General features: G+C 40.4%; 3 protein-coding genes and 2 long non-coding RNA genes across 5 annotated transcripts; 2 read left to right on the forward strand and 3 right to left on the reverse strand.

The window, feature by feature from the left end:
• Positions 1-614: 614 nt before the first annotated feature.
• On the forward strand, positions 615-14,493 carry zgc:171775 (STKc_p38 domain-containing protein). The gene is made up of 12 exons (XM_034694853.1): positions 615-1,060; positions 3,634-3,763; positions 5,117-5,175; positions 5,434-5,545; positions 7,323-7,352; positions 10,600-10,647; positions 10,801-10,915; positions 11,037-11,108; positions 12,387-12,466; positions 12,571-12,649; positions 13,696-13,869; positions 14,015-14,493. Exons 1-12 carry the CDS (start codon positions 747-749, stop codon positions 14,074-14,076), a joined length of 1,275 nt encoding a protein of 424 aa, XP_034550744.1. The 5' UTR covers positions 615-746; the 3' UTR covers positions 14,077-14,493.
• A 3,972-nt stretch (positions 14,494-18,465) lies between these two features.
• On the reverse strand, positions 18,466-24,131 carry LOC117822053 (keratin, type II cytoskeletal 8-like). The gene is made up of 9 exons (XM_034696672.1): positions 23,410-24,131; positions 21,044-21,252; positions 20,891-20,951; positions 20,689-20,784; positions 20,392-20,556; positions 20,169-20,294; positions 19,856-20,076; positions 19,675-19,733; positions 18,466-19,552 (listed from the first exon to the last, which is right to left on the reverse strand). Exons 1-9 carry the CDS (start codon positions 23,971-23,973, stop codon positions 19,305-19,307), a joined length of 1,749 nt encoding a protein of 582 aa, XP_034552563.1. The 5' UTR covers positions 23,974-24,131; the 3' UTR covers positions 18,466-19,304.
• Positions 24,132-27,386: 3,255 nt separating this feature from the next.
• On the reverse strand, positions 27,387-33,412 carry LOC117822095 (keratin, type II cytoskeletal cochleal-like). Its single transcript, XM_034696730.1, has 9 exons — positions 32,330-33,412; positions 29,965-30,173; positions 29,812-29,872; positions 29,610-29,705; positions 29,313-29,477; positions 29,090-29,215; positions 28,777-28,997; positions 28,596-28,654; positions 27,387-28,473 (listed from the first exon to the last, which is right to left on the reverse strand). The coding sequence occupies exons 1-9, from the start codon at positions 32,873-32,875 to the stop codon at positions 28,226-28,228; spliced, it is 1,731 nt and encodes a 576-aa protein (XP_034552621.1). The 5' UTR covers positions 32,876-33,412; the 3' UTR covers positions 27,387-28,225.
• A 5,627-nt stretch (positions 33,413-39,039) lies between these two features.
• Positions 39,040-40,535, forward strand: LOC117821758. Its single transcript, XR_004633052.1, has 4 exons — positions 39,040-39,217; positions 39,369-39,454; positions 40,167-40,325; positions 40,494-40,535. It is a non-coding gene; the product is annotated as an uncharacterized LOC117821758 (long non-coding RNA).
• Positions 40,536-41,324: 789 nt separating this feature from the next.
• Positions 41,325-45,997, reverse strand: LOC117821757. Its single transcript, XR_004633051.1, has 5 exons — positions 45,481-45,997; positions 44,379-45,120; positions 43,812-44,030; positions 43,336-43,557; positions 41,325-41,608 (listed from the first exon to the last, which is right to left on the reverse strand). It is a non-coding gene; the product is annotated as an uncharacterized LOC117821757 (long non-coding RNA).
• Between the last annotated feature and the right edge of the window lie 26,092 nt (positions 45,998-72,089).

A 72,089-nucleotide genomic window follows, 5' to 3' on the forward strand; every position in this document is an offset into this window, starting at 1 on the left:
AACATGCAAAAAAGTGCCCTCTGGATGTTCCTCAAATGTACAAAACATTAAAAAGTGCCCTCTGAATGCCCCACCTATGTAAAACATGCAAAAAAAGGGCCCTCTGAATGCTCCTCAAATATACAAAACATGAAAAAGTGCCCCTTAAATGTATAAAACTTTAAAAAAAAGTTCCCTCTGTAAATAATTATGTTGTGTTATGTTAATATGTATTATAATATATTATCAATATAAATAAATAGTTCTGTGTTTTCCTTTTTCAAAATTCAATTTCCAGCACAAATGATCACAGGTATTTACCAGAATGCAGGCAATTAAGTGTTAGGTGCTCAAAATGTTCTTGGGGAGGTCCCCCAGACCCCACTCTTGTTATTGCTGTGTTAAAACATTTAAATTCCCTCTTGTGAGTACCAGGGGTTTGAAAGGAGGTGCCCTTTTTTTTCGCCCCTGCCCCTCAAACAGTCTGAGTACGCCACTGCTTGTTTTAACACCTTTATCAGATGTGCTAATGGATTTTCAACATGTTTCTTCCTATTAAGGTAAGAAGAAATCACATTATATCCTTATATCATTGGTTGATATTACAGTTATCACAGCAGAGTAGTTGCCAAGAAATAAATAGATAATAAAGGAGGCGTTACGCAGTTGATGCATGGAGGACACAGGCTTAAAGATGTACTTTTTAGTTCATCCATGACCCAGGGAAGTGGCCATTGATAGAATCAGTTGTGTAAAAATGTGTTCACATGACTGACAGTCGATATTATTCTCCAGAGGAGGCGGCAGAGGAGGACGGGGGGCGTTTCCCTGCGTCGCTCTATACCTTTACAGCCTCCTTCAGACCTCACCTGTCAGGGTGGAACTCCTCGGCTGTAAAACACACTCTATGTCCTCAGAGGCGACTGGAAACAGAAATTAACAGCAGCATGGAGTCTCCACTGAATGATTCTCCTGTCAGATCGGGCTTCTGCCGACACGAGGTGCAGAAAACGACGTGGGACACACCGGAGAGATACACGGCGCTGCGCGCGATCGGCTCCGGAGCTTACGGGACGGTTTGGTGAGTTAAACCGGGAAAGGGCACAGGGGTACGGGGGCAGTGACGTGGGAGGTGCTGCAGGGTATGTGTCAGACTTTTCTGCGTGTTTGTAAACCAAAAGGCACTTTTTAGTCTGACAATCCTATAATTTATTTTAGTTATACTTAAAAATTTGTCACGAATGCTGGACTCAAATCGATTTTCGTCCCACCTTATACAATACATTCCCTTCAGGGTTAAGCATTCCCTGCAATAAGGGGAATTAGAGGCTTTGTTGACACACATAAAGGGTGCATGGTTATTCTAGCAGAAGAAATTCTAGTTCAAAGATCATCTTGTTGAGCTCTCCTTTGTTTCCCCCAAAATAAACATGATCAGTGGCTGGTATCCTAAATGTTTTTCTATAAGCTGTCTCCATTTAAGTAGGCCTGCAGTCTGCATTCCTCTCCTTGCACTGTGTTGCTTGCAGTCCAAGAGGCCTAGATGACTCTGACATCTGCCAACAGAAGCACTATTGTCCGCCTGAGGCAAGTCAGCAAGTCAATGCAGGTCCTCTGATACGACAAGAATCTCCAAACCAGCCTACAGGAATCCAGGATATCTCAGTCACAGCCTATCTAATGATATGCTGCTGACAAACAAGATCTTATTACCGATACTGATATCAGGTCAGCAAATAACAAAAAGATCAGGTCATTGCTTTGGATGTTTAATTTTAGATCTTAACTTTGGGGCGAGATATTCAAGAACTCAATTTAAGCTTTGAAGAGAAGAAGTTGATAGAAGTTACTGCAATCAGTTTAAGTTGATTTTACCACTCTTCTATATGGCGGCTTGGAAGTGCAATAAAAATGTACAAAGGATAAAACACTTTTACCAAAGCCAAAACAAATTTACATTTAAGAAAACTAATTTACAATATCAGAAACACTTTTAAAGAGACAGAACCTTTTTACCAGTCCTGAAATAAAATTACAAAAGGTAGATTCTGAAGCAATGGGAATGCACCAATGATTCTAAATATTAGATATCTGTACTATAAATATGTCCAACAGCCATGGAGTTAACATATATTTGACATTAACAACCCTGTTTCCACTAAAATATTTTAAATCAGAATGATAAGAGAACACCTCAAAATATGTTCCTGCCAATCACAACTGTATCTGATTTGGTATTCAAAATAAAAACCCTTGGAAATTTAGCATGGGACAATGATTTTTCTAATTGAAAATATCTAGAATTATTGCTATTTTTGCTCATTTCAAGTTGCTTTTATTTTGAAATGACACAAGAATGAGCTGTGATTGGCTGGATTACACAATGCAGTTGTCCACTATTAGTCGTGATTAAAAAGAGTCAGTGGAAACTGGGATTTTGCTCATAATCTCACTTTTAATTTATCCAGAATCATTGTAATATGTTAAATTTTCCAATGGTCTTTTATTTTGAAATTCCACATCAGCTACAGTTGCGATTGGCATGAACACATTTTAAGGTGTTTTCTTATCAGTCTGAATCAAAATATTTTAGTAGAAACAGGGTTATTAATGTCAGATATATATTTAATTCCCTGGCTGTTGTACATTTTCACTCTACCCCCATCTTTTATTTTGAAAATCCAGGGTATGTTCCTTTTCCGGTAGAATCTTCTGTTTGTACATTTGTTTCAGGACTGGTAAAAATGTTTCAGATTTTGTGCATTTGTTTTTTTAAATGTAAATATGTTTTGACTTTGGTAAAAGTATTTTGCGAATCTCATTTATTTTATGAAATGTAAAAATGTTTTCCAAATGTAAATTTGTTTCCAATTTTGTTAAAGTGTTTCATCCTTTGTAAATCTACATTGCACTTCCCAGCCAACGCAGACAAACAAAGTATGTCACATGGTTACATTCTGCAGCACTACCACTCAAAAAAACGGACAGACGAGACCATCAATACAATGAATGTAAAGGAGCATAAATGCTAAAAATATGCACATGCGTTGTACAAGAACAAAATCCCCAAGACTTTCTCTCTAGCTAAACTTTAGAATCAGTAATTGCCGCTAACATTTAATTATCTAATTTATCATTAATGCAATTTATGAAGATATGCTTTTTCTTTTTTTATGTGATTTTAAATGGCATATATTTTGGCTTATGGAAGGTTTTTTCAAACAAATCGAGCAGCTTGAAAATCCTGTAACTTTCGGAAATTGTAAAGAGCATTTACATAGTTTTGCAGCCTTTTGTATAGATGATGCTTTATGAGCCAATCAGAATTAATAGCGATAATAATATAATAATACAAATATAATAAAAAACAAATTCTAATAAGAATATTCAAATAATAATAATTCTAAAAATGTAATAATAATGCTATACTAAACAATATATTGATATTGATTAGTATAGCATTCATTTGCTGTAACCATGCAGTACATGCGAGCACTGGCTGTGGAAATGCTGTGTCCCTTTGCATGATATTAAAAGATTTAAGTCCAGACCTGCTTCATCAAGCATGTTTGTATTCTGTATTAACGAAAACGGAATGATTTGATCCTTCCACCGTGACATCATGCTTCTTTTATTGTCATTTCTTCCCCTTAGCTCTGCCATTGATCAGAAAACGAAGGAGAAGGTTGCCATCAAGAAGCTGTACCGTCCTTTCCAGTCGCTCATCCACGCCAAGCGAGCGTACAGGGAGCTCAGACTGCTGAGACACATACAGCATGATAATGTAAGAACCCTGAAAACATAAACATGGATGGATTGTTTGTTTATTTTTAGTTATAGGACAGAAGCAACAACACGAAAAGCTTAATTGATATGATACAATCCATGCAATATCCTGCAGAAGTATCCCTTGTGTAACAGTATCATGTTCAATCAACAATGTCAAGAGCAAGATAAGATGATTTGGAGTTTAATCAAATTTTACAGTGAACACTGATGTCGTCAGTGTACTGTGATAACCTGGGGGTGTTGTGTACTGTCAGAGCCCTCATGGTTCAGTATTTTCAGTAAAAACGTACGTGGGACAATAAACATTAATGTAGCTGCCTTTTTACTGGCTTAATCTTCAGACAGCTTCAAAACTATTAACTCTATTTCTGCAACATTCTGGTAAACATGGTCACATGGAATATACCAACTGAAGAGTGATGATGGTGATTTTTAATGTCTGGAATCACTGTGAGGGGGTTGAAGTCAGACAAGACAATTTATAGAACGGTAAGGAAACAATCCTTTGCCTTTCCACAGCAAATATTCACGTGAGTTTTGTTTACATGTGCAGTTTTACTTCAGCCCAATTTAAAAAAAAATATTTTTAGAGGCTCTGACTTTGCTGCTTTCATGGATGCTGAATAAAGTAATACAGTTAAGACGTTGCTTCGCTCCCTCCATGTTTCTATCTTTTCTAACAATGTCAAAAGCAGAATCCGTCAAAACATACAAGTAAGATTAGATTTTTCACTAACGACATGTACTGGATGAAATCTGCAAAGATAAAAGAGGTACCACTTTGTCCACAGGGGTCGACAAAGTCAACACAAACAGAAAGATCCTCACTGGAGCTTTAAGTTTCTGATCAAAGCTAAACCTCTGAACACGGAAATAAAGGGGCCAAAGATATCAGTTGAAAAGTAATCTGGGACATGCAGTATGATGCAACAATTTTGATTCAAACATTTGTAAACAAGATCTTTTTTATATGTTTTATTAAAATGATCACGCTGAGTATCTTTAGTTTCACTCAAGATAAATGTGTGTTGAGTGAGGAAGTCTGCCAACTATCGAATAAACTTTAAAAGAACATCACTTTTTGAGTTCATACCCCAGCTTTGACGGAGTCTTGTGGAAAGATATTCCTGTTTAATTATAAAGACACCAACTCCCATGATCCCACGTTACCTCAGGACTTCGTCAAAATATGTTTTTGATGAAGAGACACCTGACAGCAGAAATAACACACTGTTTTTTAAAAATTCTTGTATTACTCATCGATTTTTCAGTGTTGTGCGCTCTGCAAACCTTGACTCTGTTTCTGTTTCGTGTGTCTGAATTTCCCCTTTCTGATTTTTCCTTGAAGGTGATCTCGCTCCTCAACGTCTTCACACCCGACTCCACTCTGGAAAAATTCCAAACCTTGTGAGTTTGAAAAAATAACACATTCTTCTGCGAATTGTTGCAGCTTGTCGAGACCCTGTGTGCGTGTGTGTGCATGTATGAAAAGTTCAAACAAGGATGTGAGAGCGAGCTGTTTTTTCAAGGTTGGTTTGTGCATGTTATATTTCCTCACTATAGCAACACGCTCTTATCATCTTTGGCATTGAGGCTCTCTCTTTACGCACCTTTCTGAATCTGATCACATTTTTCTGTCTATTATTGCATTTTCTCTATATATAGTTACATGGTGATGCCATTTGTAGCTCAGGATCTGGGTCACATCATGAAGAGAAAGAAATTATCTGATCGCATCATCACGTACCTGTTCTACCAGCTGCTGAGGGGGCTCAAGGTGAGTTTATGTTACAATACACTCTGAAACAGATTCACAGAACAGACAGTTAAAGAAAAATATTTGCTGCTGAAATGTTCAAATGAAATAAAGTAGGAGTGTAAATGCAAAGAAATCAATCAGATTTACGCATTGATGTTGCTGAAAGAAGCTGGAGTGAAAGTTTTGGAGCTGAATAAAGTATTATTTATTTAATTGAAAGTATTATTTATTTAATTGAAATGTAACCACTAAAGGTATTAGTGTTATCTATGAAGGGGTAGAAGAGGTGAGCAGTTCAGGACAAACACCTGACACAGACATGTGTTTACTGTAAATAGTTTTGGTGTCAGTCGGAGTCTGAGCGGTGAAAGCAGGTCGAATATCAACAGCAAGATCGTTGAAGGTGCAAATAAAAAAGGCAATTTCTATCCGTGTATCTTCATCATCATCCAGGTTTGTTTTGTAGTAAATAGTCGACACACAGAATCACACTTGTTATAAAAGTCGGAATTGGCAAGTTAACTTTCTATCGAAGCGTATTGCATTCACATGAGAAACAAAATTCTGCTCTTTTCTCTGAATTAACAACATATCGCTACCGTAAAATCCCAACAGCACATCAAGGCCACACGAAGAAGTAAACATTCCCTGGTTGTTCAGTTTAATCCAGTTCTATTTCATTTGGATAGAAGACATTGGGAGGTACTGTGTCTTTAAGAAACATAGATGGTATTGTCAACTTTGTGCAGCACCTGAGGACTTTGTAGTTGATTAAGCATAAGGCCCGTTCTGATCTGCTGCACATTGCAATATTTCTCCAGGATCACCTGAGCAGATATGGCTTCATGGATATAAGGTGATGCATCTGAAATGCTTTCAAGCTGGCTACGTGGTGACTAAAGAGACAATCAGACAATTTCTGAAAATACTGGTCCCTAGAGAGTGCAATTGAGGCCCCAGTTAAACACAAAGCATGTAGAAATATACTCAGACATAAGTGTTAACCGAAGCTTCTGGCTTAACTATTTCTTGTTGTTGCCCTCCAAGAAGCTGTGCTCTGTATTCCAAATTATTATTTAGATTAAATATTCGTAGATGTATGTCAGAGATTACAAATAAAAATGAAAAGGACTTTTCCCAAACATCTCAGGCTAGGTTTTAGAGATTAATTAATGTGCACCAGGCCAGATTATGTGGTTAATTGCTGCCTAGTGTTGTCCTCTTTATCTTTGAAATAACTTAATTGTTCCGCTTTAAAAAATGTAGATAAAAAAAATATATAATTATGATTATTTTGGAAGAACAAGGAGCCAGCTAAGCAGAGTGTTGTAATCACATTTGACCTTTGACCGCACTCTGCTCTACCTTTGAATGCACAGTGTCTGTGACTTAAGCATGCAGTTCAGTAACTATAAATACCAGTCACAGACATGAGGTGCATGCTGCTCCTCTTAACGCCCGTCAATGTGTAACTAAAAGTGTGGAAACATCCAAGAAAGCACGCCTTAAATTGGAAAACAATACCAACCTCTCCTAAATGTCCGTGTCTTTGAATTCAGAGGGAACCATTTGACCCAAGAACTTTTCCTTCTTCTTATCAGCACGTTTCTGTGCAGAGGAATCATTGTAGATTTGAGGGCTTTGAGATGCCCTGACAATCAGCTGTGAGAGGAGACTGTGCTGTGATTTGTTGTTCACCTCATACCACTTAAAGAGCAGTAACTCTGTGTTTGCAGTATGTTGGTGTATATTTCTCTACTTTCTCCACTTTAATCTGTGTTTCTCTTCATTACAGTACATTCATTCTGCAGGGATCATTCATCGGGTTAGTATTTGAACCTTTTATTATTGAGCCTGTTTTGTCCAAATCAGTCTGTTATTTTCTTGTTTGTTTTAACAGTCGTGCTGTTGTGCTGCTCCTTAAAGAAGTACAAATGTTTTTGTTCTCTATGTTGCTTTTGTCATCATATTATCCCACCAAAAAATTGAAAACAAGAACATTACTATAGCCAACAAGCACAACACATGCTGCAAAGATCCAATAGATTTCCAGCATGAAGTACAGCTGCAAATTTAAAAATGAGTAAACTGGATTAGTATAGTATAACAAGAAGGTTCCTGCATTGTATGGATCCCGGGTTGGGAAGGAGCGTTTCTGAGTTTGCATGTTCCCCCATAGTCCAGAAACATGCTCATTAGGTTCATGGTGACTAAATTGGGTGTGAGTGTGTGGGTGACTGGTTGTATGTCTCTACATGTTAGTGTGATAGGCTGGCTACCTGTCCAAGGTGTACTCCACCATTCAATGGTTTTTATTTATTTTTTTATTATTTTCAACATTGTAGTTTAATACTGAAGACATCAAAACTATGAAATAATCTGATTTTGCCATAATATGGATTACAACAGTAGTCAAATAGGGCTATCCATTGTGTACTAACCCTACCTCTGAACAACACAACTGATGGTCTCAAACACATTAAGAAGGCAAGTCATTCTACAAATGAACTCTTGACAAGGCTCATGTTAATTAGAAACCATTCCAGGAGACCACTTCATGAAGCAGACAGAGAATACCAAGAGTGTGCAAAGCTGCCATGAAGGAAAAAGGGGGCTACTTTACAGAATCTAAAATATAAAACATATTCTGCTTTGTTTAAAACTTTTTTGTTAATTAAATAATTCAAAATATTTTCCTTCATAGTATGATGTATTTGGTATTAATCTACAGTGTTTCAAATAATTAAAATAAATACAAACCCTTGATTGAGAAGGTGATCCAAACTTTTGACTGGTAGTGTATCTACTAGCCCTGCATTATCTCAGTCGATGGAGGGAATGATTGTCCTTTTTATATTTTTATAAAAATCTTCAGTTTGAACTTTCCTGGACAGCAATTGGTCGATCAGAACACCCAAGCTTACAAAACGTACACACTAGCAATGAAATACACAAGTAGGATTACAATTCCCTCAACAAAATGCTCATGCAAAGTCAAACCAACTGTCACAAGAGAAACAAATCTGCAAATGAAAGAACATGCGGCAAAAACCATAAATTAAAGTATATCCAGCAAACAGTAAAACCCTGCAAATCAAGTTTTCCCAGTGGACGCCTGTTTCTACCTCCAAGGATAGTTTAGACTGTTGCAGTGCATCTGATGTCTTGGTCACTTTACATTATAGAACTATAACTAAATAAGATACTTTGAAAATCACATTACCAGTATAACAAGAACAGCATTTTACTGTTTAAAAAACGTTGATCATTGATGTCCCAAACTGACGCTTAGGAATTAGTCCATGCATTCATTTCAACCCAGTTAGATTACTGAAATGCCCTGTATGCAGGGCTATCCAAACCATCAGTGTAAGTTCAGCTCATCCAGCAGCCAGAGTCCTGACTCACAAAGAAGAATCAAACATATCACCCCAGTTCTCAAAACACTTCATTGGCTCCCTGCTCAATACAGAGTCACTTTCAAAATCGTATTACCAGTCCACAAAGCACTCAATGGTTCAGTTCCTCAGTATATTTCTGACCTGCTAACAAGCTATAACCCAACCCGGCCACTTAGGTCATCAGATGGAGATTTTTACCCAGAGTCAGTTCAAAGTCTGGGGAAGGGGTCTTTAGTACTGCAGTCCTTCTCTCTGGAATAGACTGATGTGATTGGCTGCATGTGAATTAGGTGTATCTATTGTTTTTCTATGTTTTATCCTCAATTTAAAGCACATTCCATCCAATCCAATCCACTTTATTTATATAGCACATTTAAAATAACAACCAAGTTTACCAAAGTATTGCACAGTGCAATAAATGTGTTAAAACACACAGAACATAAAACGCTGTCAGAAAATAAAATAGAGTAAAATAAAATAATCATAATATAACACATAAAACACTTGGGGAAAAAAAACAAAAACGCTAAGAACAAATAAAAATACGACAAAAGAACAGACAGACAGAGGCCACACAACTCTCATGCTGGGTACAAAGCCAAGGAGTCAAAATACATTTTAAGACAGAATTTAAAAGTCAGTAATGTTGGGGACAATGTAACATGTGGGGGTAGCTCGTTCCACAGTTTGGGGGCCACTGCCGAGAAGGCACGGCGACCTCTGGTTTTCAGCCTGGTCTTAGGGACCACAAGAAGCTGCTGACCAGTAGACCTTAAAGACTTTGTGGGAGTGTAGCTTTGCAGGAGGTCAGAAATATACTGTGGAGCTACTCCATTTAAAGATTTAAAAACAAACAATAAAATCTTAAAATGGATCCTAAAATAAACAGGTAGCCAATGGAGAGTGGGGGGGATGGGGGTTATGTGCTCTTGTTTACAGGTGCCTCTTTAAAGTCGAGCAGCAGCATTTTGGACTAGCCATAGCCGTGACAGGGAGGCCTGGTTAACGCCTACATAAAGCGCGTTAAAGTAGTCCAGATGAGTTGAAATAAAAGCATGTATAACTGTCTCAAAATCGTGAAAAGATCAAACTGATTTAATCTTGGATAAAAACCTGAAATGGTAAAAACATGATCAGACTACAGAATTGATCAGTTTATCTAATTTAGAATCACTATCCATTATAAGACCAAAATTGGTTTTGTGGGTTTCATGTAAGGTTGCAGGGAGCGCAGGTCCAATATATGGGCCTTACATGCAGCACTGGATTCAGACACAATCATTTTAGTCTTGCTTTCATTAAAGCTTAAGAAGTTCAAAGCCAGCCAGGCTTTGATTTCTTTGAGGCAGTTAAGTGATGGCACCAGTGAGCTTTTGTCATTTCTCTTTATGGGCATTACATTTTTACATTAACATTGAGCTTACATGTGATGAAATGTGCTTTATAAATACAATTGCGGTTGCTATCTGTAAACTGAAGTAAGAACTAGAACACAGTCTGTACTTTTAATTGAGGTGATCTCCAAACAACACCAGAGTAAACATCAACCGTCACAAAATAAGAGTACAGATCTAAGATCCACTTCTTCAAGTTTGAGGAAGACTAACGCATAAACTCTTATTTTTTGTTGTGAATTTAATCCTGACGGGCTTCTTTTGTGACTGATTTTAGGATCTGAAGCCTGGCAACCTCGCTGTGAATGAGAACTGCGAATTAAAGGTGAGGATTCAAAAATCTCAAAGATATAGAAACATTTTTCAGATTCAAAGTGAATTTGCAGAGTTTGAGTTAAACAAGTGAATTGAAAGACAATGAAAACAGGCATCAGTTATTCCTGCAAGAGAACCAAACTGATTTATCTCATTCTGTCAGATCCTGGATTTCGGCCTGGCCAGACAAACAGAAAGTGAAATGACTGGGTATGTGGTGACGCGCTGGTACAGAGCACCAGAGATCATATTCAACTGGATGCACTACAGTCAGACAGGTAACACTGTCACCTTGCTTTAACACCAACGGTCATCTTCAGTCTGTTGAAGTAAACCAGATTATTACAATGATTTACATAAAATATCCATTATGTTATCTTTCTGCCTCCTCGCTCACAGTGGACGTGTGGTCAGCAGCCTGTATCCTGGCTGAGATGATTACAGGACAGGTGCTCTTCCCGGGACACGACAGTATCCTCACACAGTTAGCTCCCTGTATTTTAATGAAACTGTTTTATAAACTAACCTCTGATTTTGGATTTGGCATGACTGTACAGTCTGGGACTACATTTTGGTTCAGGATGTGTTCTGTTGCTTGTCTGAGTCGTATCCAGCAGCGTTGCAGTGGGCGCTGGCTGTATTGGCTGCATCCGTATGAAGTGCAGAAGGGGAGGAATGCTGTGAGCAATACAGAAATCGTTAAACCTACTGGTGTTCATCTAACAACGATTTAACCTCAGTTTACATCTGCATGCACGTACATATTTATTTTTTCTCTTGTCTAAATAAAATTCCTGTCCACATCAGAGGCGTTTTTCTGTCCACACGTCGACGCAAAAACGGTTGAAAATGCATCCATGAGCATGTCAGGCCAGTAGGTGGTGACAATGTGTAATCAGCCTTTCATGTCAAACATGATAAACATTGTGTGCATGTGTATGAAGCATCTTCTTAAGCAAGTGGTAATGTACGTGTGGACAGGGCCTCAGTTAACGTTTTTAAATTTGCACCTGCATGCAACTGCAGCTCACAATCTGCTCTTATATGTCGTTTCTGAACACCTACTCTAATCTCACTTTCCAAGTCAGCAGTGGCAATAATGGAAATGCAGAGAAATAGAAGTATAGGACAGAAGTTCTTAATCTCTGACTGCCAGCTTCACAAGAAGTCCCAAAAAGTTGGCAATCTTCCCCCAGAGGCTTTGAAGCAGGTATCAGACAAAGCCTGATTGGGGATTGCTTTTGAGGGGAGGAGACCTCTGACCATCTCTGGTTTTTAATGATTGATGTCGCTCACTAACAGGGGGAAGCCTGTAAAGTCGCATTGTGTCAGCAGTGCCTCACTGGGAGGTGAAATCTGAGAAAACAACTGATTATATTACGTGGTTGTCCTTACCCTGGCTGGTAAAGTTTACCAGAAAAAGAAGGTTAAACTAAATGAGGCCATTGGAAGCACTTCTTAATGTTCCATGCAGTTTTTTTAACTCTTACTAATGATGAGACATCAGGATATTTTGGCCTGTTCTCAGGAACAGCTTTGTTAAAGTAAGTAACAACAGTGCCAAATAATTTTCTGCATTCAAAGCTACAAAAATATCACAAAATTAAGAGAAACAGTAAGAGAAAATTTTAGCAGGTTTTGGAAGCAACTGCTAGTATGCATATGCTGAGTGCAAGACTTAAAGAAACAGAGCTTACTGTTTGTCTTTGTGTTTGATGTATGTAGCGGCTCCTTAACCCGAGTGTTCAGGTATCGATCAGCTAAAGAAGATCCTCCATCTGACAGGAACCCCAGACTCCTCCTTGGTTCAGAAGATGCAGAGTAAAGATGTAGGCTTTGCTTTGGCTAACATCAGCACTTTGATTCTTATTATTTTGGTATTTAGTGGAAAAGTTCATGCCCTCTAGTAACGTGTACAAACTGTTTGTTTCAGGCTCAATCATACGTGCAAAGTCTTCCCCCACAGAAGAAGAAAAACTTCAGTGAAGTGTTTCTCTCCATGGATAAAAATGGTGGGTTTCATTTCAAAGATTTGCTTTGGTTTGTCCTCTTTGCGTTGTTTCTGCAACACGATTACCTTCCAATGAAATATAGTGACTCTCCAATGTTTCGTTTGTCAAAGTAGATTTTAAAAAATGTACAGTGGGCAGAAAATAAAGTCTGCAAAGATATCTATCTGAACCTCTTTTACACTTCTGGTACAAGGTTGAACAAGAAGTACATTGAACTTCTTTACATGGCAATTCGGCATTCCACATAGGCACGTGGAAGGGCAGAGCGCTCCCAGAAATACCTCCAAATATAACTTATTGCTTGCAAATAATACAATGTGGTCCTAACTGGAAGAAAAGTTTTGCCACATTGTCAACAGGAGGAGGTGAAATCATAAAATTGACAAATATGCTGGACTCCTCTGCAGATTTATTTAATCTGACGTGTGTGATCAAGTCTCCAGTGGATTCACTCTTGCTTTTTAGTCGTCATGGGTATTGACCAATCAGAATCAAGTGCGTAACACAGCCGGGTGGTTAGTGCGAGAGCCATGTAATAAGAAATTGCAGCATACATTTTGCGGACATATCTGGAGAGTGACTTCTGCTTTGCTTCTGATCTAAACACGCTGCCGCTTCTCATGTTGCTAATTTGACTGTAAACAATGCAGCCCACAGAAGTCTCAAGGTGGTTCACAGCTAACTGCTGGATACACCAGAGGCACATAGAAGTCGGCTTTTCTTTTACGAGGCATGTATCGGCATCAGATGATAGCTGATTAGGAAATAGTCAAACCAAGCTTGTCTATGTTTTGTGCTTGTTGTTGATTTGCAGACAAACTTAACACAACATGACCATGTTCTTTGTAAAATCTACCAAATGATTTAGCTATTTCAGCATCTTTTCAGTCTGTTAAATGTAATTCAGTCACACCAGAGTCTGACGTATGGAGTTCAGTCTGTTCACACTCACAGATTTCAGTAAAACTGCCACAAATCTGCCCTGTAAGAAACCATTACTTTCATGAAGTTATGGGTACTAGTGAAATGTGTCTTGATGCTTCCAGCTGTAGACCTTCTGGAGGGGATGTTGATGCTGGATCCAGAGCAAAGGCTGACAGCCAAGCAGGGACTGCCACATCCTTTCCTTGCTGAATTTTATGAACAAGAGGGCGAGCCCGACTCTGAGCCTTACGATGATTCGTTTGAGAGCCTGGAGCTCGCCGTCGGGGAATGGAAGAGTAAGTATGGCTGCATAGAAGAGGCAGGAGGTGACTCTTTATAGGGCTAAGTTTAAAATGCATCTACTCAAAGGTGTAAGGGTTGATGCTGTGTCGTATTCTCTTGAAATGTAGTAACATTATTTTCCTTTTCTAACCCAATCAGGTCTTATCCACATGGAGATCATGACCTTTGATCCTGACAACCCCTGTAAGACAGCCATGTAGGATGATGCGACACGCTGATTCCTTTCTCTGCTTGAAGGCGAACACATATAACATATTCTTTAGGTCAGTGACTGTCAGTCTCATTGGGAAACCAAAAACAAAAGGATTTCCCAAAAAATGTATGTTGTGTGTGTCTGATATATTTTAAAAAGTGTTTTACTCAAGACTAGGTGTGTTGGCCTGTAAAGGACAAAGCATAGTCTGAAGGTGTGTTCAGAAATTTGGGACGACTCATTGAACAATTCATAGAAATTAACAGGGTTGGGACATTTTAATGTTGCTGAGACGATCAGGAAATAGACTCCTGGGTTGTATCTGTGTGTGTTTTCTTGACGTCCTTGTATAGAATATACATATGCATTGTAGAAACATTAAGTTGCTTACAATAAAAGATGTCCTTATTTACATTTCATCTTATATGTGCAGTTTGGTGTCTCATTTTGTTATTTTTGTTTTATATTGAGCTGTTATTAAAAAAAAAACATTGTTAGAATAAGATGTAGTAGTTAGAGATTGTACATAGAGGGACTAGATAATCAAATGTGATGTACAATATGTCATAAGATAACTGATCACTAGAGGGCAGCGTTACATCATGGCAGTGTTTTTAAACAGGAACAAGCTGGGTTGATATTTTTCCAGCTACACTCACTCATGCACAACTCTATCCCCACCATCAAAAAATATATACCTCCAATTACAGTAAGAAGTACATTCTTGTAGATGATAACAGGACTGTTGTCACATTTTGATATTTTGGGTTTATTTGTTTTCTTTGCAAAAGGTCTTGAATCCTGCAGGTCTTTCTTACATTTCTTGGGAGGAGCCATGCAGAATAATGGGTAAAAGCTTCCCATGAGGACTGTGTGGTATAAGGTAAAAACTGCAGACCACATTGACACGAGTTTCCTCAGCTGCAGTCAAAGTAAATGAAACTACAGCGTAACACAAATTTACATCAAACTGCATTAAACAATATTCCCCGAATAGTGACATTAACATCAAAACAAGATTGTTACAATGGTGTCACATTTTAAAGGAACAGTTTGTTTTTTTATGTTTGGAAGTGGGGTTGTGACTCCTCTCCCTGCAGCGCCCCGATCAGCTATTTTGATTTTGCCACTGATAGCTGTTGAGTTGATTTAAATGCATCTCAGTTTGAAATTATTCAAAGCAACAAACACTACACATTACCTGCCCGGTACGCGGATTTCCACATTCATCAATCTTTTAGTAGCGCTGATCCGTGAGTAACTACTCACAAAATCTACACTTGCTCCCGACTGTGTGTAGCGCTTGTGTAAATGTAGGAATACACATAAATACTGCTTTTCACTGTCGGAAATTACAATTTTAATACGTACTGCTCACTGTTATGTGCACAATACGCAGATGCCTTTGAGACACGTAATTTCAACATGAAAAAAATATTAAAAATATATATAACATATTTTTACAACAAATAAGTTGGCAATTAAAGCTTTGAGATCTAGATTAGGTTTATTTAGAATGTGAACTACTTGTTAAAAACCACACAGACTAACTGGAGCCTAATCTGACGAGGCCAACTAAAAGATGCCATGCAATACCTGCACATTTGCAGGTGCTCACCGTGCTGGGATTCTTAGCCACAGGGACCTTCCAGTGGGAGATGGCAGATAGATCTGGAATATCCCAGCCATCAATGAGCCGCATTTTACCGGCTGTGCTTGCCGGCATTATTGAATTAAGGCCGGAGTACATTCAATTCCCCTATGGCACACAACGGCAAATCGAGGTAATGCGGGGGTTTAGCACGCTGGCCAACATGCCAAATGTAATCGGTGCCATAGACTGCACACACATACAGATCAAGGCTCCATCTGATGATGCATTTGCATACATAAACTGGAAAAACTTTCATTCCGTGAATGTGCAGCTGATGCGTGATGCAAACTGTGTGTTGCTCAACGTTGTGGCCTGGTGGCCCGGTGTGAAGCATGACAGCTTACTAAATGGCACCCGTTTGGAGAATGGAGCTGTGAAAGACGGCTGGCTTGTCGGTAAGAATGTAGTCTTCTATACAAATGCATGTGTTTTATATGTAGAGACTTACCATTTTATATCCATAGAAAATAAAATGTGCTTCCTACATTCCACTTTGCCCAAAATAATTTCAATCGGAGAAGTTCTTTTTTGGCTCTCTATCCCTCTTTCCTTGCGCCATGATTGCAGGGCAGGCCGACCAGATGCACAGGTCTGTGTCCTTATATGGTGATTGTTTGCTATTCATGGGCGGGTATTTATGCTAATGATGATCACCGGGAGCGTGCTGTCAATTTACGATGGGTTGGCATTCATGATCTTACACGTGTTTACGTTCAAATCTGAGTTTCCGTTCATGAATCTGGAGTAGAGTTTTAGTAGCGTGAACGTTTCATGAATGAGACCCAATGAGAGGAATATTTATGGTCATTTTCACATTTAAATTTGTTGTGACAAATATGTTTAGTTAAGATCCCTGTTAAATCTAAATGTTAAATTTTAAATCTAAATGTTAAATCTAAATGCTTAATATAAATCTAAATGTTAAATCTAAATGTTAAATGTTAAATCTAAATGCTTAATATAAATCTAAATGTTAAATCTAAATGTTAAATGTTAAATCTAAATGCTTAATATAAATCTAAATGATAAATGTTAAATATGAATGTTGATTGTTAAATATGTTAAATATAAATGTTAAATGTTCCTAAATATTTAGCTAATATGCAAATTCACTCTGTTGCCCAGCAGAAATACCTAAATTAAAGCATCATACGATACAGACTTAGCCTTAGCGTTGTGAAATCTCTTACTGGCCTTCAAAACTGCCTCCAATATTTTTTGCTAAATCAGTGCACATTCTGGACGGCGGGCAGTCCGGCTAGTAACCCGTAGGAGTCAGTAATAAGAAACTGTGGTTAGGATATCTGTTTTGCTTTATGATGCTTTTATTTTGGTACTTCTGCTAGGCAGCAGTGTGAATTTGCATATTAGCTAAATAATAGCAAATATACGGGGTTCATTGATAATTGGAGATCGTTTTGGGGCAAGCCTGGTCTGATTATCCGAGACGGCATTCATCCTACTTTGGATGGTTCCGTTCGTTCAACAAGAAATCTGACAGATTTTATTTGTCTGGAAAAGTGACAACCCAGAGTGCCAACCAGAAAGCAGAGCTGCAGTCCTACACGCTCCTCTACGCTTCCTCTAGTGCTGTTTCCCAGCCACTATTTGTATCATATAGAGACTGTATCTGTCCCCGAACCAAGACCCTTTTTGTTAAACAATCCTAATATTAAAGGAGTAAACACAAAAATCTGATTAAAATTAAAAACCTCTAATTCAGCTGAAAAAAAGAAACTTAGAATGAAATGTGTTTTATTGAATATTAGCTCCATTGCTTCTAAAGCTGTTTTAATAAATGAGATGATATCAGATAATCACTTTGATTTATTCTCACTCACCTGGCTGTGTGAGAATGAATACCTTAGTTTAAATGAAGCAACTCCTCCCAGTCATCTTAATGCTCATATTCCTCGAGAAATTGGGCGAGGTGGTGGAGTGGCAGCTATTTTTAATTCTAGTTTTCAGATTAACCCTAGACCCAAACTAAACTATAGCTCTTTTGAAAGCCTTGTTCTCAGCTTTCCCCATCCAGCTTCTAAAACGACCAGTTTTATTCGCAATACTCTACCGCCCGCCTGGCCTGTACTCTGAATTTTTGTCTGAATTTTCAGAATTCTCAGCTCAGATAAAATAGTCATTGTAGGTGACTTTAATAATCATGTAGATGTTGATAATGACAGCTGTAGCATCACGTTCATGTCCCTCCTGGACTCAATTGGCTTCTCACAGGTTGTAAACAAACCTACTCTCTGTTTTAATCACACCCCATTTTAATCTTGTTCTCGATTATGGCCTTGAAATTGAGGACTTATCAGTCTTACCACAGAATCAACTTTTATCACATCACTTTTTAGTAACTTTTGATTTCTTCCTGTCAGATTCTACCCCAGATAATATAAACGTACTACATTTTTAGGACGTATTGGAGCTAAATGTGGAGAATTGTTGCAGTTATTTTCAGTGTGCACAACTTCACAAACGGCGCCCCATGAGACAAATGAGGAAACAATCAGCACACAATCAAAATGCAGGGAAAACAAGACCAGACACTAGGAGCAACAACCACAAAATCAAACACGAAACGCTTCAGACACAGGGAATCAAACACAAGACATGACACACTAAAACCACAAGGAAGACATAACAATGTCAATGTAAATCCTCAATTAGAATCACAAGTTATTTGTTCTAAAGTTATTGCATGACTAAATCTTAAAAGAAGAAACAGGACTGCAAAAGTTAAAATGAAATCAGATTTATTCCAAGCATTTGATGGTACAAATTCATGACAAATCTGTTTTCCCAGTCAGCCTTTTCCATGTTGCTTTCTATTCAGGATGGAAATGGAAGTAAAGGAGGTTCAGAAACCCAATGATTTTCTGTAGTGGAGAGCTCATTTTCTCTCAGAACAGGAGAAGAAAAAGAAGATCCCAAAAATGAAATTTGATAGTGTGGAGTGGGGCTGCTTTTGCTTTACGATGTTAAAATGCACAACAATATGACAGATGTGAGACAACAGAGGAGACATTGCAGGAAAGGTGTGTCATAGATGTGACAGTTGCATGCCATGCATGTTTTATGAATTTGGACCATATATAAAATCCCACCCTCCTGCTCAAATCTTACAACTGCTGTTGTCATTTTGTGTGCATTGTGAATGTTGCTTTGTAAAGATTTTCTGACATGACACTACAAGTATCCTCTTGTCTGCCAGACAGCACATCCAGCAACCAAAAGACAGCCAGGCTGACGTTTTTTAAAGGAGAGAGGACCGACTCGCATCTCTGCTGCTCTATTTCAGGTTTGATAATTGCTCTGCCTCTATGTTTCTCTTTTTTTAATTCTTACTCTCGTTGCAGTGCCATAGAGAGAGGAGCAACACAGGAACTAAATGCCAAAATAAGCTGCGCCATTACTTCAATTTGCCAGCTGTTTAAGGTGGAATACAAATGTTCCTGGGTCTGCCGTATGTTCAAAGGTGGTGGGGGTAATGGAAGCTTTAATGAGTAGTTGGAGGTTCAAGAGGTGGACAAGAAAATGGGCAAAAAGACAAAGGTAGAGATGGACGGCTGCTGCTTTTAGAAACGTCTGCTAGATGATGATTTTGATGTTGATGTGCGGGTTATTGACATGCTGCCACCTCCAGTGGACATGCCGCTGCCATATCCGCCTCCGCCTCCAAATCCACTGCCACTGCCGCCATATCCGCCACCGCCGCTGCCAAATGACATGCTGCTGCTGCCGCCGCCATATGACATGCCGCCACCACCGCCATATGACATGCCGCCGCCACCGCCGCCGCCGCCACCGCCACCACCGCCGCCGCCTGTGTTTCACATGGAATGACAGAAATTTTAATCTTCTTACATCACATGCTCCTTTAATAAAGTGCATTAAGCTAAAAATATTTTTTTCTCACTTTCACTTTTTATATTTATTTACACATACCATAGCTGGAGCTTGATGACTGTACGTGGATGGTTGCATTTCCGCCACCAGTTGCAATTCTGCAAGAAAGGGCAATAACATTACTTATTTTAAGCTTCTGAGGTTTCTTCCTGCACAAAGTAGTCAATGCATGCAATGACTGAATGTCTTGTTATTTCAAAGAAGTTTCTTTTTTCAATACCTTGACTCCTCTCCCTCCAGAAGCTTCCTGTATGTGGCGATCTCAATGTCCAGGGCCAGCTTCACATTCATGAGCTCCTGGTACTCACGCACTTGTTTGGCCATGTCCTGTTTGGCTCTCTGCAGGGCATCCTCCAGGTCCCTTAAGCGGGCCTTGGCATCCTTGACAGCCAGCTCCCCGCGCTCCTCAGCCTCAGCGATCTGAGCCTCCAGGTTGGCACGCTGAGAAGTCAGAGGGTTAGATATGGTATCAAAAGGATTATATATACCATAAGATTAATACCATTAAAAATGTTTTTAATGTAGGGTTTTACCTGTCCCTTTACTGCCTCAATCTCATTCTGGAGGCGGCTAATCATACGGGTGATGTCAGCGATCTCAGCCTTGGTGTTGCGGACGTCTTCTCCAGCATTACCTACATTGGCCTGCATCTCCTGGTACTGAAGGAAAATGAACATATTGTCTGCTGTTAAAGAACCCGCTTTTGATTGTTATTTCATGAAATGTGTCATATTTGAGTTGCTGGTTTCTACCTACCTTCTGCTGGTACCACATCTCAGTCTCAGAACGGGTTTTGTTGGCGATCTCCTCATACTGAGCCTTGACCTCAGCCACAATGGCGTCCATGTCCAGGTTACGGCTGTTGTCCATCTCCACGATGACTGAGGTGTCTTTGATCTGTCCCTGGAGCTCACGCAGTTCCTGCGAGATACATGCCATTTTAAAAACTGGACCATTATATGTACATGAGGGCCACATTTTCCTCTCTTATTGTAGGCAAAATTAGTGTTTACCGAAAGAAGGCAAGTGAAAAAACAGAAAGGGTTTTCTTACCGCCTCATAGACAGCTCTGAGGAAGTTGATTTCATCTTGAAGGGCATCAACCTTGGCTTCCAGCTCTACCTTGTTCATGTAAGCACCGTCAACATCCTGAGGAAACAAAGAAGGGGACTGCATTAGTGAAGGCTCGAGAGGAAAGGAATAAGTTGTATCACTGGATGAGTGACGACATATATCATCATAAATCAACTCTCACCTTCTTGAGGAGCACAAATTCATTCTCCACAGCTGCGCGCTTGTTGATTTCATCTTCATATCTGACACAAAGATGAAAATAATCAGCTGCTGTTAACCAAAAGAAAAACATTTCTTCTACTACTGCAGATTATCTGTGCAGGTTTCAACTCACTTGTTCTTGAAGTCCTCCACCAATCCCTGCATGTTCCTCAGCTCTCCCTCCAGCTTGACCTTCTCATTGCCGAGCCCGTCGAGCTGTCTGCGGAGGTTGGCGATGTAGGCCTCGAACATGGCGTCAATGTTGGAGCGGGTGGTGGTCTGGTCCTGCATCAGGCTCCACTTGGTTTCCAGCATTTTGTTCTGCTGCTCCAGGAAGCGCACCTACAAAGCAAAATGATTTGTGCAGCTTTAATACATTGTCTCCTAAGGAAAGCATAGGTTGTGTATAAAAAGTGCTCCCTAGTCTCTGTTTTCACAAAGTTCATAAGTGCTTTAAACATGCCTTCTTTCTTATGGCCAGCAGGGAGCAACCTGACAGAAGAGGGCTTGATGTATAGAAGTCAATTTGAAAATTACTTTACTTTTCACTTGATTTTTTACATAATTAAACATTCTCTTAATATTTTGATCCCAACCAAAAATCTTCTTCAGAAAAAAAATCTTGTTTTTAAATGATGAACCTACTCAGAGTACATTAGACAAAGTTGCAGGAAAGACTTCAGGGTGGGGCTTCCTATGATTTACAAGTTTCTACATCTTCAGCATATCCAACAGGATAGATCTACTTGGATAGATGGTAATTTACAAACTACAAAACTCTTTAAAAGAGGGACTCACAAACCAACGAGTTAGTCAGTGTCAAGTCACAGCTAAAGGTTTGATTTAGTACATTTATGACTTTATTCCATTAATCAGCCATAAACCTGCATTTTAAACTAGATGTAATCTGTGATTTTGCACTAGAGTGACTGTAATATTTATTTCATTTGATCACTTTCAGTACACCACCTTGATTAAAAAGTTGGACTTGGTTTAGTGTCACTTTTATTCATGAGACATGCTGACTTCAAGGTAACATAAATGTTTGTCGTCTTTGTTTTACTTCACTCAGGTGATCTTTTGAGCCGCACCTTTGTGTGACTTTCCCACACACACACACACACAGCAATATTGGCAGCTGCTGTATGAAAGAACCCTCAGGGCAGAAATGTTCTGGATGAAATCCAGTCCTAAGTCTCTTTGCACAGTGTCGTTAATTTCTAATGAGATCATTTTTTTCTGAAAATCTGACCTGCTGAGAAAAAAGCTTTAGAAATGTATGCCAGTCTGAGACAATAATTCTTCAGCATCCAGCTTTATACATAACAGAAGGTGGAGCCGGTCCCCACGTTTTAGGTGTGACTGTGTGGCTAAGTTTTTAAGAGGAGGTGAGGTGTATGGCACAACCAAGGCACCACACCTTGGCCGTGCCCTTCCCCTCAATCTGCTGACATTACCGCTCCCTCGCCCCCAGGATGCATACTTTCACTGAGTGAACTTGTCTGCCACAGCCCTCAGTAATTAATGCTACATGCCTGAAGATATTATGTATCACATGAACTGAGTGCCAATGGTTTAAAGGTAAGACTGACAATCACATGTTCAGAACACACTTTATTTTCCTAAGTTAAAATCATTTGAAATCCTCATTTTTTGTACTACCATTGGAACAGTTTTATAGCAAGAAGTCTACCTTTAAGGAACAGGTGTGATCATCCCTGTGTGATGACAGATGAGGCGTGGCATGCACACTCAGTGGAAACGCTAATGGAGCATTTTCTCTCACAGGGTGTGGTAGATTTGTTTTCCATTTATGTCTTTAAGAAGCTCCCTTATCTTGGTTTTATGAGTTGCTTAATCGAACATAAAAACGGGGTAGATATGTAAATGAATCTCCTTAGGTGTATGATCCTTCATCATTTCAAACAAGTGTATACTGTAAATTGTCAGTTGACTGAAAATGTAAGAGTTGCACATGTTCTTTTAGGATCTCAGTTGAAAGCTTGTGAGTTCTTGCTGTCATGGAAGTAGGCGATAACCTGATCCCTGAAAACCGAGTGTCACTGGATCCAACTACTCTAGTGTTTCCTGTCTCTCGGTGTACACCAGCTGACATCTGGATCAATTATGGCCCAAGAGAGCAGTCAGGTCAGGTTTCATTTCAAGAGTTAGCTGATGCAAAGTTTACTATGAGCAGCACACTGTTTGAGACCTCCCAGTTTTGAGCAACTCACTCAACCAAGTTCACACTTTAAATTCACTCTCACAAAATTGTGCTTGGTAGCATAAGCTTTCAGAGTAAGGGCTAGCACAGCTTTTAGCTTATCCAGGTTGGATCAGTTGCTGTGTAATATTTCATGAGCCTAGGGTCGCCTTCAATGGCAGTTTTTTGCTTGCACAAACCAATGAACTCTATCAGTGCTGTGCATCCAACATCAATTCCAAGATTATTTCATTCTACACCCTAGTCTCAGTTTGTAACAGAAAAGTGACTCTTACCTTGTCAATGAAGCTGGCAAAGCGGTTGTTGAGGCCCTTGATCTGCTCTTTCTCCTGGGTTCGGACATGCTGGATTTGAGGGTCGATCTCGAGGTTCAGAGGGGACAGCAGGCTCTGGTTGATTTGGACGTTTGTAATCGGTGCGCACATGCCACCACCGCCAAAACCACCAGCACCACCGCCAAAACCACCAGCACCGCCACCATAACCACCACCTCCATAACCGCCACCACCTCCATAACCGCCACCGCCACCACCTCCATAACCGCCACCGCCACCACCTCCATAACCGCCACCGCCACCATAACCACCACCAACACCCCCCATGCTCATCCTATAACTACCACCACTGCTCATGGACATAGCCTTACCACCACCACCACCGCCATAGGCAGATCTTGTGCTATATGTACGGACGGTGCCACCGCTACTGCCACCGCCGATGCCAAATGAACTTCCGTTCATTAAGCCTCCGCTGAAACCACCGCTCATTGAGCTTGAGCCGAAACCTCCAGCCTTTGAGCCTCCCACGCTCTTGTAGGTGGATGAGTAGCTGACACTCATTTTTTCCTTTGACAGGTAAAGATTCAAAGAGAAAAGGAAGGGCAGAGAGAGCAAGGTTTCAGCAGAGCACACTAAGAGGAGAGTCGAGTCCCTCTAAGTGTCTTCCTTCTCTGCGTGATGGACTTTTATCTGCCCTGTTCCTCTGGAGGAGGTCCCAGCAAGCTCCACCTCCTCTGCACCTCCCCTACCTGCCTCCTATTACCTGGATCCTGGAAGGTGCACTTTTAGGCAGGTAGATTGGCTTGGAGCGGCTGTGGATCAGCCTGTTCGACAGGTAACAGTGCCACCCCTGTAAAATGATCATGGTTTGACACACCCAGGTCCTCGCAGAGGAATGGCATCAAGGCAGCAGGTTAGGAGGGGAGAAAAGACATGCTGGCAAAGGAGTTTTGACTTGATTAGCTGGAGGGACTCTGAGAGGTGTTGGTGGTTGGAGTGTGAGGGTGGCGTGGAGAACTAAACACTCACTGATCCATAATTTTCTGCATCTCAAGATTCTTCTATTTTCAATATACAGTATATAAGAATACGACACTTGATCATCACAAAACATTCTGCACAGGTGTGTTTAGAGGTTTTTCTGCATAATTTTTTAACGGTTTGTATGTACATACATTATATTTATAAATGTGACCATGAAAGACTCAGAATCAGAGACAGAGTTATTGCCAAGTAGGCTTGCATGTAATCAGTCTGGGTGTTTTGGTGCATTGCAATAAAATAATAGAAAAAAACGTATCAAAATCACTTTAACAGAAGTTTTTATACAGTCAAGATATTTAAAGTAATACAAAAAGTTATCATATTCATGTGTGAAACATATCTAGAATGGTGCACTTTGTGCAAGAATGTGCAGGATGTTTCAATGGGAGTGTGCAAAGTACAGATGGAAAGAAAGAAAGGAAGAGATTTTGCATTACACCTTTGCATAGGCAAACCTCACCACATTGAATTCTGTCAAATGTGAGCAGCACAGTAACTGTCCATAGAACAACTATGTTGACCCTGATAGGAACGCTGATATTATGTTGGAGGGGATTCATATTTTCTGAATATTGTTTTTGGTCTGCTCTCTAAACCTTGTTCTTATTTTGCATTTGCAGAATTCAATAAAATGCATTTTCCTATACCATGAAACAAAGGTTGATAAGCACCAACCCAAACAGTCCTGCTCTTTGACTTAGTTTTGAACTCAAATCTTTCTTAAACCATGTTACTAATTTATTAAAGACAAAATAGTTTTGATTTTAATTTGGCTTTCAGATGACATCATTGAAAAAGTGAGCCATTTTCAGCAATTTTAAAATTTGGTTTTAAATAAATTAGGGGTGACCCCAAATAGTCGAATATTCAACGATTCGTTCTAAGGAGCCTTAGTCGACTGCCAATCTCATAGTCGAATATTTGCATATGAAACGTGGATCATTCCATTCAAACCATGGGGGTGCTCAATGTCTAATTTTACATTATTTTCCTGTTTCCCGTAAAAAATAGTGTCTCATTTAGCCTATTTTTTATATAAATATAAACTTATTTAATGTAAGTCTGAGAACAGCTCTTGAAGTGTTAAATCTCCCCTGGTAATTAAAGGTGGACTCTCTTATTTAGCGGGAGCTGTGGAGCAGACGTAACTCAGCTGGCCTTTAAATCTTTCTAAGTTCATGGTAGCTCAAAATGTCAGAAAATCAAACTTCAGTTGATCCTAAAAATAGTGATGAAGTTGAGGAGCAGCTTCATGAAGAGGGCTGTGAGATCAAGGATTACCGGACCATACAAAAACTGTACGGGGCCATAAGAACGAGCAGGAATACCCAAAGCTGTCCGAAGCCTCAGAAACAACCCACAGCATCCCATCCCATCCACCTCCACGCCATCAGAGAGGATATTCTTAAAGACAGGATTTACAGTCAACAAAGACAGGAGCGCACTTCTGCCCGTAAACACGATGGTTTTCCTCGCGTACAGTTTGAAAAGACTCAAGCGGACAAAGACGCGATGAAAGACTGTTTTAAAAGGTACAGTTAAGAGATTTAAAAACCCTTTAGCTGGTTCAGGTTTGATTATGAACATTATACAAATGTTTAGCCTTAAGTTGGACAAACTACCCTCCGCAGCGCTGCTCTCCGCTCTGTGAACACTGTTTAAATATCTCCTGATTCCTTATTCTATAACGGCGCATTGTTCCATGTTTAACGGATGGCGGCCTTATTTTAGTTTTCTCTCCTTCATCACCTCGTTGTTTTAGCAATATAGATTTAAAAAATCTAAGTTTTATACTTATGATATTCTGTTGTCCCTTTTACTTTAAGCTACAAGTCTCTTAATTGTAAATGGTTATGCGTAATATTGTCATGTGGTCACCATCATGCAGACTTTGGGTCAATAAGGAAAAACAACAAACATTCGACTATTCGTCGACTATGGGCAAAATCTGATGAATCAGATTCGACTAAGCAAAACCTTAGTCTGGCTCACCCCTAAAATAAATAGAGTAAATCATTGATGACACACAAAGTTGCATGCAGATATTGCAGAGAACTGAGCACCAAAGGAAGACCTCAAGCATAAAAAAAATCCCCAAATCAGAATGCTCCTTTTAGGATCAGCACAAATGTGTCAGCTAATAAGTCAAACATAAAACACTAAAAAGAGCTGAAATAGTTGTTGAGAACAATTTCAAAGAAGTAATGATAATAATAATAATACCTAAGTTTTATATAGCGCTTTTAAATAACTCAAAGAAGCTTTACAAGAGAGACAATAAATAAATACAAATAAAGACATATAAGACAAGCAGACGACAAGGGAAGAGGTGGAATAATTAATGTGTGGTGAATGCCTGTTTGAAAAGGTACGTTTTTAACTGTTTCTTAAATGAATGAAGTGAGGGAAGAAAATAATGTATGTATGGATTGCCATCGGGACATAAAGATCATTTTAACCAGTGTAACAAAAAGTGTATCCAAATCTGACTTCCAACCCCAGCTTTAAACCTTTTTTATTTTGAAACTTTTTACATGTGTTTCCGACCTTGACTGTGAAGGTCTGCAGCTTGACTGCCTTGGGGGGAAGAACAGTCCAAGCAGAGTAGAAGTCAGAACACTGACTATCTGGAATGCATTAAAATTGATTGATCCAATTGCAAAGAATTATTTCTTTAGTTTTCTTCTCCCCTCAAGGACAGACTCAACAAAGTTTGCTTTTTTTGTATGATGATGTTGTAATTTTCAACAAACCTCAGATCCAAATCCAGATCCTTATCTTTGTAAACTGCATTACATCCTGTACTAAGATTGCACCAGACATATAGTAGCATCACCCAAAGTATGTAAATCCTCAATTAGAATCACAAGTTATTTGTTCTAAAGTTATTGCATGACTAAATCTTAAAAGAAGAAACAGGACTGCAAAAGTTAAAATGAAATCAGATTTATTCCAAGCATTTGATGGTACAAATTCATGACAAATCTGTTTTCCCAGTCAGCCTTTTCCATGTTGCTTTCTATTCAGGATGGAAATGGAAGTAAAGGAGGTTCAGAAACCCAATGATTTTCTGTAGTGGAGAGCTCATTTTCTCTCAGAACAGGAGAAGAAAAAGAAGATCCCAAAAATGAAATTTGATAGTGTGGAGTGGGGCTGCTTTTGCTTTACGATGTTAAAATGCACAACAATATGACAGATGTGAGACAACAGAGGAGACATTGCAGGAAAGGTGTGTCATAGATGTGACAGTTGCATGCCATGCATGTTTTATGAATTTGGACCATATATAAAATCCCACCCTCCTGCTCAAATCTTACAACTGCTGTTGTCATTTTGTGTGCATTGTGAATGTTGCTTTGTAAAGATTTTCTGACATGACACTACAAGTATCCTCTTGTCTGCCAGACAGCACATCCAGCAACCAAAAGACAGCCAGGCTGACGTTTTTTAAAGGAGAGAGGACCGACTCGCATCTCTGCTGCTCTATTTCAGGTTTGATAATTGCTCTGCCTCTATGTTTCTCTTTTTTTAATTCTTACTCTCGTTGCAGTGCCATAGAGAGAGGAGCAACACAGGAACTAAATGCCAAAATAAGCTGCGCCATTACTTCAATTTGCCAGCTGTTTAAGGTGGAATACAAATGTTCCTGGGTCTGCCGTATGTTCAAAGGTGGTGGGGGTAATGGAAGCTTTAATGAGTAGTTGGAGGTTCAAGAGGTGGACAAGAAAATGGGCAAAAAGACAAAGGTAGAGATGGACGGCTGCTGCTTTTAGAAACGTCTGCTAGATGATGATTTTGATGTTGATGTGCGGGTTATTGACATGCTGCCACCTCCAGTGGACATGCCGCTGCCATATCCGCCTCCGCCTCCAAATCCACTGCCACTGCCGCCATATCCGCCACCGCCGCTGCCAAATGACATGCTGCTGCTGCCGCCGCCATATGACATGCCGCCGCCACCGCCATATGACATGCCGCCGCCACCGCCGCCACCGCCACCACCGCCGCCGCCGCCGCCTGTGTTTCACATGGAATGACAGAAATTTTAATCTTCTTACATCACATGCTCCTTTAATAAAGTGCATTAAGCTAAAAATATTTTTTTCTCACTTTCACTTTTTATATTTATTTACACATACCATAGCTGGAGCTTGATGACTGTACGTGGATGGTTGCACTTCCGCCACCAGTTGCAATTCTGCAAGAAAGGGCAATAACATTACTTATTTGAAGCTGCTGAGGTTTCTTCCTGCACAAAGTAGTCAATGCATGCAATGACTGAATGTCTTGTTATTTCAAAGAAGTTTCTTTTTTCAATACCTTGACTCCTCTCCCTCCAGAAGCTTCCTGTATGTGGCGATCTCAATGTCCAGGGCCAGCTTCACATTCATGAGCTCCTGGTACTCACGCACTTGTTTGGCCATGTCCTGTTTGGCTCTCTGCAGGGCATCCTCCAGGTCCCTTAAGCGGGCCTTGGCATCCTTGACAGCCAGCTCCCCGCGCTCCTCAGCCTCAGCGATCTGAGCCTCCAGGTTGGCACGCTGAGAAGTCAGAGGGTTAGATATGGTATCAAAAGGATTATATATACCATAAGATTAATACCATTAAAAATGTTTTTAATGTAGGGTTTTACCTGTCCCTTTACTGCCTCAATCTCATTCTGGAGGCGGCTAATCATACGGGTGATGTCAGCGATCTCAGCCTTGGTGTTGCGGACGTCATCTCCAGCATTACCTACATTGGCCTGCATCTCCTGGTACTGAAGGAAAATGAACATATTGTCTGCTGTTAAAGAACCCGCTTTTGATTGTTATTTCATGACATGTGTCATATTTGAGTTGCTGGTTTCTACCTACCTTCTGCTGGTACCACATCTCAGTCTCAGAACGGGTTTTGTTGGCGATGTCCTCATACTGAGCCTTGACCTCAGCCACAATGGCGTCCATGTCCAGGGCACGGCTGTTGTCCATCGTCACGATGACTGAGGTGTCTTTGATCTGTCCCTGGAGCTCACGCAGTTCCTGCGAGATACATGCCATTTTAAAAACTGGACCATTATATGTACATGAGGGCCACATTTTCCTCTCTTATTGTAGGCAAAATTAGTGTTTACCGAAAGAAGGCAAGTGAAAAAACAGAAAGGGTTTTCTTACCGCCTCATAGACAGCTCTGAGGAAGTTGATTTCATCTTGAAGGGCATCAACCTTGGCTTCCAGCTCTACCTTGTTCATGTAAGCACCGTCAACATCCTGAGGAAACAAAGAAGGGGACTGCATTAGTGAAGGCTCAAGAGGAAAGGAATAAGTTGTATCACTGGATGAGTGACGACATATATCATCATAAATCAACTCTCACCTTCTTGAGGAGCACAAATTCATTCTCCACAGCTGCGCGCTTGTTGATTTCATCTTCATATCTGACACAAAGATGAAAATAATCAGCTGCTGTTAACCAAAAGAAAAACATTTCTTCTACTACTGCAGATTATCTGTGCAGGTTTCAACTCACTTGTTCTTGAAGTCCTCCACCAATCCCTGCATGTTCCTCAACTCTCCCTCCAGCTTGACCTTCTCATTGCCGAGCCCGTCGAGCTGTCTGCGGAGGTTGGCGATGTAGGCCTCGAACATGGCGTCAATGTTGGAGCGGGTGGTGGTCTGGTCCTGCAGCAGGCTCCACTTGGTTTCCAGCATTTTGTTCTGCTGCTCCAGGAAGCGCACCTACAAAGCAAAATGATTTGTGCAGCTTTAATACATTGTCTCCTAAGGAAAGCATAGGTTGTGTATAAAAAGTGCTCCCTAGTCTCTGTTTTCACAAAGTTCATAAGTGCTTTAAACATGCCTTCTTTCTTATGGCCAGCAGGGGGCAACCTGACAGAAGAGGGCTTGATGTATAGAAGTCAATTTGAAAATTACTTTACTTTTCACTTGATTTTTTACATAATTAAACATTCTCTTAATATTTTGATCCCAACCAAAAATCTTCTTCAGAAAAAAATCTTGTTTTTAAATGATGAACCTACTCAGAGTACATTAGACAAAGTTGCAGGGAAGACTTCAGGGTGGGGCTTCCTATGATTTACAAGTTTCTACATCTTCAGCATATCCAACAGGATAGATCTACTTGGATAGATGGTAATTTACAAACTACAAAACTCTTTAAAAGAGGGACTCACAAACCAACGAGTTAGTCACAGTGTCAAGTCACAGCTAAAGGTTTGATTTAGTACATTTATGACTTTATTCCATTAATCAGCCATAAACCTGCATTTTAAACTAGATGTAATCTGTGATTTTGCACCAGAGTGACTGTAATATTTATTTCATTTGATCACTTTCAGTACACCACCTTGATTAAAAAGTTGGACTTGGTTTAGTGTCACTTTTATTCATGAGACATGCTGACTTCAAGGTAACATAAATGTTTGTCGTCTTTGTTTTACTTCACTCAGGTGATCTTTTGAGCCGCACCTTTGTGTGACTTTCCCACACACACACACACAGCAATATTGGCAGCTGCTGTATGAAAGAACCCTCAGGGCAGAAATGTTCTGGATGAAATCCAGTCCTAAGTCTCTTTGCACAGTGTCGTTAATTTCTAATGAGACCATTTTTTTCTGAAAATCTGACCTGCTGAGAAAAAAGCTTTAGAAATGTATGCCAGTCTGAGACAATAATTCTTCAGCATCCAGCTTTATACATAAGAGAAGGTGGAGCCGGTCCCCACGTTTTAGGTGTGACTGTGTGGCTAAGTTTTTAAGAGGAGGTGAGGTGTATGGCACAACCAAGGCACCACACCTTGGCCGTGCCCTTCCCCTCAATCTGCTGACATTACCGCTCCCTCGCCCCCAGGATGCATACTTTCACTGAGTGAACTTGTCTGCCACAGCCCTCAGTAATTAATGCTACATGCCTGAAGATATTATGTATCACATGAACTGAGTGCCAATGGTTTAAAGGTAAGACTGACAATCACATGTTCAGAACACACTTTATTTTCCTAAGTTAAAATCATTTGAAATCCTCATTTTTTGTAATACCATTGGAACAGTTTTATAGCAAGAAGTCTACCTTTAAGGAACAGGTGTGATCATCCCTGTGTGATGACAGATGAGGCGTGGCATGCACACTCAGTGGAAACGCTAATGGAGCATTTTCTCTCACAGGGTGTGGTAGATTTGTTTTCCATTTATGTCTTTAAGAAGCTCCCTTATCTTGGTTTTATGAGTTGCTTAATCGAACATAAAAACGGGGTAGATATGTAAATGAATCTCCTTAGGTGTATGATCCTTCATCATTTCAAACAAGTGTATACTGTAAATTGTCAGTGGACTGAAAATGTAAGAGTTGCACATGTTCTTTTAGGATCTCAGTTGAAAGCTTGTGAGTTCTTGCTGTCATGGAAGTAGGCGATAACCTGATCCCTGAAAACCGAGTGTCACTGGATCCAACTACTCTAGTGTTTCCTGTCTCTCGGTGTACACCAGCTGACATCTGGATCAATTATGGCCCAAGAGAGCAGTCAGGTCGGGTTTCATTTCAAGAGTTAGCTGATGCAAAGTTTACTATGAGCAGCACACTGTTTGAGACCTCCCAGTTTTGAGCAACTCACTCAACCAAGTTCACACTTTAAATTCACTCTCACAAAATTGTGCTTGGTAGCATAAGCTTTCAGAGTAAGGGCTAGCACAGCTTTTAGCTTATCCAGGTTGGATCAGTTGCTGTGTAATATTTCATGAGCCTGGGGTCGCCTTCAATGGCAGTTTTTTGCTTGCACAAACCAATGAACTCTATCAGTGCTGTGCATCCAACATCAATTCCAAGATTATTTCATTCTACACCCTAGTCTCAGTTTGTAACAGAAAAGTGACTCTTACCTTGTCAATGAAGCTGGCAAAGCGGTTGTTGAGGCCCTTGATCTGCTCTTTCTCCTGGGTTCGGACATGCTGGATTTGAGGGTCGATCTCGAGGTTCAGAGGGGACAGCAGGCTCTGGTTGATTTGGACGTTTGTAATCGGTGCGCACATGCCACCACCGCCAAAACCACCAGCACCACCGCCAAAACCACCAGCACCGCCACCATAACCACCACCTCCATAACCGCCACCGCCACCACCTCCATAACCGCCACCGCCACCACCTCCATAACCGCCACCGCCACCATAACCACCACCACCACCCCCCATGCTCATCCTATAACTACCACCACTGCTCATGGACATAGCCTTACCACCACCACCACCGCCATAGGCAGATCTTGTGCTATATGTACGGACGGTGCCACCGCTACTGCCACCGCCGATGCCAAATGAACTTCCGCTCATTAAGCCTCCGCTGAAACCACCGCTCATTGAGCTTGAGCCGAAACCTCCACCCTTTGAGCTTCCCACGCTCTTGTACGTGGATGAGTAGCTGACACTCATTTTTTCCTTTGACAGGTAAAGATTCAAAGAGAAAAGGAAGGGCAGAGAGAGCAAGGTTTCAGCAGAGCACACTAAGAGGAGAGTCGAGTCCCTCTAAGTGTCTTCCTTCTCTGCGTGATGGACTTTTATCTGCCCTGTTCCTCTGGAGGAGGTCCCAGCAAGCTCCACCTCCTCTGCACCTCCCCTACCTGCCTCCTATTACCTGGATCCTGGAAGGTGCACTTTTAGGCAGGTAGATTGGCTTGGAGCGGCTGTGGATCAGCCTGTTCGACAGGTAACAGTGCCACCCCTGTAAAATGATCATGGTTTGACACACCCAGGTCCTCGCAGAGGAATGGCATCAAGGCAGCAGGTTAGGAGGGGAGAAAAGACATGCTGGCAAAGGAGTTTTGACTTGATTAGCTGGAGGGACTCTGAGAGGTGTTGGTGGTTGGAGTGTGAGGGTGGCGTGGAGAACTAAACACTCACTGATCCATAATTTTCTGCATCTCAAGATTCTTCTATTTTCAATATACAGTATATAAGAATACGACACTTGATCATCACAAAACATTCTGCACAGGTGTGTTTAGAGGTTTTTCTGCATAATTTTTTAACGGTTTGCATGTACATACATTATATTTATACATGTGACCAAGTGGGCTTGCATGTGATCAGTCTGGAGGTTTTGGTTAATAATAGAAAAAAATAAATCTAAATCACTTTAACAGAAGTTTTCATGCAGTCAAGATACTTAGGGCCCGATCTACTAAAGGTTTGCGTGAATAAAAACACGTGCAAACTTTATAGCGCGCGCAAAGCTGACGTACTAACCGGGAGCACCGAGGATTGCGTCTGTCAAATGAGCAAAATAGCACTCGCAAATCATTTGGCGTGTTTGCATTTATGAATATGCAGAATACATGTAGATCATCAGAACGCGCAAAATACTGGGAGGAGGAGATGCAAATGTAATTTAGCACACGCAATGTGATCTATCAAACCTGAAGCAGATAGCGCACGCTGTATTTGCGTCTATATTTAGCACGTTTGAAAGACAGGTGCAAACTGGCACAGCGTTACGCACACATGGCTGCGGTCACTGTAATGCTCATCATAACATCGCTTTTCAACATGCCCGCAAAAGCTTGGCTTACAAGCATTACTACATGTTTTAGTCAATCAAACCAAGAGAACAAAATAATAATAATAAAACAACACAAATTCAAAGCAGTTCAGCACCACGGATATCGATCGCATCATTCTGACACCCACTTAAATTTTTTCAACTAATGAGAGCACAGTAGGTCACTGTATCAACAGCTAGTACTCGGCCTACTCATCACTGTTTGGACGAGCCTTAAGCTCCGCGGACTTGTCCACGATGCACTGTATGTCCATTTTCTTTGATCTGTCATTCTCAATAAATAACATGACATGTCCACTCAGTCTATTCTGTCCCATCGTGCTCATCAAGGGGTTTTTAGTTAGTTTTAACGTGAATGAGCGCTCACCGAGCTGCGCCAGGCAGCTCTGCGTAACTCCTCATCTCGTGCTTGCAGCAGTGTGTTGGGGTGAATTGCCTCAAACATGTTCCCAGTTCCATTTAAGCTGGTGAATCTTTGGGGCAGTTGCTGGATGATGATATCAGGCATTGAAAACGTTCACCCGAAAGTTGCTCCCTGGGACAGTGAGGCGACTGTCTTTATCCAAGTGACGCCTAATTTTTCTAGAGCAAGAGTGGCAGACTTAGCCTCATCAAATCGCTCTCTAAACTCCATCAAAACACTGATTGCGTTTTGGAGAAGAGTAGATGCGTTTATTTCATCGGCAGATCTTCTGTTTTTTCTCACATCATTCACCTTTTCACAGATGGCCTCCCAAATCGCGTTTTTAACGCTGAGATGTATTTGCTGGAGTTCACCGATGTGTTTATTTCCCTCCTCCACTAAAACCTCCAACTCCATGTCTTCAAACTTCATTTATCGCTTAAGGCCACTCTGTTCTCTCAAACTCTCCATGGTGACAGCCGATAGTACACGCAAAATCCTCGTAAAATAGGGCGGTCCGCACCACTTTTGCACTCGTTATCATTTGCGCACGCAGTCTTAGTAGATCACCCGCAACACGCCCAGAAATAGCACCTGCAAAATTATTATTTGCACACACAAATTAGCGCTTGTTATTTGGGATCTTAGTAGATCAGGCCCTTAAAGTAATACAAAAAGTTATCATATTCATTTGTGAAACATATCTAGAATGGTGCACTTTGTGCAAGAATGTGCAAGATGTTTCAATGGGAGTGTGCAAAGTACAGATGGAAAGAAAGAAAGAAAGAAAGAAAGAAAGAAAGAAAGAAAGAGATTTTGCATTATACCTTTGCATAGGCAAACCTCACCACATTGAATTCTATCAAATATGAGCAGCACAGTAACTGTCCATAGAACAACTATGTTGACCCTGATAGGAACGCTGGTATTATGTTGGAGGGGATTCATATTTTCTGAATATTGTTTTTGGTCCGCTCTCAGCACAAATGTGCCAGCTAATAAGTCAAACGTAAAACACTAAAATGAGCTGAAATAGTTGTTGAGGATATTTTTAAAGAAGTAAGGTGTGGGAATAAAATAAAATAATACAAGGACAAATAAGTAAACAACTTTTTTAAGAGAGTTTAAATTCCAGACTTATTTGTTTAAATCTAGCATCCTGTAATATATTTGTTCAGGCCTGCAGCTTGCTGTTGCTGGAGGGCACTACACATACTATCAGCAATACTCATACCACGTCTTTTTATAGTTTTGTCTGTTCAAAAAAGAGTAAGGTCATTTCAAAACTTTTCTGAAGATGGTAACGTGTGAATATTTAACACAAATTTTTAAACATATCAACTTGAACGAGGTGATTTACAATGTCAGCTGCAGCTAAAAGAACATCAGGGGTTAATATTAAACCAGATTTCTTGCTCTGTCAGAATGGGAACTGTTGATGCCTGTTGAAACCCATCAGGTTTAGGTGTTGGCTTCTCTGTCTCTGTTCTGTAGTAGCATCAAAATTAGCTGTAGGGCACAAGTGAGTCACACCCCAGCATAAAATGCCAGAACTCCACTCTCGCTTTAAACATCTTCAAGTCTAAACTCAGAACATATGCAATATACTATAACATTATGCATTGACTGAACAGGTTTTATACAGCAAATACATGTTAATATCTGCTCCATACCCTTAGCACTGTTTGTAGGTGCATCTGTAGTCATTTCCCAGTCAGTAATATATATATCAACCAAAGAAATATGCATTGAAATCCAGATAAACCCAAGCTACTGGGTGTTCTCGTTCTCTATTTTATACTAAACGTTTTAAATGCAGTGTTGATCCATTGCATTGTAGCTATTTGGACCATGCGAAGCTGGTCCTTGGACTGGCTTTTAAAGCATGATACAGCTTTGCAGACTCAAGAAGCAGCATTACTCTGTGTAGAACAAAGCATGAAGTAAAAGACCCTAAAAATTAGAGTGAAATAGAAAATAATGTTTTACACTTGTGTCCACAACTTCAATGTGATGCAGATATGTAATAGTTATTTTGTGATGACTATTAAATTAGCTTTTTCTTACATATAAAGCAAACAGATCTCTAAATTGAGGTTTTAATTCAGCGGCCTCATCTTTTACCCTTTTGCCCTTTTCATAAGAACTGACAGTGGTCATAACACGTCTCATTATTGTTATCAAAAGACATCAGATTATGAAGTTTTTCACCTTTCTTTCAAGGCGGTGGCTCCCACAAATCAGGTGCAGGATTGTATTTGATCTCACATGATATGACAGGTGACATTTCAGGCTTTCTAGTCGGTGCATGCAGTGGAATGTTCACAAGCTCATTCCCTGTGTGAGAACCGAGCTGCAGATGGGAGTTTACTCCACTGAAACTTGGCAAGGCAAACTGTCGAGGAGAGTAAGAGTAATTAAAGAAGGATGAGGAGCTGATTCTGATGTGCAATACTTCAGTGCCAATTAGGACAGCCCTTGTATTATATAATGTTGTATCCAGGGTCTGACTTGACGGCAAGCTCTAGATTTTCAAACTCATTTTTATTTATTTTGGCCAGGGCACAAACATGTATCTAGCCCTGCATTGTGTGCCACACCTTAGTGGTCAAGACCAGTGAGACACATCGAAGGAAACATCATTGCTTGGACATGTCAACCCTAGATATTCTTTCACTTGGAAAAGCTGCCCTTGTATTTCATAGAATTTTACAGCTTGTACATTCACAGCTCGAATGAAATATTTTCATACAACTTCTGTAGCCTAAACAGAGTCAATAAGCAGTTTTTTGCAAATTCACACAAATGAACTAGTTCAAAGTTCAGTTCATACAGTCTAAAATAAACTACTTCACATTCATGGCTCATTTTTTTTTAAATTTGAACAAAGTACATGGTCCAAAAGATGAACCATTTCACGTTAATTTTTTTAAGCTGCATCTCTCTTTTCATTAGAGCCTCCTATACTTCAGTCTCCAGTACGGTGGCCAGCAAGGGTCAAACACACTGCAACAGCTCAATACATCCCAGTTACAGAAAACAGCTGCAAGTACAGAAACGATGCAAATTCACAAACTCAAACACAAGTCCAAACGAGGAGTAAAAAGAGGAACGTGGTGCAAATGAAAAAATGCGCTGCAAGAAACAAAAACAAATGCATCATTATCAAAATGAGCTGCAAAAATCGAAATGATGCATAGCACAAAACGATGCAAACCAAGAAAACATCTGCGAATGAAAAACGCTGCAGAACCAGTCCCTGAAACGGAAGTGCTCCAAACCTGCAGGGGGCGCTTTCAGCGTAACAGCTCAATGGAGAGACAGGAGGGAGAGAGAGAGCGAAAGAGAACAGGTAACTGACGGTGAAAGTGTTTCAAACTACAGCGGGAGAGAAGTGAAGATACGGCGTAGCACGGTAATGTGACTTTTATTTTATTGTATTTTACACCAGTCTCTAGTCCATAAATACATTGCTGTACAATGCCACGGGGATCCAACAAGGAGAGCGCGCGCTCTGCTTCCTCTCAATCCAGAGAGTGAAGACAGCGACATCTGTGTGGTTTCCCCAGTCTTTGACTTTCCATCGCTTTTATAAATCAATATTATTTACCCTTTTTAGAGGGTACAACATATAAGTATATATAACTGTACAACGCCGCACATTTGCATGTCTATTGTTAGCCTGCTTGCTAATAGCGATAAGGTAAGATAAGATAGTCCTTTACTCGTCCCACAACGGGGAAATTCAAGAAAAAGACAAGATAAGATAAGAAGATTAGTGATTGATACAAACCCCCGTTTTAATAGTACATTAAACAGCCCTATTATCCCAGTCTTCCATACCTAAACCATGTCCTTTTATCCCTTTGCAGATGTTCTGTCCATTTTGTGGATCTGCACTTACAGCTTCCGCTACTTTTTGCTGTGTATGTGGCAAAAACATAAATTTCTTAATGCATGTCCACGAGGAGACGCCTGCTACTAGTGCACATGTTGATGCTGCACAACCTAGCACCAGTGCAGGTAAACAGATTTATGATTTTTTGACATAAAATGAATAGAAGGGGCCTTGAAAGGTTCAGATCTTGTTCTTGTATATCCTAAATCACTTATCTCTACTAGCCTGGTTCAGTAACTGGCATGACAGGTGTACTGAAATGCCCTGCAGAAAGTAATTTTATATGAACATAAATGTAAACTCAATACAAGCGTTGAATCAGTATGTAATTCCTGTGTGTTTTTTTCTAGCGGGAAACTCAAGCATAGACACATTTTTCAAGTTTAGGGCAGTTAAAGAGAGGGAGAGAAAGACATTCCTTTCAAAGAAATGTCAGAACTCACAGGGTGAACAGAGACAGAAACCAGCGAAGGTATGTTTACATTGCATAGGTTGTTCAGATTTAGCTGTCAGTGCAGACCCATGCCTTGTTAAGTGACCGATCAGATCGATTTGTCATTTGCATCAATTTCCATTTCATTTACTATGTTATTTGTTATTTGCAGATATATGTCAGAGTTATGAGGTTGACAGGTGACTCCCTGAAACCTGTAAGAGGGAAGTTACTCCCTCTTGAAATTCAGCCTCACTGGTCATCAGAGCAGCTATTGGCTGCTGCTGTTAAAAAACAAATCGATTTTAACCAGGACATGCAAGATGTTGTCCATGTTTTGTTGTATCCTGATGGCAGAGAAGTGAGAAACATCCCAGGAACAGATGACCCTTTCACTGTCCAGAAGTACAAGGAGGCAATAGGGAAGGCCTACCAGAGAATAACACTCTACATTTGCAGTGCAGAGGATTTTGAAACCAGTTGTAAGTGTTCTCTATGTCAAATTCCATTTCGTATTACATTCATGGTTTGATTTTCAGAGTTTTTCCACCTATATCTTATCTGTGCAAGATTATTTCTGCCAATTACTCAAAACATTGTAGTAATTTTTGTTTAAATGGCATTTTTGCAAAGGTTATACTGGACAGACTTCTAGTGAAGATGACAATGTTGTCCATGTGAACTTGCTATCCGGTCAAAGTGATCTCTCCGACACTGTGGTAAGTGTGTATATCTTAAATTGATAGTTCAACATTTTGGCAAACTGGCCTATTGCTATAACCCCTATAGTCACCACACTATGAAATGATAATGTATAATAACTATGTAACATTATGACACATGAAGCAAATAAGCTGCACTATATGGGCTTTAGGTGATTGAACAGGTCACAATATGTCCTCAAAAGTGTTTTGGAGTTGTTAGTGTAAAGCATTGGAGTGTGCAGCTGTCTACCTGTGTATGGAGAATAAACAAAGCTTGGGTTGGTCTCCACTCTTTAGCCTTTGGCATATTTATTGAGGCCAGTACATGAGGTTTCATCGTTAATACCCTGGCATAAAACATAACCGCAGATGTCGTGCCTGCTCTGTTCTTCATTAACATGACGAGGAGCACATAGAGTGTGATGACGTCACATCTGTGCAAACAGGTTAACCTTTAACATTACAGTACAATACAGTGAGCAAGGGCGCAATCTAGTGACAACATTTAACAGTTGGGTTGTGTATTTGATGAGATGAAGGACAGACAGACTCATCCAGTCCACCTCCATTCTGTTCACTAAGCAGCTCGTACCTCTGCCTCCCGGTCTCAAAACAACAGACACAGATAGTTAAAGGTGAAGTACAATAGGGAATATGGCCTTTAAGTTAGAAAATTGCATTTAATCTAATCTGATATATATGTGTTTATATTATGTGTTGTATGCAGGTCTGGGACATTCCAGATAACGTGAGCACCCCAAGAATGAAGAACATTTTGCAGGGGTAAAATTTGCCTTTGTCAAGTGATCAGCAGTGGAGCAGGGAAATTCACGTGTTATTTGTTATTCCCAGACCCTTCAGCTGCCAACAACCAGAATCTCATAAAGTAAGTTTTTGCAAAAGATTATACCAAATAGTATTTCTTGTCTTAATATATTCACTTAGTAAACCTAAGTCCTTTGTATCCATCTTTTATGACGTGCATTAGTTCTAAGCAGGTAACAATGCTAAGTGATTAACTGATTAACTTAAAAAATGTATTATTTTTAACTAGGATGGACAGCAACCAACTGCCCAGGATCAGTTAAAATCTTCGGAGAATCTGAATACCTGCTATAGGTAAGCTGGTGGACAATTGCAACCTTAACATGTTTGGTTAGTGTGTGTAAATATGTGTTGAATTAAGAAAATAATACATCACTAAAAATGGAAGGCATTATGCTAACATTTAGTCTTCAAGACTCATCAAATACACGATATAACAACTCCAAAACACTCTGGTGGACAAGTTTTGACCTGCACGTTCACCATATATGAAAAAATTATGCAACTTTATACGACAAAGTTGTTTTCAAGGCAACATAGCCGCAACTACATTCCAAACGCACCGGCTGGGCGGAGTGATTTCTAAAGCGCATGTTTAGTGCAGCTTATTTGCTTCATGTGTTGTAATGTTACATGATTGTACATTGTTATTTCAGAGTGGTGGATGTGCAGGTCACTACTTGTTCACAAAAGTGTTTTGGAGTTGTTAGATTGTGTATTTGATCAGTCTTGAAGAGGGAACGGACTCGTACCGTCCACCTCCACCATTCTGTTATCCAAGCGGCGCATGTTGAACTATCCCTTTAATGTTACCAGTCTTTTCTGATAATGCTATTGTTCTAAGCATTTTAGAGTCTTTTTTTGCTTTGAATATTTTTTAGGTTTAAGGATGGGCTTTCAGCACTAAATGTGATTCATGCTTTGGAGCAGCACGCGTCCATATTCAGGACATTTATGTGCTCAAGTGTGGAACAGCTGACATCCACAACACTGGATAATCTTTTCGAGGTTCAACTCAGTGAACAAGGCACCACAAGACGCCAAGAAGAAACCAGAGTGCTGGCATTCTGGAGAGACTATCTCCTCGATACAGAAGGTTTATTAAAATAGCATGTCATACAGTTGTTCCCATTTCTCTCATCTTTATGAATGACAGCTTTAATAAAAAAACAAATTTTATAACAAGCTCAATAATGCTTTTCTTTCTTCAGGTAAACAAACAGGACTCTCCCTCTCTGACATCATGATGTTTGCCACAGGACTCAGTTCTCTGCCCCCATCTGGAATTAAGCCAAGACCAAAGCTGGTGTTTTAGAGGGACTCTCGCTTCCCATGCAGCAGAACCTGTGCAAACACAATGGAAATTCCCCTGTCAATGACTTATGAAGAGTTTCAAAAGGACATGGACTTTGGAATACAAAACTCACCTGGTTTTGGACTGCACTAGAATGGTTATTGTATAACAAACTGTTAGGTTGACCCTTAGGGCCTGATCTACTAAGATCCCAAATAACGAGCGCTAATTTGCGTGTGCAAATAATAATTTTGCACGTGCTATTTCTGGGCGTGTTGCGGGTGATCTACTAAGACTGCGTGCGCAAATGATAACGAGTGCAAAAGTGGTGCGGACCGCCCTATTTTACGAGGATATTGCGTGTGCTATCGGCTGTCACCCTAGAGAGTTTGAGAGAACAGAGTGGTCTTAAGCGATAAATGAAGTTTGAAGCCATGGAGTTGGAGGTCTTTGTGGAGGAGGGAAATAAACACATCGGTGAACTCCAGCAAAGACATCTCAGCGTTAGAAACACGATTTGGGAGGCCATCTGTAAAAAGGTGAATGCTGTGAGAAAAAACAGAAGATCTGCCGATGAAATAAATGCATCTACTCTACTCCAAAACGCAATCAGTGTTTTGATGGAGTTTAGAGAGCGATTTGATGAGGCTTAGTCTGCCACTCTTGCTCTAGAAAAGTTAGGCGTCACTTGGATGAAGACAGTCGCCTCACTGTCCCAGAGAGCAACTTTCGGGTGAACGTTTTTAATGCCTGATATCATCATCCAGCAACTGTCCCAAAGATTCACCAGCTTAAATGGAACTGGGAACATGTTTGAGGCAATTCACCCCAACACACTGCTGCAAGCACGAGATGAGGAGTTACGCAGAGCTACCTGGCGCAGCTCAGTGAGCGCTCATTCTCCAAGTTAAAACTAACTAAAAACCCCTTGATGAGCACGATGGGACAGAATGGACTGAGTGGACATGTCATGTTATCTATTGAGAATGACAGATCAAAGAATGGACATACAGTGCATCGTGGACAAGTCCGCGAAGCTTAAGGCTCGTCCAAACAGTGGTGAGTAGGCCGAGTACTTCAAATTGATTTTTTGTTTGTATGTGAAGATGTGGGCCGCTGTGCCAATTTTAATAAACTTTATAGCTGTTGATACAGTGATCTAATATGCTCTCATTATATGAAAAAATTAAAGTGGGTGTCAGAATGATGCGGTCGATATCCGTGGTGCTGAACTGCTTTGAATTTGTGTTGTTTTATTATTATTATTATTATTATTATTATTATTATTATTATTATTATTATTATTTTGTTCTCTTGGTTTGATTGACTAAAACATTTAGTAATGCTTGTAAGCCCAGCTGTTGCGGGCATGTTGTAAAGCGATATTATGATGAGCTTTACAGTGACCGCAGCCATGTGTGCGTAACGCTGTGCCAGTTTGCACCTGCCTTTCAAACGTGCTAAATATGGACGCAAATACAGCGCGCGCTATCTGCTTCAGGTTTGATAAATCACACTGCGTGTGCTAAATGATTACATTTGCATCTCCTCCTCCCAGTATTTTGCGCGTTCTGATGATCTACATGTGTTCTGCATATTCATGAAGGCAAACACGCCAAATGATTTGCGAGTGCTATTTTGCTCATTTGAAAGACGCAATCCTCGGTGCTCCCGATTAGTACCTCAGCTTTGCGCGCTATCAAGTTTGCGCGTGTTTTTATACACGCAAACCTTTAGTAGATCGGGCCCTAAGTGTCTAAAGCCCAACAGTTATTACCTGTATTTTCAGTTCTGTTACAAATCAGCCATGTTCTTCAATGTGATATAAAGTTCCACACAGGTCTCCCAGGTCATTGGCTGCATTAGACCACCTTATCTCTGTAGATCCTCAAAGTGTGACTGGAGATGGCGATCTCCACATGGACTGTGTGTTGCCTCCATCTCAAATGGTCGCAGTTTCTCCGGTGAAACTGGAAACCCACAGTCAGTTCCACCAAACCTGGGAGTGAAAATATGTTCAGTGTCACATGTTGCTTGGACTCTGAGAGTAAGAGTAAGACTTTGTAGCGTCTTTATAGGGATAGTTTGCAAATTGGACTTGCTGAACTTGTAGTTAATCTGTTGTGTTGAATTTAATACTGTTTAATGTAAATAAAGTACAATTATTTTTCACATCTTTTGATTATGTACGTAATTGTTACATTTTATACTGTTATTTCAGGGAAGGTAAAAAAGTTTACATTGAAAACTAACCTGTGAGGTAGGTTGTACATGACCTCTGGTTTACCAGATGGACAATGAGACTGTTTAACAGGTCTGATTGTATGAGCTTTCCACTTTTCTCTGCATTCATCAAGGTCCCTTTGTAGCACATCCATAAACACAAATCGCAGCAGGCATGTGTGCTGATGACTACCATTGAAGAGCTTTTTCTCTGTGAGATCATTCAGAAGGTCCATCCAAAATTGAGACCTGAAAACACAAACTGGAATTAGGGTGATGCATTTCTGATGCAACAGTTTTAAAGGATATGTTTTTTCAAGAGATTCATTACATTAGTCTTTATTCAAAAATATCTCAAGAGTTTTCTGGTTTAACATTCTAAAATGATTGGATTTAATGATGAATATAATTTGTTGTTCATTGAGCTGCAATAAACATGCAAGGACCACAATGTTCTAAATAAATGTATACATCTTTGCATTAACTAGTGTGTTGTTTGAATGCTGAATGAAAGGGTATGATCTATTGTCTATCTGTTTTAAAGTCCATTTTAAAAATGTATTTTCTAGCTTATAAAACACTAAGAAAAAAAATCACCACTGCTTGCGGAAATATGACCACCAGCTTTCAATCCTTTGGTTTGCCGTTGAAGAGCCGTACAAATGACTGGCAGCCCCAGCATAGTTGTCAGTGTGAGATGACCTTAAGGCACAGTGGATTGCCACCATTGTGCCGTTTTCAGTACCACAGTCAGTGCAAAGTCGCATTGGAATGAGTCCACCATCTGACAGACAGTTCAGATAATTGTGGACAATGATCCCCGGGTCATTGTTGCTTGCTCCACATCTCAACCACAGCACTTTTCGAGATTATCCATCTATGCAGCCACTTAGTCCAAAACCATAGGGCTTTAACTTGTCATAACCATCCACATGCCAGACATGGTTTGGTCCATCAGAAGTGTAAACTCTTCTTACAAATTTTCTATTTGCACGTAGTTGAATTCCTTGAGGATCAAGTTCTCTCATCAGGGCCATAACATCATCCCTCTTAACTGTAAGAGAGTACTTTAGGCGCAGTGTCTGCCACATTGAACGGTAGCCATAATGTTGACCTGGACCCTTTAACTCTTCCTGTATGGCAGCATGAACGGTGGCAAGAGGAGAGTAGTCTTTTTGCCTGGACAAAGACAAACTTTTCAGCTTTCTCTTCAGGGAGCGAAGGCTCATGTACACATCATGCTTTGAAGCCAAAAAATCCAACATTTCAGCATGGCTGTGGCTGTGATTAAAGTATGTACGAATAAGATCCTCCTCTGTGGGGATATCTGATACTGACCCTGCAAAACATAAAATGGGATAAAGACGGAGTTAGAATTTTATTAGAATTAGAACACTTTGCCTCTGATCGATGGTTTAGGTCCTTTAACATCAGAATCTGCATAAACGCTAATTTTTCTATCCTATGGCAGTAAAACTCACTATCTGCACCTCAATGACACACAGCTGACTAAGATTTGGTTAACTATATCACCAAGCACGATAAATGTATTACACAACACAAGCTGTTAAAAGTCACATTTGGTTTGTATTTTACATAAAGACGTGGCATGAACTATATCAATGCTATTACAAAACTGGATATGAGTATTTTATTTAAATCTCTGTTCTGCATAAAAAATAATCAAAAGTCCACTTACCATTGTCTGCATCTTCTGCCAAAAATCGCACATTAGAGCCACACGAGCCACAGAACACTTGGATAGTTCCCAGATCTTGTCCACAGTAAGGACAAAACATATTAGCCTGGAAAAAAGACGACACATCAGTATAATCTAGAAAACTGAAAATGTGAAACGTGATAGGTAATGTTATGGAGATGGGTATTTATACTCTTACTACCTCTTCATATACACAAACAGTGGAGATCATTCGTAACCGCTTAAGTGAACTGTAGTCATCATCAATAAGCATAACATTTATTATATATTTATGAAATATATCTATGGACTAGAGACTGGCAACTCGACAGAAAATCGTCACCTGGGTGCCTCATCAGCCAAACAATTTTTACACAGTAAATAGCTTTAAAAAGGGTAAATAATATTGATTTATAAAAGCGATGGAAAGTCAAAGACTGGGGAAACCACACAGATGTCGCTGTCTTCACTCTCTGGATTGAGAGGAAGCAGAGCGTGCGCTCTCCTTGTTGGATCCCCGAGGCATTGTACAGCAATGTATTTATGGACTAGAGACTGGTGTAAAATACAATAAAATAAAAGTCACATTACCGTGCTACGCCGTATCTTCACTTCTCTCCTGCTGTAGTTTGAAACACTTTCACCGTCAGTTACCTGTTCTCTTTCGCTCTCTCTCTCCCTCCTGTGTCTCTCCATTGAGCTGTTACGCTGAAAGCGCCCCCTGCAGGTTTGGAGCACTTCCGTTTCAGGGACTGGTTCTGCAGCGTTTTTCATTCGCAGATGTTTTCTTGGTTTATATCATTTTGTGCTATGCATCATTTCTATTTTTGCAGCGCATTTTGATAAGATGCATTTGTTTTTGTTCCCTGCAACGCATTTTTTTCATTTGCACCACGTTCCTCTTTTTGCTCCTTGTTTGGACTTGTGTTTGAGTTTGTGAATTTGCAGCGTTTCTGTACTTGCAGCTGTTTTCTGTAACTGGGACGTATTGAGCTGTTGCAGTGTGTTTGACCCTTGTCGGCCACCGTACTCCAGCCCTCAATCACTGACATTTACCAAACTAAATGAATGACTGTATTCTACTATAGAATCATAGACAGGTATCAAGTATAAAAGCCAAGAAAATGTGCAGCTATAAAAACTTAGAAACACATATTTTAATCTGCAATCTGTCAGCTGAATATTTGGCAAAAGGATCCAACATTAACACCAACTACTGAGATAAGATCTCCTAAAATAGAAGACTAAGGGAAAATTAACACTGAACAAACAAACACTACAAGGGAACTATTCCTTTTTCTCAAAAAGCTACACCTCTCTAAAACAAGACCAGACTGTTGGGGTCTGTCCTAAATTGTTCATAAAATTCCTTCAAATGTTCACAACAGCTGCTTCCCAGGTACTGCTAACTACAGTACATCTGGATTACAAGACGCATAAGCCTTGCTGAATGCCTGTCGGGCAACACAGCACTTGGTAACTGTTGGTAACTCTCGATGCCCCTTGGATCCTCCCGGAATGTGAGCGGTCGTTCTCTGCCTCCAGAGTGAACGACAGTCCCGTTACCGTCCATGAGCTACAAACTGAGCGTTTCAGTTCACCGTTCACCAAAATATGAGCGAGCTCAATGAACGCGTTCATTTGGTTCATTTTGTTCATTTGGTTCATTTATTCGTTTCTACAACCATGGAACTCAATCTCTGTAAAATTTAGTTTTTTTGTAAATGTGTCTAGGGCTCCTTCTGGAGTGATGTTGAATGCTGCAGTTGATGTTTGAATGTAGAGCGGCTGAAGTGATCAAACACGCTGTAACAGACCAAAAGATATCCATCATGAGGTGTAACAGTCCCATCTTAAACCTGCCATGTAAAAGGAGCTATAGTTGTCACACTGTGTTGGACTCAGCTCAGAGTTAAGGCTTATTTAACAGTACCCAAGAGCTTTTCTGTAGTTCTGACCCGGACTCTGTGAATTGTAAAGAAAAGAAAAGGGGCAGGAATTGGAGAGCAGCAAGTGATACATCTGGCATCAGTCTGTGCTCACCACTGGAGCCCAGACCAGGGGTTTGGCAGGGTAAGCCCAGCTCAAAAACGACGTCACCATGTCGTCAAACTGGTCTTGGAGGCTTAATCCTGACCTAGGACGCCCTCCTCCTATAGTAGGCCCATTAAGCTTTTCTCTCCAGTGCCCGATGAACGTGAGGACATGTTAGTGACCATGTTTTAAAGCAGGTTAAAACTTACTTGTGCATATTCTTCTGTTTATGAGTGAGCTGGATAAAAAAAAGCTGACTTGACTAACACAGGTTTGTGTGAGCAATGTTAAGAACCAATACAAACCATTGCACCTTGATTTTACCCATAATGATCAAACCTAAGCAAGTAGAAGTGCTTATTTATTTTTGAATATGCTACCATGCAAACTCTCTTTTAAGAATTATATTGGTGCAGATGATGGGGAATTTTTAAAACCCAAGCAAAGCGCCTAAAACAACACCTAACTTAAGATGTATTGCTCATTCTCCCAGTCCGTGGCTCGTACAGCAACTCTGTTTGGTCTTAACGATTCATTCGTGTGGAGATATGTTTGTTTAAAGATCACTTTGTTTATCTAGACAAGAACCCTCCAGGCAATGCAGTAAAGGTTAAACCACTGAACATAGTTTACAGCAGCAGCTAAAAAGCCCAACATGTTGTAACGCTGCTTTCTCATGAAGCCCTTCAACCCCCAAAAAGTGGGAATAATTAAGCCTTGGAGTTATTTCTCTTGTATTTAATCATGTTTGCTGTCTTGAACTCTGAAATGTGTTTATTCAATCAAAGATTTCTTACTAGAACGATGCATTAGTTTGTCTTTTTCTCACTGTAAGGTCTCATCCTGTACCGGACAGGCTGACTGATGTGTGGCTCGTTTTGAGAACTGTGCTCTTAGGTTCTATTTCTGCTCAATGTCACAAACAGCAGGAAATCATGATATAAATCAATGACAGTCACAATCCTCCTTGAACTCTAGACACATTTACATTGAAGATATTTATTCAATCTTTTTTAAATCACTCTGATCAAAGATACCGGTTAAAGTGCTTACACAGCATGTGATGAAATCGGTCTAGTGTTTAAATGCATCTAGAAATGTAATCAGAACAGCTGTGTGACATGCACAATAGAGATGTTATTCCACCTTGCACCCCTCCCCTGTGTTATTATTGGGGCCTTTAGCTGTCTGCAGTGTTTTACTTTTGACTTTTTGAACAAGCCCACGTTGTTACCTACCTCTAATGGTGCATTCACACCAAACGCGAATAGAATCATTCGCGCAAATTAAGTACATGTAAAGTCAATGCAGAGGCGCAAGTAGAGGTTTGGCGGCGCATATCGCACGTATTCGGCAACGCGAATGGCGCGAATCATTTGCACAAACGTTGCGCATCATTCGTTCGAATCGCGCGCATTCGCGAGAGTTGAACTATCTGAACTCCAGCGAATGAATCGCAGCGCGATAGCCAATCGGCGTGCAGATCCCCCGGTGACGTGTTGTGTGACGTATGGACCAGTGGAGATTCCAACGGGGATTCCCTCATCTGGAATATATGGGACACTTTGATTCTATCACCGTGCAGCTTCCCCAAACTCTGTGACTCTACCTGTTCTTATGGGATGAGGAATAAGCAGGAGCTCACTGTGAGGACAGAGAGGGAGGAGGATTATGTGGTGAGTTTTGAAAAACTTTGTCTGTCAGCTATCGGTTGTAGTAGTAGGAAGTTATCTCTACCCACTTTAGTATAACCGGCTTCCCCATTCAATGTCCGCGAGCTCAACCTTGTTACTGCGGTCAAGCCAGCCTCCACTTCAGAAACAAAAGTCAAGCCAGCCTCCACTGTCTTCTGTTTGATGACAACAGACAGCTGTGGCGTGGGAGCCCCCCTCCCTCTTGCGTATATTTGTGTCTTGGCACTCGTTTACACGCGAATTGAGCGAGTCATTCGCGTGAGTAGCGCGAGTAAACACAAATCATTCGTGCGTCCATATTCGTTCGCGTTTGGTGTGAACGCACCATAAGCGTGTGTTGTTAAGTTCTTTAAGTGTTTCTACTTAAAACAAACTCTCTGCAGTTGTCCACTTTGACGTTGATACATGAAAAGCCAAGGCGGAGAGAGCAGCAGCAAAGGCCCCCAGGGTACAGAACAGAGTAAACATCAGTGAGAATACATATGACACTGGTGAAATTAGACACAGAAGAAAGAAGGAGCTAGGGTGGAGGAGGGATGTAAAGCGGTTTGTAGGAGAAGAAGCAGGAGAAGGCAAGCTGAAGAAGTTTAAATAGAACGCACATTTAGCTGTTTGCCAATTGGATGCATGGATAAACCCAATGAAGTAAAATTGATATTGGTCTGGGCCTGTTTATTCTGATTAATGTGTTGGGGTCATCCCCATGTTCCCACAGCCCAATGGTCCCACATTTCTAGGGCATTTTCAAAATTAGGTCTTGCGTTCCTACATTTCCCTTCAATTTATGTCGATTTTTTGGAGGCACTTTAAAGTAAATGAATGAATGAATGAATACTTTCGTTTCGATCAGCAGCAGAATGTGGGAACATAGGGCTGTGGGAACATAGGGCTGTGGGAATATAGGCACGCTCCAAATGTGTTAAAAAGAAGCATTTTTATTCAGTTTGGCTATTTCAAACGTTTAAAATCTGGATCATATGTTCCATGTAAATGCAGCTACTGCAGCGAAACTCTTTGCACACTCTATCTGCTTGAGATCCCTCACTAGCTGAAAATAGTACCAAGAAGAGTTGTATGTTTTCGTTGTTTGGTGCATTTTTTATAACTTAAATTGCAATGAAAAAATATACCAAACTGAAATGCAACTTCAGGTTTGACTGTCAAAACAATGTCTTGTCAGTGATATGACAAGACTGCAATACTTACTTTAAGATTCGAGATTTCAAAGACTTTCTTTCTGAAGCTACAATCATCATTAACTCATGGTCAATGTTGCAAAATGGTTGCATTTTGTTTAGGTGCAATATAACTTTGGGCTAAATGAACAAATTTCAAATGTGTGCAAAAAATGCATAAACATACTTATGAATATTATATTCCATTTCTACCAAGTCTTTTCTAATAAATGTCTGTAATTACTACACCTTCAGAGTTTGTCACAACTGTCAGACCAGCTGAGAACTCCCTAACATCGGACTACACCAGATCTGTGTCCGGTCCGTCTCCAATCTTCTGTGGTCTGGCTCAGTGCTCTCTCATCTGTCAACACTCACGGAGCAGGACTGCCAGACAGCTGGAGTCAAGTGACTGAGGTTTTCCTGCAGTAATTACTGAATCAAAGATTATCCTTCTCCGCTCCTCTTCCATGTTGTCTTTATCATCCTCTGAAAACCTCTGACCTGTTGACTCCAGGGGTCTCATTTATTAACATTGCTTACGCACGAAACGGGGCCTGAAATTGGCATGCCAGTTTTTTTGACCCAGCTGTACGTACATTTTAGAGGCGGGGGGGAATTGGCGACGCAGTTGGTGAGAGGGAGAACTGAAATCAGATTATATTTTAATGCCTTTTACACATTTCATTCATTGAATAACAACATTAACAGACCCGCGTCACCATCATCACTAAAATCTACATATTCTATGTGAATGTGTGTCTGTGGTGAGTCGTTTCCAATAAACTGTCATTAAAAGATAAAAGCGTGACTTAAAGTTCATCATATATTTAATTAGCTTTGTCTCACCGTCACATTTCTCCAAAGTGTAGAGGAACAAAACGGGCTGTATCCAAACGTGTTCTTCAGGAGGTAAAGTAACATCAGAAGACGTAAATCAGCTGCAGAGCAAAGTGACAGTCATGTTTTCAATGTTTCTAATGCTGCAGAGTCACTGAGTGTAGTTATACTTTTAATAAAGACTGCTATAGGGAGCACACGGAGCGCAGACACACTCATCACATCTTCCTCACCTGCATGTGTTTACTGTGTTAATGAGAAAAGTGTGGAGTAAAGCCATGACTGGTTCTCAGTTATTATCCTACATAACCTCATAATCAGTCAGAGCGCAGACCAAGCTGTCCGTGATGAAACCAACACATTCAAACTTATATTCACGGATCAAACTTCTGTCAGATAATATCAGAGAGAGGAGATCTCTGAAGGACGTGAGCTCTCTGTAATGTGAAATAAAGGTGTGTCTGTTAACATGAAACACTGCAGTGAGACCTGTGCATATTGATGAATGATGGATGTTCTGGCTCTGCTGCTGGATACATGAATGCTGCAGCAACGTGGAGTCACTCAATATTTTTATTTTACTTTAATTGTGTCCCTCCTGCAGTAAGAAACAAACAATATGTGCTCTCTGACCTCCGCTTCATTCACGAGGATCACGGTTTGTGCGTCAGAAACTTTATTCTCTCCATCTTCCTTTCTGTTTTTGCCTAGATTCACCGTGAGAACCTTTGATCTTCCGGCTCATTTGTATGCATGTTCATTCATAAAGTGCTTTGCATTGACCGTATATGGTTGAATGTGGGCGTGAAAAGGGCGGAATAAGAGCCTTGAACTATGTGCGCATATCTCCAGGTGGTTTGTGATTTATAAACAGAACATTGCGTAAAGTTTGCGTGCAAACGGTTTTATAAATCAGAATTATTTTTGGTGCACGCCATTTCCAGGTTTTTGGAGTACGTACTCTTTTAGTAGGGATTCTACGCACTCTTTTATAAATGAGACCCCAGGCCTGGCTCCGCTCATCATAACGGTTTGTTGTCGTAGTTAAGTGAAAAACGATCTGGTGATAACACTGTTTTATTCTGAAAATTAAAAGTATGTTTTAATTTTGTTTTGGTGCCTTACTTCTTGTCTCGCTCGATCTACTCTGTTGGGATTGATGCGTCATGCTCCAACATTTGGTGAGCGGAGACAGACGACACTGATATGGTGGAATTAGGCTGTAAGTCTTTAAATTGTTGCTCTGGTTTCATAACTTCAGGTCATCAGATTTGTTCGTTTTGTATAAACAAATATGTATACGACTGCCAGATTCCAAATTGTATGACTGCTCTCCGGCCCACTCGTCCAACACCATCATCAAATTTGCGGACGTCACTACCATTGTGGGGCTAATCTCAGGAGGAAATATGTCTGCCTACAGGGATGAGGCACAGAGACTGTCAGATTGGTGTTCAGTGAACAACCTGACACTGAACACCACAAAAACAAAGGAGATGGTAGTGGACTTCCAGAGGAAGCAGGCTTCCCCAGCATCTTCATCTCTCTCTTTGAGCTTCTCTTTGCCATACTTGCCAAAACAGAGTTGTCTAATTTTCTCAGTTTCAATCCAAAACTTTTCAAATTGCTTTGTACACTACAATGATAGTTGCCAAGCAACGAAGAGGCATATGCCCAGCGTGAAAATGTATCAATTTAATCTCTGCTGAAGAAGGTAAACATGATCATATAGTTGTTGCCTTTTCTGCAATATATGCAGTATAAATTACATTTAAAATACGTAAACACAGACCTTTAGGAAAAGTCAGGAACCGGCAGCACTGTAATCTTTAATTTAACAAAGTTACACAACATATAAATGTGAAACCAGTCAAAATGACCCCCATGGCCGTTCTAGTGTTAAAGCTGTTATTTCACACTGAGCTCTTTTTGGACGGTGCAGAAAGTGTGACAGTAAATTTCTGTGATTAGGGTGTGGTGCTGCTGACTGCATCTAAGGCAGCTCTACTTCTCCATGCTCACTCTTTCACATACACACAAGCTTGATTGGCTTGTTTTACAAAAGCCACTACAAGGGAGTGTTAGTGGACCCAGTCCATAAAGCCGGAGGGGAATTCTACCAGACTGTATAAAAGGAAGATTAAGATGGCTGCCACACCTTTAGATGTGTTAAGATTCACTATGAGACTAACCACCATGAGTGCAGAATAATCTCTGGGTGGGAATCTTAACTCAAGTTTAATAAGGAAACACGGTTGGTCATGAAGTGAAACATAATGCCTCAAAGAAAGGTACTTCGACAATCATTAGACATCAGCCGGACTAAACCTACTTTCACTCTCTGAAAACCAAAGTAAAGGCAGAAATCCCGGAAAGTGATAATGTGAAATTTGATGCAGTACAAGTCTGGTCATGCTTATTCTTTAAAGGTTGCACATATTAATCCTGCTGCTTACAGACTGCAGAATCTAAAGTGACAGGAATACTACAGCAGTGACCTTCTGCAGGCCATGAATGTGGCAAATAAAACATCCGTCAGCATTATGAAAACGTGCCAATCACAGGGACACACCTTTCTTTCAACTCTAATCTTCTGCAGACACACCCAGTACTACAATAGCCGGAGGGCAAACTGGCACTGTGGATACAAAGCTGAACTTGAAGGTGGCACTGCCTTACATATTTCTGCTGCCTTAGTTTAACACAAATAACAGGGTAGATGTGTCTTTGTGCAAGTGTTTATGCATGTTTTTGTACACAAGCACAAACTCTAAATGTGCATTATTTTAGTGAAAGTGTTTCAGTTTGTGTGTCTGGTAGATCACAGTGATCGGTATGTGTGTGTGAGGGGTTAATTTGTGAGACTGGCATCAAAGAGGTGACTGTGAGCTCTGGGAAACACAAACCACACCCTAGCAACAATACCTGTATTCTGAATAAACACAGCTCGACAAAAAAACGCAGGCGTGTAATTGAAAAGGGATTTTTAGTTAAACGTAACCAAATCTGCAAGGACTGCATCAGTCGTTCCCCTCTGTATGATCTCCGTTTGAGTAGGGTGAACACTGCCAAACGAGCCACCATGTGTCCACTGAAAAGTACAAATGTGTTCAGTCTCTGTGCATTTGTTGAAATCTTTACACGCCTTAAAAGCTTTGCAAGGAGTTTTCACTGATTTTGAAAAAATGCACTCTTATACTGATGCCTGTAAAATGGTAGTGTAAAATTTTGGTGTCTGTGTTCTGGTCTTAAGTAGAATGGATATTCGTCCCTCACCCTGAAGTGTCTCTGTTCAGAGCTCTGCTAGTAAAGTTTGTCAGTGTGAGTAAGTTATCAAGCAAGAGGAGTTTTTTTTTTCCTTGGATAATTTTCTTTTATCATAAACTCTACAACCAGGGCTTTGCTAGCTAAAAAAGCACACAACATGACACTAGGCTGTCACGGGGGACGTTAAGAAGTCCCCCATCAAGATAACAGTCACCTAATTCAGGAGTGTATCCTTTAAAGCACAAAGGCCAAGAAGGACGTCTCATAACCTGGGTCGACTGATGATGTAGTCTATAGAGGATTTCCTGTATGCATCACCAACTGTTTCTGCCCTTACTCATCACAAAAGGCCTCCTGTCTCCTTGCAACAAGTAGCTAACTAATGACACAGGTTTAACCCTAAAATTTTAACAATAATTTGTAGTTTCAAGGCCTCCTTTTAAAACCTTTGCATCGCCAAATACATTTCAAAGTGTTAAGCTGAGCCACCTGAGAGTCCTCTATCTCATGTGAACTGGTGTGCAAACATTCTGATGTGTCTGCAAAATGAATAAAGAGCGAAGTGCATGTTCACTTGTGTTTGGTGAGTCTTCGTTTTAATTTAAATTCTTTTTTTTTTTTTTTTTTTTTTTTTTTTTCTCTTGTCTGCATATATATTTCTGGTTTGTGTCATGTTTGTCACAAACTGTCAAATATTAATGCAATTTATTCTTGCAGCAAAAGAAAAGAAAGAAAACCTTTTTCTTCTGTGCTTGTGACTGTGTGCATGCAACCATCACCATTCCTCTTAGAACTCTGGCCTATCTTTTATTGACAGCTAATATCATGTTCTGTAGAAGATGGCGTGCACACCTAGGTGGGCCAAAAAAAATAAAAAATAAAAAAATAAGAGAAAGTGAAAGAAAGATTACATAAGGATATACAAAGGGACAGGGAAAGAGAAGGAGAGAGAGACCTAACACACTTAGATGGAGAGGGACCATCTCACCATAGGAGAGCCGTAGCGCACTACTGCACCACAATCTGCCCCCCCCCCCCAGTATAAAACCCGTCCACCCATCCCACACCCCCCACCCTATGTCTTTACCTATATCAGTATCTAGTGAGGTGCATTAAAATAAGGGGGTGGAAGGGAGGCGGGAGAGCCTCGGTGCACTAATGCCCCATCATCTGCCCCTCCCCCCTGTATAAAGTATAGTTTTAATTTAAATTCTAATTTACTCAGAGGATTCACTCTGGGTTTCTTGAGCAGTATGGACCCACATTAGAAAACTTTTATTTTTGGGATTTACTTGCAATATATTCTGAAGTTTGCCAAATTAACATCATGATGCAGATTCCCTTTAGGTGAAAATCCAAAATGTTTGTTAAACAGGGGTTGGATTAATAATTTCTGATGCATTCCCGGTGTTGTGCCAAGAAGCACCTGCCTGCCGAGAATTGCATGCACCTCAAGGGAACGCGCATCGCTCATAGGGCCGGATCTACTAAAGGTTTGCGTGTATAAAAACACATGCAAACTTGATAGCGCGCCCAAAGCAGATTTACTAACCGGGAGCACCGAGGATTGCGTCTTTCAAATGAGCAAAATAGCACTCGCTATCCATTTAGCGTGTTAGCCTTCATGAATATGCAGAATACATGTAGATCATCAGAACGCGCAAAATACTGGGAGGAGGAGATGCAAATGTAATCATTTAGCACACGCAATGTGATTTATCAAACCTGAAGCAGATAGCGAGCGCTGTATTTGCGTCTATATTTAGCACGTTTGAAAGGCAGGTGCAAACTGGCACAGCGTTACGCACACATGGATGCGGTCACTGTGAAGCTCATCATAACTTTACAACATGCCCGCAACGCGGGGCTTACAAGCATTACTACATTTTTACATACAGTTATGTCATTTTGAAGTCAATCAAACGGACATGAAGTCTAACAAACCAAGAGAACAACACAAATAAATAAAACACAAATTCAAAGCAGTTCACCACCACGGATAGGGACCGCATCATTCTGACTTTAACACTTTAACTGTTTCAACTAATGAGAGCACAGCAGTCCACTGCATCAACAGCTATGAAGTTTAGTAAAATTGGCACAGCGGCCCACATGCTCACAAACAAACAACAAATCAATATGAAGTACTCGGCCTACTCACCGCTATTTGAAGGAGCCTTAAGCTCTGCGGACTTGTCCATGATGCACTGTATGTCCATTTTTTTTTGCTCTGTCACTTTCTCAATAGATAACATGACACGTCCACTCTGTCACACCGTGCTCCTTAAGGGGTTTTTAGTTAGTTTTAACTTGGAGAATGAGCGCTCAGAAGGTGCAACGTTGACAGGAAGAGTAAACAATAAAACCAGGGACAGGCCTCATCAAATTGCTCTCTAAATTCCTTCAAAACGCAGATTCCGTTTTGGAGTAGAGTAGATGCGTTTATTTCATCGGCAGATCTTCTGTTTTCTCTCACAGCTTTCACCTTTGCTGGAGTTCACCAATGTGTTTATTTCCCTCCTCCACAAAGACCTCCAACTCCATGGCTTCAAACTTAATTTATCGCTTAAGACCACTCTGCTCTCTCAAACTCTCCATGGTGACAGCCGATAGCACACGTAAAATACTCATCAAACGGCGGACCGCATCACTTTTGCACTTGTTATCATTTGCGCATGCAGTCATATTAGATCACCCGCAACACGTCCAGAAATAGCACGTGCAACTTTATTATTTGCACATGCAAATTAGCACTCGTTATTTGGGATCTTAGTAGCTATGTCTGCAATAAAATGCATCCACCCATAAAGTTATTATTCTGACTCTTTAGAGTCCTAAACTATTGTCAGCACATATTTTGTGGACTGTCCATATGCAAAATTGACATATAAGTGATTTTAAATAGTCTATTAAGGTGAATAACAGGTGGATGCATAATTTGGCAGACATAGCTGATTTAAAAGAGGTTATCATTACAAGTATGCTGAATTTCTACACTAAAACTGTTTAATGAAATGATTTTAGTTGCTTGTTTACCTGTCGGTGTTGATAAATTATACAGTGGGCTCGATTGTCACAGAACACTCCAGTAACAGTAAAATTCAATCGATCATCATGGTTTTGCGTTTTCCGCATTGAAATTAAGTCACACATCAGTCAAACATTTTGGCTGATAAAACACTTATTCTACAAGGTCTATTCAACATAAATGACACAAAAAGATATAAACTTTACTTTCGGGTCATTACTCTGTTTAGCCCCACAAATAAGAACTGTATCGGTTTTAAACTGTACATTTTCGTGGACCGCTCTACTATTATCCGCAAGGTGCATGATATTCTAGGCGGGCAAGCGTTTCTCAGCACAACACCTGCAGTGGTGGACAAATTACACGTCTTCATTACTAAAGTCAAAGTATAGATGTTCCTGGTCAAACATTACTCCAATGCAAGTGAAAGTTGTTCCGTCAAATTATATCTCAAAACCTATTTTCACAAAGCATGAGTGTAGTCAAGAATGCATGGGTGTACATTCTGCTGCATTATGTTTATCTTGGAAAGATTGTAACATATCTAAAAAGTATACCATGAAATATAAACGGAAACTTAGTTACTTCAAGCACAGACAAGTTTAAAATGTTCATCTAGAATAAAAAAAGTTTGTCAGCTGAAGACCTCAACAGGCTTTTTCAGGTTAGTTGGTGATATTTTGTCAGCTGTGATGAAGTTTGTGCTGTGATTTAAAAAAAACACTCAAACGCGGGCTTGAAACATGGCCATGGTGCTCAGGTAGAAAGTCATCATCCTTCTCGGTCATAGCCATTATCACCACGACTAAATGAACGGACTGATTTGAAGAACGTTTGATCTGTGTTTAATCTACGATCAACCGAGGTACGGCTACACCATTTAGACAAACCAAACACAAGTACACAAACAGTTTACGGTCTTTGGGATCTGATTTAAGGAAAGAAAATTCATCATCTGACTTTAAAGCAAAAGTAGTGAGTAACTAGAGCATTGATAGAAATGTAGTGGAGTCAAAAGTATAATATTTGTCTTTCAAATGTAGTGGAGTAAAGGTAATAAGTTCCCCAAAAAATAATACTCAAGTAAAGTACAGATACTCGAGAATGCTGACCTACCAAGTTTAGTGTAAACTAAACAAACTAGCCAATCAGAAGATCAAATCATGTGAGATCCATAATGCCACTCCAACAAGTTCAGTTTATGTAGATGAATCAACTAGATGATCATGAAATCTGAGGGTGCTGCAAATGAAGTTGTCAATTCTCTGCAGTATCTCTTGTAGATTCATCACCTCAAGCAGCATCTCCACAATAGTATTTTGTCTCCAGCAGGATGCTCCTTGTCCCATATACTGGTGCCACTTCTGCTATCACACGACACTTAAACTGATCAGATCTAACAAAGCCAGTAGCCCATCATGCACTAATCATGTCTATCAAGTGACACCTGTCATCCAACCACATGCATCAGATACACCTACAGCATCAATGCCACATCTAGCTGAAATAAGTTTACTTTATGGATGCTTTAATCCAGTTGACTTGTGGTGCACAAATGTGGGGGAAAAAAAATATGAAGACAAAAGACTTTGTAAATACAACAAGCAACAGGAAGCAAAGAAGACGTGGATTAAGTGGCCACTCAACGAGGGGGTTCAGTTATCAGAGTTAGCCTCTCCTATGGAATCATCTATCGGTTAGGGTCTGGGAGGCAGGAACCCTCTCTACTTTTAAGAGTAGGCTTCAAACTTTCCTTTTTGATAAAGCTTATAGTTAGAGCTGGCTCAGGCTTGGACCAGCTCTTACTTATGCTGCTATAGGCTTAGACTGCCAGGGGTACCGACACACAGGGATCCTGTCTCTCCCTTTCTGGAGTCCCTGAGCTCCCTTGTCTCGTAGGTTCCTCTTCCTCTGCCGTAGACGGCCTGCTGCTGTGTAGGCCTGACTCCAGCTGCTAAAACTACTACTGTCCGTCTCCCCACTACCATCTCTCTCTCTTCATCTCCCACTAGCCCTCTCTCCAACACGATCTCAGCAGATGTGTGTCTAACATAAGTCTGGTCCTGCTCGAGGTTTCTGCCTGTTAAAGGAAGTTTGTCCTTGCCACTGTAACTTGCTAAATGCTGCAAAGTGCTCTGCTCATGGTGGATTAAGATGAGTCCTGTCTGTAAGATGGGACTGGATCTTATCTGTCTTTGTTAATAATTTAACATAGAGCACTGTCTAGACATGCTATGTTTGTAAAAGCATCTTGAGATAAAGTTTGTTGTGATTTGGCGCTATATAAACAAATAAAGATTGATTGATTGATAGATATCATTCTCAGGTAGAGGTAATTTGTCAGTTCAGAGGTCCTTTTAGGTAAAAATATTTTACAGTTTTTGTAAAACTACATATCAAACACACATATCTTGCATTCACAAATCATACCCACACCACTGCAACACCAAGCAGCAGTCCCTTATTTTGTACTTAAAAACTACAAGAAAACATGAATTGATTAACAGCTAAGTGATTGTCTCAGATTTTCAGTTGTAATTGACCTCAGATTGCAGGTGTGTCTGTGAAAGTGAAGAGAAGTTGCAGATGTACAAACTGTCATAAAAGTTATGAGACACGAAAACCGGCAGGACCACATCAACAGCTTATATAACTAGATTCACCTCAGGCTAATGAGCATGTTCAGTAACCTAACTCAAAAACTGCATGTGCTCTACTGCATGGCATTTAAAATGAATGCACACACAGTACAGAGTTTTTTTATTCAATCATTCATGCTGCTGTGCGTGTTTGAGTGACTTGTATGAGCTGAAGAGGGACTCATCACCTGTGTACCTGTTCGCTTTCAGAGCATGAGGAAACTTGCTGCTGTAGCTGAAGTTCACAATACACCTTTTCATCATCATCTGTTGCAGCTGCATAGTCACCATCCCCTATAGAGCAGGCTGCCCTGAAGCTGTAACTCACCTACGAGTGCACCTTCCTTTACTTATAAGGTCTCTGCTCTGTTATACAAGACAGCATAGGTTCATACCCTTCTCGTACTCATCTGTCTCTTAAAATAACAGAAATGTGATTCAAGCTGCAAAAACGTATGCCAACATTTTTCAATCAGTGCACTGAAGTGTATGCACAGCCATCTGTGATTCATTTACAACATTTTACACCTTTCCTTCCTCCCTCCCAACTCTATCCTTTGTGCCAAAAGAAGCATTTTATCCGGTTTCACATTATGCTGGTGAGGTTTTCATTTAGCATCGCAAATATTACAACAGAGCGCCCTTTCCTGCCACCATTTGGCCCCTTCATCGCCCTGACTTGCTGTGACTTGAATGAGCTGAAGCAGAGGCATCGTCTTTCTTTAGCTCTTTACTTAATGAGATCACAGGAACAGACATTTTTTGAGCATTGGTTTAATATTATATTTATTTCAGTAGTCAGAGGTGCCAATGTAATGCAGGTAACCTTAAAGTACCCAGTTGGGTACCAAACCCTAACGCTTGTTTTTACTGTTACACCGAATTATTTAAATTCCAAGCTGTCACTGTGTCACTCCCTGAAATAGCTGAGGGTAATTAATGTGGCGTCCTTAAGAGTACAGTATGGACACTTGTACTCAAACTTGAGCGCTTTGTCAGCTTGTATTGCAGGTTGTATAAATGTGGGTGGATTAGGGCTGAGGATGTATTTTGCTTCATTAAGGCCTCTTTCTTCTAACCTTTCAACTCAAACTATGCGATGCTGATTGCATGATAAAATAAATCTTGATGTGTTTTGTATGCAGCGTTAAATTGTGCACTGTGGCTATAACATCAAACTCTGTGTGAAGTGAGACATTATATGTAAGCTAAATTGTGAGACGTGCATGACCAGATGTAGTATGTTTTGTATTTTTTCTGCTGTTTGCAATGGCTTTATTTGCTCTTCCAACAGCAACACTTTTGTTGCTTTAAGGTATCAGTGTTGGTATATATAATTCTGGCCCTGTGTCATGTGTTATCAGATCCAAGAGCAAGTTTGCATCATCGCTCACTACAGCCATTGGCTGTAGTGAGTTCAGCCCCTGAACATCATTGGTTTCTTCGTCAATTTCACTTCCTTGTTAGAGGTTGACAAGATAAAGGCTGTTTTCAAAACGGCCTACTACATGCGACCTACTAATGTAGTAGGCAGTAGGTACTGCCTACTACATACTGCGTTTGAATTTAGTATGTAGTATGAGTGCTCGAGTGGGGGTAAAATGGAGCGTGAGATCCACAGGCGGATTGGTGCAGCGTCAGCAGTGATGCGGACGTTGTATCGGACCATTGTGGTGAAGAGGGAGCTGAGCCGGAAGGTAAAGCTTTCGATTTACCAGTCGGCCTACGTTCCAACCCTCACCTATGGTCATGAGCTGTGGGTCATGACCGAAAGGATAAGATCGCGGATACGGTTGAAATAAGCGGTTGAAATGAGTTTTCTGCGAGGGGTGTCTGGGCTCGGCCTTAGATATAGGGTCAGGAGCTCGGACATCTGGAGTGAGCTCGGAGTAGAGCCGCTGCTCCTCCGCGTCGAAGGGAGTCAGCTGAGGTGGTTCGGGCATCTGATAAGGATACCTCCCAGACGCCTCCCTATAGAGGGGTAGACCCAGAACACGGTGAAGGGATTATATCTCCCGCCTAGTCTGGGAACGCCTCGGGATTCCCCAGGAGAAGCTGGAAAGTGTTGCTGGGGAGAGGGATGTCTGGGTCAATTTGCTTGGACTGCTACCCCCGCGACCCGACCCCGGATAAGCTGAAGAAAATGGATGGATGGATGGGTATGAGTGCTCTGTTGAATCGGTGTTGCATTACACTCGGCCAGACGTTTTGGAAAGCATGCACACTGAATTTTGGCCAAATCAGTACATACTGCTAGTATAGTAGGCGGTTTCGAAAACAGCAAAAGACATGTCCTACGCTAAAAAAGCACATTTACCAACTAATATTTCCGCCACAGTTCGTGCAAGTCAGTTTTCGGATATTTTACATGAAAGCGGGGGTAAACTGTTTTGCACGTTGTGCAATATCGTGGTGGAACATAAACGTATGTCCTCACTTGATCGGCACTTTCAACAGCAAATCACGCACGAAGCAGGCAGGACAAGTGACGATGACAACGTTGTTATTTATAGATACTCAACTTCTCCTTTAGTATTAATAAGCTATAGAACATACTCTTTGATTTTGTTGACGAGACGATGACGAGACAAAAAATTTAATTGATGGACCGCCAGACATTAAGAATCCATGTGTCCCCCACTGTGCGTCTAAGCTTTAAAGATAAAAGTGATTCATTCCTGTGACAGACTGAGTTATTATCTGAGGGGCACAGTGTTAGCTTGGAGGAAACCAAGATGGCGCCACGGGCGGTCGCCCTGGTACTGCGCTCTCTTGTACGTGTTGTGTTTTTCTCTTTTTTTGTAGTACCTCCATCACTGTCTGGTCTGGATCTGCAACCAAACTAGACAAACACAGACTGCAACGGACTATAAGGACTGCAGAAAAAATCATCGGTGTCGACCTGCCCCCCATCCAGGACTTGTACCGGTCCCGGGCCAGGAAACGGGCAGGTAGCATCACCGCTGACCCCTCACACCCTGGACACAAATTCTTCAAACTCCTCCCCTCCGGCAGGTGCTACAGATCACTGTGCGCCAAAACAACCCGCCATAAGAACAGTTTCGTCCCCCAGGCTGTCACTCTGATGAACACTAAACCATAACAGTGTCATACCTGTCAGATAAATACTCTCTGTAAATACACATGTAAATATACAATGCAACAATTTTCCAAGCAGAATTCCATATTTCTATTTTTTGTATTATTTAACTACTATTTTATAATGTAAAAACTACCTCTGCTACTCACCACTGCACTATTATCATATTATTTTAGCCTGTACATATTAGTCATGTCTATTTTTTGTTCTTTTGTATTTATAGCTGATGTTATTATTTTTATTAAATTTTTATTTGTAGGTCTTATTCTTATGCCTTGTACAAAGAGAGCACAGTTTACCAAAGTCAAATTCCTTGTGTGTTCAAGCATACCTGGCCAATAAAGCTGATTCTGATTCTGGTCACCTACCTGCAGCAGGTATGCTTCATGACCCAGCTCTCTTCACCTCCATGCATCTGTCTCATCTTCATTGAGGATTTTTACCCCGTGTGTGCGTTAGTGACAAAGACACAACGGGGGACGTCTGTTTGATGTTTGCTGATTTGGCCGCCATTACCATAAAAAGCTCCCGTCTTTAGGTTGATTTAATCCAGTTTGGTGATACATCAGACACCTTCAGTAAGTTTTGATCAACTCCTTGTGGAAAGATGCAGATGCATTTCGGAGTGCCGTGACCTGACTGTGTCCAGTGCGCCTGTCACTGCAGGTGCATTCAAGGACCGTCGTAAATGTGCAATACAGCCCTTTCATGGCATTTTTCTCTGAATCAAGATAATCAAAATACAGTCACAGTGGTCACATCAAGAATGATTTATTTTGACTTTTTAGCAGGGCCAGGCTAAATGATTTAACTTAAGATATTACACAAGCAAAAGTGTTAAAAGAGTGAAATGTTGATGATTTTAACACTTGGTACAACCCTGTGACCGATATCTGATCCACTACATGAATTATTGAAAGAGTGAAAATGTTTCGGCAAAAATCAAAGACTAAAATGTCGACTAAACTAGACTAAAACTATAAAGGGCTGAAAAGACTAAAATGTGACTAAAACTAACAGGCATTTTCGTCTAAAGACTAAGACTAAGACTAAATCTAAAATAGCCGCCAAAATGAACACTGTATGCCAGTGCAGTATTTCACAAAGTCTGGGGGATTAAGATGGAGACTCTCTGTGATGTTACCTGTGCGCAAATAAAGTATATTTTGTTAAAATAGTTGAAATCTCAAGCATTTTTTGGTATGGCTAGCAACAACACTAAAAACAACTGCCAATAATTTAGCATATTTACTTGCCCCTGAGGTGTTAATTGGGAAAAAAAAAACTTTTTAAAAAAATCCCAACTTTCACTGCAATTAATTAAATATTTTTTGTAAAAGTTTAAACAATTTTCTCTGTGTCTCACTTTTTAAAACTTTTTTTAAAATGTGAATATCAGTCTCCTAATTTGTCAGGCTTCTATTAAAGGTCATGTGACCCTGACCAACTCATAATAAAAGTAGTTCTACATTTGTCCACAACATCAGTAGGTTACTTACTTGGGCCCCGTCAGCACACATATGTGGATATTTTTAGAAATGTTATTTTTTCTCTCCATTTTTGCCACACGTCCTCACCTAAACTGACTCTTAGGTCACTGAAAATGAAGGTCTTCCAAAAATCCTTCCAGGGGACCGAGAAGTGTAAGCACTCACCCCATATTTAGAAGCTATCATCCTTGTCACAGATGTTGCTGGATCGACCTCGGCCAAGGTCATTTGCTACCTGTCTTCCCCCACTCTCTACTATCCACACTTCATATCTATCTTCAGCTGTCCTATCTAATAAAGGCGAAAATGCCCAAAAATATAACTTAAAAAAAAGAGAACGCCTTCAAAGGTGAAGATTTTTGGGAGCTATATTTTGTCATTTTCGTGCCAACAGCGAAACTTACGTACCTTTGCATTGCAATTGTTGTATATACTGTACGTATTGTGCATTTGCCAATATGGTGGGCTACAAATTTGTTTATGACTGCTCGGTACTGTTAAGTTTGATTGCATGTTTAGAAGGAAACCTCCTTGCTGTTCTTCATAATTATAACTCAGCGTGAGAGCGAATAATATATCATGCTTAATAGTGTTAGCGTCACCACTCTGTTCACAGTTTAAAAAACACAGTTTACAATTACTGCTAACTCAGTGGCTGTTTTTGAAACCACTTACTATTCTAGAAGTAGTACTGATTTGGACAAACATGCCATGTATGCCGGTGACATTATCATGATTCATGAGATCAGATTAACTGTTCTCAAGGTGACCAGTCCATGAAGGTGGCTTAAGATACTACTCAAACATTCAGCACAAGGCTTTATTTATAGAGTGATAGGTATTAATGAAATCCATTCATTGTGTTGTCACTGTTTATGCTTCTATAATCCCTTTATTTGTTTAAGCTGGCAGAGGTTTGACATCGGGTTGTAGAAATCAAATGAGCAGTGTTGTTGCACAAACAGCTTGGAGTCCTTTTTTTTAGTCAAGCTGGCATGCAAACGAAGCATCATTCCACATTTGTCTCACCCTGCCCCATGCCTTTCAAGAAACTCGCCCATCATTCTGCACCCAACATTCTTAATATTAATTACTACCTCCATTCTCATAATTAATCTCCTTGGTGTGACACTGTCAGCAAGGAATCCTCCTCACTTGTGAGATTCCACAGGTTCATGTACATTTCATTCTTTGCACTCTCAAAGTTAATGCACGCTAGATCTGAAGAGAGTTAAGGCAGCTTCTGAGTTTGAACAGCCTGATAGCCATCACAGGGCTGGGGGATTGGTAAAAACCATTCATTGTAGATTAAAAGTGACTCCAAAGTCTGCAGAAATCGAATGCTATTGATGAGCTCAACGTATTGAAAAAAAGAAGATTTTTGATGGCAGGAGTCATTTTTGTTTCCCCTTCCTCTTGCTCCATTACGTTGGGGCACAACTCTGTCTGATGCTCTACAAAAACTAGGGTTCAACCCAAAGGGGGGATCAGGGGGGATGTGTCCTCTCAGCCCAACAACTTTCACTCTGGCATGTGCCATGAGAGCTTTCAAAATGTGATGGCGGACTGATTTACAATCAGCTACTTTCTCTGCCCCGCCTCACGATAAAGGCTTGGTGTCCTGGGGCAACTGATGGGCCAGCACTGTCAAACAAGAATGCCAACCACCTCAAGGTAAAACCACTCCTCTTACTATAACTCATAAAAGCTCAATAGATTTTTCACTCCCTCTCGTTCTCCAATCACAACGTGTTTTAGTCATTCCACCTGTAACATAACCCTAAAGGTCTGCCAGGTTTATCTTAAGGTAGCAAGCGATTAGCTGCATACCACTGGAGTCACATTTATAGAGTGGGCTGTCCTTGTCTGCTGATGTAAATGTCAGGCTGTCCATCTATTACGTTAATTGTGAATTTAACCCTTTCAAAGAATGAGTCTTGACTTGCATCTGATGAAGAATCCAACACTGTACGTGACAGATATGCAAGTAAGAAACTCTTCAAGATTAAGTCTGCAGCTTGCAAAGCATGACAAAGAACAGGCCTGTTGCTTGGTACCAAAACATGTTTATTTCCCAAATGACTGATGATGATCTCACACTCAAGGTTGGATACAATCTTTGCAATCGCTGATAGCACGACCGGTTGTGCATCGTTTGCGGCACCATCATTACAAGGGTGATGAAACAGCAAAAGCACGCCCATGAAGTTCTGCAGCTCAGCACAATTTGCTTGTCTTGCATCTCAAGTATCTGCAATGTAAAAGTAAAAAAAAATCAAATGTAACTTTATACTTTCATCAGATCAGATAATTTGTTTTGGCTAACATGCAGTTTTAGTTCCTGCAAAATGTGTGCAATCTTTCTGTTGTCACCTCATGCATTGCATACTTACAGACCTTTGGTGTGGGTTTTGCTATGTAGCATATGTAAAGGAATAGCTGTTGATTTTGTAAAGGATCAACAGGTCTCCTCTCTCATGTCTCTTTAATTTCTTCTCATGGGAACTCAACACCTTTAGTGCCAACTAGTCATCGTTTGGCAGCTGACAAAGTCTGAAGATGATCGTAAAGGCCAGATTGTCTTTCACAGAGCGGTGATTCAAAGTGTGTCACAGATGAACCACCAAACAAACAATAAGGGCAGAGAGACAGAGAGTGCCATGATGGCTCTCAGCAGGTGTTCTCTGTCTGCTGGTGACTCCCATCAGTCTGGAAAGTTGGCAGATCTGTGTTAAAAAAAACAGATCAATGAGCAATCAAAACAAGCCTGGTATCGGGACTTCAAATATGTCCCTGCCAAAACTTAGACACTGCTCTTACAGTCCAACAGCATTGCTTTCTTTGTCAAACGTAACTGAATCGTCAAAGAGAAATTAAGTTAAATATGTATGAGATAATGTGTGGCTCATAGACTCTAAACAGAGATTATTAAAGCAAAAGGTGTCTGCAATGAGCAGCAGCAAGATAAACGTGTTGACCTCTGCTGACCCTGATGAAGCTGATGAAACTGAAAGACTAGGTGGTTATAGGGCGGTGGAGAAGTACAACAACAGCATGAATGAACTGGAGCAAAATTATAGGCGTGACACTAAGGTGTGTCAATGTGCTATTGGATAGATGTGACCAGGTGATGCAGACAGACAATGATACTTGAGTTGAGTAAGCATGCATGAAAGGAGTGACTTGGGAATTGTATGAGAAATACAACGAAGGCCTGCATGCCGAATCAGGTTTGCCTCAATCGACTCATGCAGAGTAATATAACACATTTCAAAATATTCACCCACCATCCTGCAGCAGCTGTCTCAGTTTATAAATGTCAGGTGGGTTGACGGAGTCGGGCGGTGACACATCCACTATTTGGCTGTTTTCAAAACCGCCTATTATACTAGCAGTATGTACTGATTTGGCCAAAATTCAGTATGTAGTAAGCAGTAAGTGAACAAGAGCAAAATCTGCAGTATGCCAAAACTCTGCATACTGATTCGCGAAAATTTCACAGTATGCATCGGACCAGTCTGCCTAGTGTACTGTTTCCCATAATGCACAGTGCTTGTTCCGCTTTTAATTTTTCCTTCTTTTTTCGACAAGGTGAACTCCGTTTAATTAATTTTAAATTACATATAAACAGATCCAACAGAACAGTCATACTACAGATTAAATTAAAACGCAGTATGTAGTAGGCAGTACCTACTGCCTACTACATTTGTAGGTAGAATGTAGCAGGCCATTTCGAAAACAGCCTCTGTCTTTCAAAAAGTGGATGTGTCATCGACTGTGACTGTTTTCAAAACCGCCTGCTTCATACTACCAAGAAATGTAGTATTGAGTAGGTACTGCCTACTACATACTGTGTTTGAAGGTAGTATGTAGTATGACTGTTCTGTTGGATCTGTTTTGCAGTATGCCGGGCCAGGCGGTCCCGGATTTCCGGTTCCAGAAAGCAGAAGTAAACAACGGACAAGCTGATAGCAAAACTGCTTCTTTAACATCCACTTCTGATTTAAAGTTAAGAAGTGGTTCATATAGAATTTAATCATTTTTATATAGTATTTGAGGGAGACTGTTCCGCTGCATACTGAGACATTTTCCCAAATCAGTAGACATCTGGGTAATTTTGGCATACTGTAGATTTTGCTCTTGTTTACGTACTGCATACTACATACTGAATTTGGCCAAATCAGTACGTTCTGCTATAGTAAGCGGTTTTGAAAACAGCCTCTGTGCTGCTTCAGTAGTTGGCTTCACATGTCCACTTCTAATCAGATTGGAATTGGAAAAAATGGTCCAATCAGGATAAAAATGACTCATATAAAAACTTTTATCAGAATTAAAGCGCAGATCCAATTTTAATCAGAATAATAGGGGCGGTGTATTACCTTTTGTTTCCGATAAAACAGCTGTGTATACACTCGCTCAGATTATATTCTGTTGGCAGACATTTTGCACATGCTCCTTTCTCATCTGTCATGACTTGAGATAGTGCAAGAACACCAGCTCATGGTAGCAAACTGGCAGAGTTGGGATGAAGGCAGAGGCAAAAGCAAAGAGCTGCAGAAAGGGAATGTTTTTTGTTTCAGTACATAGTGAATTATCAAGCGTGAGTTTGGTAGAATTGAGATTTGAATAAATTATGTTTTTTTAGATTCAATTCTCTCATTTACCACGATACATCTACATCAACATCTGGAACTTTGTGATGTGGTCAAATTTTAAGTTTAATAAACCTGGCAGGATGTTTTATTATTAATTCCAGTATGAAGAGTTACAAGTTTGACGTCAGCAAAGTTAAAGAGGTTAACAGGTTCAATTAGTTAAAGCAGCTCAGTCTGCTCGCCCAAAGCATGTGAATAACTCACTGTCTTGTGTTCAAAGTTGCAAAGTAGTAGCACTTTTAGTTGTTGTTAGCAAATTTGTAATTTCCAAAAGTGTCCGCCTCAGTCAGTCCACAGCAGTGTCTGAGGAGGTTTCAGGTATCCAGTGTTTTATATAGCACCAAATCATCACAAAAGTCCTCTTGAGACACATTACAAAAATAGTAAGCACAGACCTTACTCTTTGTTGTGCTTTTAAGAGTCCCAGCATTATTCCAGCACGATAAAGCACTCTACAACAGAACTTTCTTTCAACAGGCAAAAACTTCAAGCAAAACCGGACACTTTGGTGGACGGCCATCTGCTGCTGCTGGATGTGAATGTGGGAGCACAGGAAATGGAAAGTTGATTTTACTGTGATAGATTTCTGGGAGGAGGTTTTTTCTTTTAATTGTTCATTTGTTAGGGACAGATAAATAGATAGTATACATAGACTAAATGAGGACAGCTGTCCCATGCAAGTATCATAGTGTTTGCAACACCTGTCCCTAGAAGGGCTTTTGTTAGTATGAAATATTAAAACAGTAAGTGATAAGAAAAAAAAAAAAAATCTATGATAAGTACAGCTAGATATGATAAAATATACATTTGACAATGACAGAACTTGCAAAAAAATCTGACAGAAGTGCAGGTTTGTTACTGAGTTAGCCAGGATTTGGTGACTCTCTTAAACGTGGTGAAGTTTATAATGAGTCAGGTAGAGAGTTCCAGGATGGAAGTGCATGGAAAAGAAGAGGAAGCTGATAAAAAGGAGACGACTGATGTAACACAAGGCATCTTAGTTAGGGGCTCAGTGGTAGAGTGGGTCGTACACCCCTAACAGGCAATTCAAAAGTGCTTCACACAAAAGATTAGATGATGAAAACTCAAAGAGAAGATAAACTAAAGAAAGCAAAAACTGAAGTTGAAATAAGACAGGACTAAACTATGAGCATGAACTTTTCAAAGCAGTGTTGTATAACTAAAGACTCAGGATCCTGCAGCGTTTAACCGCCCTGACAGACTGACAGGATCATACTCAGACCTGCTCCAGTCTTATTTTCTGCTTTTTATTATTTATGTGTCTTTCCCTGGATCACTGCATGCAAACAACACTTCTGCCTCTAAATATTCTATAAGTGAACTCGTCGAATACACTCATTCTTTTTCTGTGAAAGAAGAGATCCAACCTTTATTGTCCAAAGGATTTTAAACCTACCTCAGTTTGGGACTCTCCCCTAATTATATTGTTGCAATTATGTTGTCTAATTCTTTTTCTTTGAATACAATAGCTCCACATGTAGAAAAGATGAAAGAACATTGCTGCAGTAAAATGCAGGTACGTTGAATTATTTCACTGTGATGGTGAAGCAGTGTGATTTCAAACTTTGAGTTTTTGTCTCCATAGTTCCCGTTTTGTACTTTAACAGTCATGGTGGTTTGGAGGGCTCATTGTGGAGTTATGCCTTCACACCCATTCACACCCATGCACACACCCACAAACAGACACCCACACTGCAAGATCAGACTCGTCCTGATTACATTTTCCTCTTCCACTGAAAAATAAAGCTCTATAAAACAATTGTAAAGTTAGCTTAAGATGGATTTGTGTGTCCTACTAATCAATGCATTACATTTTTATCCACATCTTCTCAGCACATGATCATCTCGTTTTCTGTGCCTTCCCTCACAGCACATGCAGCCTCAAACAGGCTCTGACAAGATTTAAACCTGCCTGAAACCTTTAAGAGTCACTTTTCTTTTTTCTCATCAGGAGTCATATCAAGCTTGTCTCATTCTTTGTGAGTTACGCTGATGCTTTGCCTGAACCTGCTCTCTGTTGGTGGTGGTAGAAACAAGCTTTGCCTACAGGCACCAATCACAAAAAGGAGCATAAGCTGTAATAACTGTGTTGGGTGAGTCTGATAAAAATCAAAATGAAGCAGTACCATGTTTCTTCAACGTGCCCCCCTCACACACCCACACACACACACAAACACACACACACACACACACACACACACAAACACACACACACACACACACACACACACACACACACACACACACACTGCAGCTCTCTGAAAACGTCCCAGTGCAATCTTTGCTCCCAGTTTTGCAGGACTTGGGGTCACATTTGGGCCTGATCAAGCTCGTATAGGGGAAGAGGCACAGAGAAACCCCTGCGGAGACGTTATATAACACTCATTATGATGATGCAAACTGCAGCTCATTTACCTTTTAAAAATAGTTCAGGTGACAGGTAAAGGCATGGGTGGTGTTCCAGTAAAAGCTGATATATGAAAATGCAACAATCTGCTCTTTGTTGAGAACATCTTTGACTGTTGTTGTTGTTCCTCTCCCGAAGTTTTAAGACAGAAATCATTTTTTTTCTTTAATACTGTATAGCATGAATGTTCAGGTGAGAGGTAAGTTATTTTTGTCGTAAACCTACCGTGTGATTACACTCTTTTGGAAACCACAGGTGG

This window comes from Notolabrus celidotus, chromosome 11, assembly GCF_009762535.1.
Source record: "Notolabrus celidotus isolate fNotCel1 chromosome 11, fNotCel1.pri, whole genome shotgun sequence".
Lineage (NCBI taxonomy): Eukaryota > Metazoa > Chordata > Actinopteri > Labriformes > Labridae > Notolabrus > Notolabrus celidotus.

Bases quoted from the DNA above. Each gene is read 5' to 3' on its own strand.
- zgc:171775 (XM_034694853.1), top strand. From the start codon at position 747: ATGACTGACAGTCGATATTATTCTCCAGAGGAGGCGGCAGAGGAGGAC. The intron at 3,764-5,116 runs GTAAGAACCCTG...TTTTCCTTGAAG, and splicing joins GACACATACAGCATGATAAT to GTGATCTCGCTCCTCAACGT. The intron at 12,467-12,570 runs GTAGGCTTTGCT...TGTTTGTTTCAG, and splicing joins AGAAGATGCAGAGTAAAGAT to GCTCAATCATACGTGCAAAG.
- LOC117822095 (XM_034696730.1), bottom strand. From the start codon at position 32,875: ATGAGTGTCAGCTACTCATCCACGTACAAGAGCGTGGGAAGCTCAAAG. The intron at 29,478-29,609 runs GTAAGAAAACCC...TGTATCTCGCAG, and splicing joins TCAGAGCTGTCTATGAGGCG to GAACTGCGTGAGCTCCAGGG. The intron at 28,474-28,595 runs GTATGTGTAAAT...TGTGAAACACAG, and splicing joins GTCATCAAGCTCCAGCTATG to GCGGCGGCGGCGGCGGTGGT.
- LOC117822053 (XM_034696672.1), bottom strand. From the start codon at position 23,973: ATGAGTGTCAGCTACTCATCCACCTACAAGAGCGTGGGAGGCTCAAAG. The intron at 20,952-21,043 runs GTGAGTTGAAAC...TCTTTGTGTCAG, and splicing joins GTGGAGGACTTCAAGAACAA to ATATGAAGATGAAATCAACA. The intron at 19,553-19,674 runs GTATGTGTAAAT...TGTGAAACACAG, and splicing joins GTCATCAAGCTCCAGCTATG to GCGGCGGCGGTGGTGGCGGT.